We start from the raw sequence: 60,225 nt of genomic DNA on the forward strand, positions 1-60,225 counted from the left end.
CAGACCTGTCAGTGAAACAACCTTTCCTTTAAATGTGCAGACCTCTCTCTCAACCCAACCGGTCAAAGCAGATGGCCGCCCACCAAGAGCCGGGGTCTGCTTGAGGTTTCTACCCGTTAAAGGGGAGTTTTTCCTTACCGCTGTCGCCAAGTGCTTGCTCATGGGGGAATTGTTGGGTCTCTGTAAATTAAAGAGTACGGTCTTGACCTTCTCTATGTGAAAAGTGCCTTGAGATGACTTCTGTTGTGATATGGCGCTATATAAATAAAAATTGATTGATTGATTGATTGACCAGACAGGAAAGAATACAGCAAACATTGACAGATATAGACACTCATACCACTAGGTTAAACAACCAGCTTTATTTAGTGATTTGATCGAATTACAGTATAGTGAAAAGCTTGAGTTGTTTTGGGTTGTAAAGGCTTTTTTAAAGGGTCAGTTCACCCAAATGACTATAACTAGCCACGCAAATAGTTTTTGTTTTATTTGTTCAGTTTCTATTTGTCCATTTTCTCCAACAGGTACTATATCTTTGGTAGTAGGTAGTTCTAATGACAACTGCCCACAGTGGGTTATCCACGGTGATATATAAATCAATGCTGTAAGCACCACAAACTAAATATTATATTGTACTGGGGTGGATATCTGTGTCTGAAGTCTCAGATTCAGATTGTCCAAACTTGGACAAATAAAACCAAAACTATCTGCAGAATAGATACGACTAGAGGGAAGTAAGAAAACATGTATCTTTTGTAATTTGGGTGAACTGACCGTTTGACATACATGTTAACATTAGAACACATAACACTGACGTCCATGAGAACAGATACAAATGTTTTAAGGCTGTGTGTGTGATGTTCTAGTGCACTTCACATAAGGACACATTTGATAACCTTGTTAAACCAGCTAATAGAAAATGTTTTTAAAAAACTTTTTTTGTTTCCTGTGAGATAATCAGGTCATAAAAAGGATCATAGTACCGGCTGGTGATCACATCCTGCAGTAGCTGCCAACTGATCAGAGATCAGGATCAGAGAAACAGATGTAAACCTGATGTGTTGAAATGACAGAGTGAATGAAGCTGTCCCTCTCTTTAAAGGGGACTTACTGTGCTAATTTACAGCTCTATATTTTTAATTTTCAGACACCATTTAAGAGCACTTCAAGTTCCTGCAGTATTTTAAGTGATCACTTTAGTTCAGATAACACACTGGTCCTGAATTTTTCTTTCATGAAACTTTTAAGAACTCAGGACATTTTCTTCTAGATCATTAATGTGTATAAAAGATTTTTTTTGTGATGCATAAATGAAAGCTGTATATTAAAAAAACATAATCTTTGGAAAAAAGTAAGAAAATAAAGAAATAAATAAGTGAAACGAATCATATCCCTGCACACAGACATGTTCTGCGCTTCTACTGAATGTTCACAGAGTGGACCCCTGCAGCCCCACAGGGCCTGGGGCCTCCACCCTGCTGGGCTGACTGGGCTGGGTCAGACTGTCCATGGCAGACAGGATGGAGGAGAAGAAGTGTTCAGTGTGGCTCTCCAGAGCTCTAGACTGCCTCTCAATCAACAGCAGGGTATCTCTTAAAACTGGAGAGGAGGAGAGTGGACAGAAAACAGAAATCCTGAGATTCATTTCATTCAGAAGTTTTCCTCTTAATACAGTATTAGCAGTATTTGCTGTTAATACATGTAGCTGGCGATGTGAAACCAGAGAGACTCACCTGGAGAGGTGGTGTTGATGCAGCTGAGGAGAAGTTGTCCGCTGTGCAGGACACAGGAGGTCAGTGGCTGATGGTTGCTCACTTCTTTCTGAAAACTCTGACAACCGGACCATCATACAAAACTGTCAGCATAGTACCATGTGCACTGAGTGAGTATAAAGTTAGAAAATGGGGTTGAGTTTGCTGAGGAAACACTTGGAACATGTACAGTAAGATAGTTTCACACTTTATCTAGTTCAGTTACTCACTGTCTGTGTTGGCAAAGGTTTAAATTGCAATGATTGTGGATATGCATTTGCTTCAATGAAAGCAATGAGTACAAGCAGAAAAACACTAGTGTGGAGCTGACTGGTCACTTAATTGATTAGTCCATCAACAGCTCAAACATTTTGATAATTAACCAATCATTTAGCTCCTTCATCAAGCAAAAATGACACTCTCAGTTTGCAGCTTCTTCAATTTCTCTATTTTATATGACTGTTGATGCTGAGGCTGTGACTCTACATCCAGACAAGTGCCACTCAAACAATCTGCAAGTCACTTTTGTTTGAGGGTGGGCTCAGTTTTTTCCCATTTGAAAATGAAAATGAAATGAAATTACTGTATTGGAAAGAATTTGGAGAATATATATATATATATTAATTATCAATATTAAAGAAAGGTAGGGATAGGGAGTCACATCAGGAAGTGTTAACATTGATCAGTATGAATCGAATTATGAATAAAAACATTATTCTGGTAATCCTGTGAACCCTAGGGTCTTTTTTGTTTGTTTTTAATTTCCCTCATTTAAAGGATTACAGGGTCACTGTATGTGTCACACAGACATGCCATATTTATATATGCCATTTAGGCTATTCAGAAATGCCATCATTTCTCATGTGAGTAGTACAATACCTGTTCTAGGAAACTTTTAATGGAAAAAAAATGTAAATTGAAATGTTAAAATTTCTTGTGTTTATACCCAGAGGTTTTTAAATTCAGCACAAATATGACTGGTGACATCATTCTGATTCAAGTTTTGATGTCATGTTTTGGGGGGTTTGTTTTGTTTATATGATGGTCAAAAGCTGCATTTATTTCTCAACACTTCTGGTTTCCACACAGACATGTAGCTGTAAAAACCTTTTTTTTTTTTTTAAAGGACCAGTGTGTAAGATTTAGTGGCATCTAGCAGTGAGGCTGCAGATTGCAACCAAATGAATACACCTCCCCTCCCTGCTAAAATTTCACATGATTATTAATATCAATGGGCTACTTATGATTTTTACTCGCACACTAGTGCTTCAAATCCAGAATCCTCCCTCTCCTCATTCTTCAAAGCACATCTATGTGAAAGGTACTGTTATAATAGTAGCATGGCTCCTGTAGGAATAGGGCAGTGCGTAATGTGTGCGTGTAGCGAGTGGAGAGAGTGAGCCGCAGAAAAGTGACGATGGATGCGAGCAGAGCAGAGGAAAAGTTTAGCAGTAAGTTGTCAGTCTGACAGTAAATGTACAGTACAGACTACAGTGTGTCAGTTAATAAATGCTGCAACTTCTCAAGACCAAGAAAAGTCTTGTCTGTTGTTTCCCCAACTGCTGGAAAAGTGAATGGGTTAGCTCCAAAGTTAGCAACAATGGGTTAGCCTAACCTGACCAGGCTCACTTACGGTGGACCAGCTATTCTCATTTTAGGGCCAATCTCAGCTGTTCCTACACAGAGTCCCCTTTTTTTTTTTTTTTACCTGGCCTCGCTATGAGAATTTATGAGTAGCTTTAGTGACAGATACTGGTCTTCACTGTCAGGTTTCTCTCTGACGACAGCAAGCCTGCAGCCTTATTATGAACATAAGAATAAACAAGTGACTTATGAGTGAGTGACTCAGCAGACCCACAGGTGCAATCTGCCCATGCTTACAGCCAGTGTAGCATAAACAGAACCACATGTGCCCGCTGTCCGCTCTGTTTTGGAGTATAACAGGGTGCCGAGGCTCGGCCCTCACCTGATAATCGGCCAGCGATGACTTCACACTGTCTATATCCACAGTGGGCGGGGCCATCAGGTCCATCTTCTCTGACACTGTGTAGAGCCATTGGATGAGCTGCCCCAGGTGTGAACAGAAGATCTGAAACATACATGGTTCACATTCATGGCTGCTTTTAGATTATCATGGTCCAGCTACAATAAAAGCCTGCAGAATTTAGTCAGTATGAAAACATTTAGAGAGTTTCAATCAGATGTTTCACTGGCAGGTCAGATTCTGTCTCTACCTGAATGTGTCGCATGAGGGAGTCACTCTGCTCCTGGTCCTCCTGGCTGCTCCTCTGGGTGTCAGGCAGGGTGAGGCCACACAGCTGTTCTGCCAAAGCCTCCACCTCCCTGAGACTAGCCCGAGTCAGACCTCCTCCAACAGACTCCATCCAGGCTCCGGGACTCCTCCTCACTGCCTCAGAGTCTCCATCATCAGCTGCTGATAGACATTCACCAAACTGACATCGTGCACACATTTCCATGGACTGTGTCTTTGGTAGAAAGAAGTTACAGTGATAACTGCTGCCATTTTTTTCATGCTGTGAGCATCACAAAATGTATTCCTTTCACCTCCATCGTATTGGGATGGAGGCAAGATGCACAGATATGTCAAATCTGAGCTCTGAGTTATGAGCTGTGACTGAAGAATTTCTTCATTATTAATGCATACCTGTCTCAGCAGCACTGCTCTCCTCTCTGTGTCCTTCATCTGTGTCTTGTTTGCCCTCCTGCTCTTTGACCCCCTCCTCCTCCTCTTCAGCCTCCTGTTTCTCAGGCAGGGTGATGGAGGAGAGGATGGAGGTGGTGCCTGGATCCAGAGACTCCCAGCTGGCTGTGATGGGCCGCCTCAGCTGTGCCGTCACCTCCCTCACCTGCACACATGGACCAAACCCTTACAATCAAACCACGTCATTACAGCTCAAAAGCATTTTAGTAACACTGATCCACTGTGTCTGTCCCTCCATGGTTGTATTCATGGTTCAATGGAAAGTGCAGTTTTGTTTAAACAGCCTATAATGTGTGTAGGAACAGACTTTGACACAAAACTGGGACAGAGAGGAAAGGAAACATGTCTTCAGACGAGGTGAAATTACTGTGACATCCCTCGCTGTGCTTTACGGCTGAACTCATTGTTTTTCATGTCAACGTGGCCACAAGGGTCCGCGTGACATAAATTTCATCACCTGCCTATGTCCGTGAGGGTGTGTGAACCTCTCTTGTGGACGCCTGTGTGCAGCCCAAAATTTGAGACCGCGCAGACTGTACACATTGCAAGCACACCAACTGCACATGTGCTAGAAAAGCAAACAGGAATGCCTGTATCTTCTACTGTATGTATGTATTCCTATTCTCATTAAACTGTTGCTTTTTGTTTGTTCAACTTTTTCTTGTTGTTCAGCAACATACAGGAAGTCCTCAGCCCTGTGTAAAACAATACAAGAGGCTGTGTTGGTGGGGGCATGTTGTGTACTGAGATGGTCGACATCTGAACCCACCAGCAGCTGCTGACAAGCTACATGTTAGCACACGGTGACTAACGGCAGGTAAGGGTCTCACCTCAGCAGGGGTGACAACTGTAGCCATGGCAACAGTCGGTTATTGAGTTCCCAACATGTAATAATGTCCCACTAAGGTTACGATCCACATCATCATCACACATTGTAAAAAATACAGTCTGATGGCAGACAGTCAAGAAAAGACAGAAAAATGTCATCACATCACACACACATACAATTCACATTATCCTTTTCACAATTTGCAACATTTCCTTGTTGCCTTTTAGATTTTCCAACATCACAGCTCATCAGTGTATCGCTTTTTGGTAGCTGACTATTATTGGATGTTGAGGTATCCTTGAATGGAAAATTGGAAAATTGTCCCGGCTCACAATTGCAGTATCATACAACAATGACAGAACTGAGAGAAACATAAAAGCAATGAATTGTTCACTGTGAAGTGTGTGTAGGTTGATTTTCAGACCATGATGAAAGTTACACGATGTAAAAATGTTTCATGTGCAACATGATTAGCGATAATGACATGTATGGGTGAGTAGAGGTCCATGAGTGTGCACAGCACTGACCTGTCTGGACAGAAGCTGCAGCTCCTCCAGCTGCTCTGGGAGAGGCCGGAACTCCTCATCTACCTCCACACCAACACGCCTGGACCGAGGAAGCACACTGGTGGAGCGGATGAAGGCAGTGGAGGTGGAGGAGGATGGTGTGTGGTGCTCATGATGGTGACCACCACTCCTGTAACTATTCATCTCACCTCTGTCTCTACAGCAGTCCATACTCTCCAAGGACAAACTGGCTGGGTGCGTTAGAGGCAGCGGGGCACCAGAGGGCGAACCATCTGAGGATTTGGAGAACCCCTGCAGGTCAGGTGACCTCTGACCCACGCTAAGAGTGCCCCCTTCTCTGATCTGCCCTGTGCCGCTCAGGGAAAAGTCTAACCCCGACAGGTTGGTGGAGCTACAAAGGTGGTCCAGTTCAATCCCTGAGTCCTGTAGGTTCGGGTCTGGTTGGAGGAGAGAGTCTCTCCGGAGCTCAGAGCGGTCCCACTCACTGACCAGATGTCCTGGTCTCAGAGGGTAGGTGTAGTCCAGCAGGGCCTGGTACTCTCTGTTTGGATCCCAGCCTACAGAGTGCCTGTCTGGGGAAGGCGGCAAAGCTTTAGGGATGGCACAAGCCCAGTAGTTTGCCTGACAGGAAGACATAGTGCGTCCCCTTGACTGTCCTACAAAAGAGCATGTATTTAGTTTGGTCTCCCCTCCCCCTCTCCCCTCCCTCCCCCCAAGCCTGAGCTCAGTCTGGCCTCGCCTTGAGTAACCTGAGCGAGGGGTGTAAGTAGGATATAGGACAGTGGAGGTTAATGGCGGCCTCAGAGGAGGGTTTAGTCTCTGGACCTCCAGGAAGGAACTAGAGAGGCTCCGCTGAGCTGATTTGCATCCAGGGAAAGGTGATCCAACAGTGTGTTCTTCATGGGACAGCCTGCCTCTCAGGTCTGAGACACCCAAGGGTGAGCAAAGCTCTTCTCTGGAGGCTGAGGGTGATGACAGGTCACAGTGAGAGAAGCTGAAGCTCTCTGGGGTCAGTTCTTCTCTTGCACTGGTCAACAAGCTGATGTTGGCATATTGCTGATCTTCTGTCCTGCTGACACTTAAATGTTTCTCCTGTGAGGAAGGAAACAGACAGAATTTAAAGTGATTAGTCATTTTCAGACATGGAATCTGTTACATCAGTGGCTTCATCTGTCTGCTGAAATGATTGCTTTTCAGTTTCCACACATACATCTGGGTTAAATAAACGTTTTGTAATGGCTCTGTTCAAACATGACACGAACATGATGGATAGAGCTGCAATAGACTTGGGAGTGAGTTTTAAAATACAGCACCAGTACTTACTCATTCAAGGGTTTTTCCGATACAGAAGACATCAAAACTACACACATATGGAATTATGTAGTAAACAAAAAAGAATTAAACTAAAATATCTTCCATAGTTTAGATTCTTCAAAGTACCCACTGTCTGCCTTGATGACAGCTTTCCATACTCTTAGCATTCTCTCAACCAGCTTCATGAGGTCACCTGGAATGGTTTGAAATGAACAGGTGAGTCTTGTCAAAGTTAATTGGTGGAATCTCTTGCCTTCTTACTGCATTTGAGACCATCAGTTGTGTTGTGTTGAGGTAGTGTGGGTACACATCAAACAGTCCTATTCCACTACTGTAGTAATCCACATTATGACAAGAACCACTCAACTAGGTAAAGAGAAACATATTTTTTCTGAGTGCTTGTTGATTCTGATCAATTGATTTCTGGAGGACGACCTCATGAAGCTGGTTGAGATATTGCCAATAGTGTGCAAAGCTGTCATCCAAGCAGAAAATGGCTACTTTGAGGAATCTAAAATGTGAAAGATATTTTGGTTTGTTTTTTCTTTACTACATGATTCCGTATGTGTTATTTTATCATTTTGGTGTCTTCAGTATTGTTCTATGTAGAAAATAGTAAAAATAAAGAAAAAGCCTTGAATGAGTAGGTGTGTTCTTACTTTTGACTGCTACAGATAAAAAAAAGGAAGATGAGAATTCTCGGGTCTCTCAGAGTTTGCAGCATTGATGATTTTTTTAACATTTTTGCAGTTGAAGCCTTAATGAATCCCATCATGAGTGTGGGGGACACTCACACCCTCTTTTCACCCTTGGATCCTCTAAATATTACATAGCGTAGTTAAAAATAAAAGAAAATCTCAAGTAGAAAGACAGCTTGACAATAAAGTAGAAATATTTTAAGAAAAATGTGTATTGTTTGGAGAATAAAGTCAGAATTTCTCAAATAAAGTCAATAATATCACAAAAATAAAGTTGTAATTTTATGCGAAAAAGTCATACTAATCATGAGACAAAATCTTCATTTTATGTAAAAAGCATAATATGAAATAATGTTTTAGTATTTTGTCAGACTCTTGCAGGGAAAAATAGCAACTGCACAATAAGGAAATTGTTACAACATGCACATGAAATCTAATATCTATCTAATCTATCTAATCATAACATATGACATTTTGTTCTAAAAATATGACATCCATATTCTCATAAAAAGTATGACTTTACTCTCATAGTATATCATATATTATAACTTTTTCAATTTTTCATTTTATTCCTGTAATATTAGGACTATATTTTCTAGAATTATGACTTTATCAACATTTTTTACATTTTTTAAATACTCCAACTTGTTACAAATCTCTTAAGAAGATGGAACAACTCAAGGATTTTATTGCTGTGTGTATTTAATCTTGTGCTGCTGCAGCCTTTATGTTGATCTGACAGTATTCAGTTCAGTTGGCAGTGTTATGGAAATATGACCAGGGGATATATTCATACAGAGACCAACACGTAAAACTGAAGAATGAGTCTAGTAACAATATAAATGAGTGTTCTACTCCTCCTCCTCACCTTCTGCGGGTGCTTCAGTGGATGAGTCTTCTTTAAGATAGATGTATGTTGTTCTACGGAGAAGAGAGGCTTCCTCATTACATACTGTCTGTCACTCAGATACCTAGAGGTGGGCGCCATAGTAACACTTTTCTGTGGCCCTGCCCCGTTCCTTTCTTTCTCTGTCTTGCCTCTCTCAGTGTCTTTTCCTCTGCTGTCTTTAAACTCTGGCAGACGCATCTTCCATCGCTGGCTGCATCCTTTGGTTTCCATTGGACGAAAAGAGAATCTAGGAAGGTCTGTCAACTACAGGAATGTAATCATTTAGTAACTTTCAGATTTATATGATAAGTTGTTTTTGTTTATCATTTACGTTTAATTCATGATTATATTCTTGAAGTTTAAGTTTCATTCACGTACCTTGAAGGAGCTGCAAGGTTGTGCTTTTTATCCAATGTTTCCTCAACAACAAACACCATGTTGCTGAGGTGAGGCACACAGGAGCTCTGTAATGACACAGGACAGACGTACATATAAGAACATGTTAACAGACACCTAAAGAAGTAAAAGCTACTGTGTGTCACATTTGAACATTTCTGACCAAAAGCAACATATTGGCTGCACCTATTTTCATCACACCGTCTAATTTCTTTGTTATCCGAATAATTAGGAATTCTTCTATAATTCAAAAATTCTACACATAAGAAGTTTAAAGCTGCATTATTAGAGCAGAACAAGCTGAACAGTTGCCTACATATCAGTTCTCCACAGGCCTAAAACTAAGACCCAAACCAGAGCCACAGCCACACCTTTAAGACTGACCCCACTGCTACAGTCAATCATGCTCTGTTCCCGGTTCTCCAGTGTGATGATTTGCTGCTTTATTGTGTTTTATATCATTGTAAATGAAACATCTTTGGGTTTTAGTCTGTCGGTCAGACAGAATGAGACAGTTGAAGAAATCCCCTGCAGCTCTGGGAAATTTTGATGGGCATTTAAATGTTTTAAAAATGATTTTGTAAACTAAATGATGAATCAAAAAAAAACAGCTGACAGATTTATCAATGAAAATTTCATCCATTACTGACCTGTCACTCACTAGGCTAACTTGGCTACAATCTTGTCTTTCTCCTGCAACACATATATGTACAAATTATGAAAATTATTTTTTTTCTTTGTCACATTTTAAATAACCAAACCCAGTCCAAGTCAGAAAGCTTCTGCAACAAATTGGCCCAGAAATGGAAGCAGAACTCTGCAGCACACATGTAGCAACTGGAGCTGCAATGATTAGTTGATTTATTTTGTTGATCAAGTAATCATCTGCAACTATTTGGGTAATTGACTGATCTTTTAAAGCAAAAAAAAGTCAAATATTTCCCAGTTCCAGTTCCATCATTAGTGAGGATTTGCTGCTTTTCTAAGTCTTATCGTAAAGTGAATATCTTTGGATTTCGGATTGTTGGCCAAGCAAACCAGGCAATTTGTCACCGTGGACTTTAGGAAAGTATGACAGACATTTTTCCCTATTTTCAAATGTTTTATAGACTACATAATTGGTCGATTAATCGAGATAATAATCAGCAGATTAATCGAAAATGAAAGTAATTGTTAGCTGCAGCTCTAGTAGCAACATTAGCATTATTTTTGACTTGTCTTTGTATCTGAACAGAAGTCCAACATTCACTCTGCTTTTAGCTCTGGTTTGGTCTCCACCAACTCCTGAGAAAAAACATCTAACATCTGTCTCTTTAGCTACTAAATGCTCCACTATATTCACCAGCTAGTGTCTAACTTTATCTGCCAGCTGTTTGCTGCTGGGCAGGTAGTGTTTAGTGTTGAACTGGAACCCACTCGGACAGCAGAGATAGATATGACACACTGCAAAACCATTCCTCTTTAAATCCCACACTCATTGGATCACTGTTAACATAAAAATACTGATAAGCGCAACTGTAAACATACTGTATGTTTAAGGCTACAATATAATGGACAAATGTCATCATTCTAACAGCTGTCACTCATCTGATCAGTTGTAATCCATGACAAAGCCTCCTCAGATGAAGGACAGTTTAGGCCTGAACACACAGGAATACAGACAAACAGATTAAATTAATCGTTCAATCCTTGTGAACATTTGCTCTAGATAAAGACATGTTTGAGCAGCTCATACACACCTACAGTAGCTTAGTGAGTGGAATGTCTCTACCTGTTGTTGTGGGATCACTAAGCAGCAGGCCAGATAAGCATCCAGTTGGGTCCCCGAGTGTAACGAAATGCTCACTCCTCACCTGACCGATCTCATTAAGACTGCATGCTCAGACCCGCCTGTGCTCACTGGACCAACGAGGAAGAGTACTGTCCACAGGTCCACTGACACACAGGCACTGGATCACGCAGCATGCTGGTCATAGTTTACAGCTGGATGGGTGCATTAACTTCATAACTCAAGTGTTTCTCTAGGAAATGTTCCAAAATAGATCATCTGACACACTCACTCAAGACCTGTGGCGATACCCCAGAATCCCTCTTGACCTGATTAGACAGAATATAATTCAAAGCCAGCCTGACCCAGGTCTTGGGTTGCTACTAGAAACCAATCAGAGAGGCAGCGTGATACAGCCAGGCAGAACAAGTAGAAACATATGACTTTAGACTAACAATGCAACTAACTATTATTTTCATTATTGATAAATATGTTGATTATTTTTTTGATTAATCAATTAGTTGTTTGGTCTATAAAATGGTGAAAAATATTGATCAATGTTTCTCAAAGCCCAAGACGACGTCCTCAAATGTCTTGTTTTGTCCACAACCCAAAGATTTATAAAGGGTACAAACATTATGTACAGTACTGTTGTGAAAATGAGAAGAATGCCTCAGTGATGACATGATCACTACATATTTTCTTGTCTTCCTGTGTGACTGTCAGGATCTTCTCCTCTCACACTACCCTCCATTGTAAGTGGTTTGCCTGGTTGCCATGGTGATGGCATAGAGAGGGTGGTGCTAGACTCAAGAGGGAAGTGTCAGTCAAAGGCTACACCAGAACAAAGACCAACTCAACACTGAAAAACATAAGAAGGATGAAGTGGAACCCACTCTGACAGCAGGGATAGATAGCATTCACTGCAAACACCTTCCTCTTTAAATCCTGCACTCATTGGATCTTTGATCATGTTGTTGAGCAGCAAACACCTACATGCACAGCTACAGTACATGTCACACTCTGCTATTCACACCCATATTCGGTCACAGACATTAGAAACTGTGTGTGAAGCGGTGAATGAGGAAGTGACATCACTAGTGAAAACATGAAGCTGTAAAGCTAAAGTGCAACAAGCATCTTCAGGAAGTATACATCCCACAGCAAACACTATTCACTTACTGTGTGAAAACAGACAGCAGCACTGGATACAACGTGGACCATTTCAAATACATCTTTAAGGGTTTCTTTAGGATTGCAACTAATGATTATTTTCATGATCAGTTAATTTTTATATTGTCATGTGTGAAAAAAAGAGGTGACATCTTCAAATGTCTTGTTTTGTTTGACTAGTTTTTGATTTCAGCACTAGATTTGCTGTATACTGTTGACTAACAATGGCGATATGGATAAAACCTTTTGTCATGGTATACAGTATGTCATCTATTATCATGATGTCTGGACATACATATATATGTATATATATATATATATATATATATATATATATATATATATATATATATATATATATATATATATACATATATATATATAGTGACTTGTAAATTTGTGGAAATTCAATTGAGAAACAGTTCATAGATGTTTAATACCTGAAATGTCATAGGCTACCTAATAAATCTCAGTACTTCATCTAGGGCCGCAACTAATGATTATTTTCATTATCGATTAATCTGTCAATTATTTTCTCAATTAATCGATTAGTCGTTTGGTCTCTAATTTTCTGGTCTTGACCACAACCCAGAGATATTCAGTTTACTGTCATAGAGGACTAAAGAAACGAAAAAACAAAATATTCACATTTGAAAAGCCGGAATCAGAGAATTTCTTTAAAAAATGACTCAAAACAATTAATCGGTTATTAAAACAGTTGGCAGCTAATCGATTAATCACTGCAGCTCTAATTTCATCACATTAATGTAAAAATCCTGTCAATCCAATACTGCCACTAAGAAGAACTGCTCATTGATTTACAACATTTCCTTCAACACAGCCACAATTGTTAAACAGATAGATAGCATGGTATTAACAGCAGGGCCAGATCTCTGACCACAGACACATTTATACTGTCTAACAGAAAATATGGCCACACCGATCAACACTCCACTATGCCAATAAATGGTCAAAAATGGACCTGATAAGGCTTTAGTATACACTCGTTGCTAGGATACGAGTGTACATATATCTTTTATTGTTGAATAGTCTCTGGATTTATATGTGTAACAGTAAAGTTTTTTTTCCATTAACATCATGCTTGTAGAACATGAATGTGCTCCTAACATTGAATATCTGAGCTTCACTGTCTGGATGTATATATGTGTGTGGAGGGGATCTTTAATGTCTATCCAGTAACTGCCACATCAGTTCATAGTACCCCAGTGTCAATCATAGGGATCATCACTGTTACACACCTGTACACATGAGTTGCAGCGCCTTTATGTTTGAGCCTTTGTTCATTTGTTCAACATTAAATCTATGTCAAACACAGGGGACAGTGGTCAGTGTGGGACTGTGTCAGTAACCATCGCAACAAAGCAGTGACAGCAAACACTAGTGACCTACACAAAGCCAGGAGCCATTGTACCGGCATCACAGCACAAACGGACTTCATTTACTTACCTGACAAGAAAACTCGACATATGAAATTTACAAAGACTTATTAAAACTTGAAACCATATGATACAGAAAGCTACTGGATGTAGAATTAAAGCTAAAGTGAAGTTGCTGCTTGTATGACTAAGAGTAAGAAAAATATGCCACACGTATTGAAGTCATTTCAAAAATCCTGCAATTATTGGGTATCTATCGTCAAGCGTAGATACTCACTGGACCTCAAATTAGTACCAGGTCGATTCTTTGGGCTTTTCTAATGAATTCGGCATAACTATGTTGCACAAATTGTACTTTCTTCCCGTACAATCTCTTATTTTAAGTATTTGACACTTTTTCTGCCGCCCACAGCTGTTTTAGGTCGGCGGAAGAGAGACCGATAACGTAATTTATCGAAAAAGTATCGATGCAGTCTCATGAACTAACTCCTCGAACAGGCTTTACAACCCTGGCTGTGTCAAACAATACAGAAGACGTGTTCTTACCACATTAACACCGAGGTGTAGCTGTTAGCAGTAGCACTGTTACTGCAGCTAGCTCTCTCCTTCCTCTATCCGTGCTGCCTTCACGTGCTTCTCCTCAACTCCTCTCCCGCCTCCAGACTGTCTGAATTCATTTACTCCAAGTCTTTTCGTAACATTTAGCTAACAGTCCCTGTCCAAACAAATTGTTATACGAAACGACAAAACAAACAAACAAAAAACATACACATTTAGTGTGTTTAGTACTTACCAGACCTTCTATAAGAGAAGTGTCGAAGTTAATAACAAGTATGTAACGTGTAAAATGTGACAGGCATATAACTTATGACTACTATGGTAATAATTCGCATAAATGTCAAACAATAACAGATAAATGCATGCAAATTCTTATTGATTTATTTTATCGTGTGGGGTGAGAATTTCATAATTACAATGCTGCTGATGGCATTTGAAGGCAACATAACATACAGCTGAGTTCAATTTTCATCAGGAGGAAGCTGATGTGGATCTTTACTCCCCTCTAGCAGGCTAAATAACGTGCATGTGCATCTTTTAAAATAGCATTACTGATCAGACATAATGGATCTTGTAGCAAGTACTTTCACTAATACCAGTACTACCAATACTGCTACTGCTACTAGTGCTACAGTGTAGTACAATAGTACGATGTACTACAGTTACCACAAATATACTGAAAAGTGTAACCTATCAATAAAGGATTTCTTTTTCTTTGGAGCCACATAAGCAGAAAACACACATGAAACCACAGGTAATCCACCGCAGTCTGTACCAACAGATCCCATTTGGAATGAATGAAAACCGCAAAAATGGTGAAATGAGAAAGCTGTTGAAAAACTTTTCTGTGTGCGTTCCCCAAACTCTTGTTTGCCAGATTAATCACATTATACTTGAATATTAAGTGCTAAACAAATGCAATTATTAGTAAGATATAAATAAATAGTGAAATTGTGGTTATTCTGGAAAAAAGTCAGATGCTGTTTCTTTTGAGGTATCCTTATCTGTCTGACAGATTCATACAGTTGTAAGGTGAAGTGAAATACATCCTCAAAATAAAACCATCAACATACAGGACTTGTACACAGAGTCATCACCTCTTTAATTGGTCTTAACATTCATACCTGTGGACAAACTTACAGGACCAGCACTTAGAACCATGTCTTACTCTCATCTGAAACAAAACATCAGCAATGTGCAAAATATCAGTGATTTATGTTGATCTTTTGTTTTTATGAGCATGAAATCAGTATTCCTACATGGTGTCAGAGAACTGGTTGACAGTCCAGTCTGCATGGATGATGTGTCATGAGACTGTCAGGAAGAGCGAGTGGATTAGTGTACACTTGTGTAAAACTACTTTCTTTTGCAGAGTTAACTGGCTGAAATATTGATGTTTCTAATTGTCTTTGGTACCTGTGAGTACATCTACAGTCACAGTCACATACACAGTTTGTACTTCTCCCTCATTCTCACCTCCTGATCTGAAGTTCTGACTTTTGAGGTTACAGCAAAAACAATCAAGGTTTTAACATGTACAGGTAGGTCAACTAGAAGTCCACACAGCGGCCCTTCCTCTCCCAGTCTCCGTAGCGCGTGGGCTCTGGACCCCGGGGCCCCCCCTTCTCCTTTGTCACAGGGTTCACATCATCAGGGTACTCTGGAGGACAACAAACAAATGAATGAGTCTGATAGATGCTGCTGAACTTCCAACAACTGCTTTACTTTCTTCTACAACACATCATTTTTTTTCTGATCTCATCATCTTTCATCTCATAGAATAAATCTGATGGCTGATAACTTAAGGTGTTATCTGCTAAAAAACAACAACAACTAAATTTAATCTCATGGTCTTTTCAAATAATCCTGCTTTTAATTTGAAATTAATGATGATTACATTATTAATTTCTAGTTGACATTGTGGGTGTAAATGAGCTTTAAAGTTAACTCCGGTGCAGTATATCAAATGTTAACATTTATGTTTAAAACTGTACATTGTCCCATTAAATACAATACAATAACTTTTGCTGGAATTGTATTAGTGTCTCTGCTATGTTCTCCTGTGTGGGTGTATGGTCTGTGTGTGGGTGTAGGAGGACTGGTCAGGAGTGTGTGAGAATCACTTTGTCTATAAAATGTCAGAAAATAGAGAAAAAAATGTTCCCACAGTCAAACATTACATTTTTAAACGTCATGTTTTGTCAGATTAACTGTCCAAAACCAAAATTTATTGAGTTTATTATCATGTATGACAAAAAAAGCATTAAATCATCCTATTTGAGAACCAGAAAATTTTGGGCATATTTACTTAAAAAAATTACTATATTAATGATTCAATGATGAAAATAGTTTAAGATGAATTTTCTGTCAATCCACTGATGAATTCATTGATGAACTGTTGTGGTTCTACAGCTGATGGTGAGAGCAGCATTCTCCTCACTGTTCTCCAAACCTGTTTGCCTTTTATTGTCATTGTCTGCATCAGAAGTCATAGTGCTGGAACCCTGTAACAGTGTTCATGGTGTAAATAGTGTTTGCTGTAGGTTACAGTGTATCTATTCATGATTCTTTCTTTCTTTCTCTCTTCTTGCAGTTGTAGGGCTGATCCTCCTATTTGTTTCATATACTTTTTTCCCTGTTAGGTAGCTAGTTGTCCGTTTTTTTTTTTTTTAAAGATGAATTATTCCTTCTGATAGGTTATTGTAGCTCCTTCGCCTCAGTCATGTCCTCTAGACAAGGGGTGTAACATGAAGGTGTTGTGCTTGATTGGATCTTTAGCTGTTCTGGTTGGTGGTTCAAGATGTTCAAACAATTCTGCTATTAAATAACATTACTGGGCTGTGAACATCACTTCCCTCTCCTGCCCACTGAATCACACTGAAGTGCAGAGATGGAACATGAAGATCATTCTGTCTCCTGGTAAGCTTGGTTGTCAGTTTATTAGGTACAGCTATATTCAACTAATGCAGTATAATACAACATCCTTGCATTAATATGCCTCCATGAAAGATATACTGTTCAGCTTTTCTTTCATCTGTTTTACAGAGGAGTTGATTTATTTTATGTCCTTTTGGAGGCTGTAGTTTGTGGTGCTGTGGATGCTGTGGTTGCTGTTTTGGGTTATAATGAGAGGCGTTTTGTCCATCCCATTATCTAAACTAGGGTAGACTAAATCCATCATTGATATAACAATACAGATGTGGAAACATAATGGAAACCAGCTTCCAACACCCGGTGCTGGTCTTTTGACAATTCTTATCAAGCAGATTTGTTCCACACAATAGTTTAGCTGTGGACTCATCTGAGGATATGATGCAACTTGATTATATAATTAGTGTAGAACTGATCACTTCATGTCTTTCTACTGGAGAGTGTGAACCTCGAGTGTTTCCAGCATGAGGAGTGTAGATTACTAGAATAAACACTGAAAAGAATAATTGGATTTAAACTGCCAAATATAAACACATTATTTGCATAGATTGCACTTGATCTCACTGTTCAGGAGTTTTTGAAGTTAGATTCATCAGGGCAGTGGTCACCAAACACAATACAATTAAATGTTGACATTTTATACATTTAATATTTCGCCCTATTTGCAATTGTATCTGTTTGCAATTCTCATTTTGTAATCTTCTTTTGACAGGTCTGTATTCTTACTTTCCAGAACATCCTTGCTCTTCTCCTCGGAGATGTCGAATCGACCCTGCGGGGTTTGAGCTTTCTTCAGCGGCTGCCGGTCGCCCGCTGCTCCGCTGGCAGCCCGGAAACCTCCTGAACACACAGAGGACAACACCGCGACACTGCTGTGACAAACTGAAGCACAGCTGCATTCATTTACAACAGACTTACATGATGGAGCACAGCTGTGAAGTGATGCTACACCATGTCCTACGGCGTATGAATATTACTTCTGCCAACATTAAATATATTGCAACAACTGCAGGTTTTGAACGCAGAGCGGTTGACAGTACCGCTGCTGGGTTACGTTAGCTCATACTGAGGCAGACACTAACCTGTAAAAATAGACTCCACAGCCAAACTCTTTGAAACAACATGTTTGCTGGTTGAGGCGCAGAACCGCAGGACAGACATGTCTACTGTTAAGAGAACAGCGAGGCTCTCTCTCGGACACTTACACAATGATGTTGTTGTTGTTTGTCGAGCTAAAACCACGTAAAACTCGTCATCACAATGCGACGGAAGTTCGCTACAAGGCACTGCAATGTTTCCATTATGCCACTAGGGGGCGACAGACCGCTGGATATCACGTTAGTAATCGATCATTGTCTCCAATCTGACGTCAAGATTGTTCCATTATTGTTTTTTTTATTTTAAATCTTTGTTTATTAGGTATCAGAGTATAGAGTTCACATCGTAAAAGGGTTACAAGCAACATTGTTTCATATAAAAGAAGGAAATTGTAAAGCATCATGTACAACCCTAACCCCCCTAAACATCTTTGTAAACATGAAGAGGTAAAAATAGGTTCAAATAAAAAAAAATCCCATAGAAGACACGACCAAAAAAGAGAACATCTGAATCAGTGTCTCAACAAGTCACACAAGGACAAAAAAAAAAGAAAAGAAAAGGAAATGGAGGGACGTACTAAAAAAAACCCGATGAGACAAACCTAACAAATTGACAAGACAGTTAAGAAAACCAAAACCAAAACCCCGCTGCCTGCCGCCACACCACCGAAAAAGCCTCAAATCATATTGCAGAAAAGGGCCCCAAATCTTTATGAATTTATGAGGTGTACCCTGTAGTGACAGACTAATTTTTTCCAACTTAAGAAAGCAGAGGGCATCTCTTATCTAGTGTTTGTAAGACGGAGGCACTGCAGACTTCCATTTAAGAAGCATTACTCTCCTAGCCAGTAGCCCCATTATTGTTTTGTTTCTGTATTTTCAGCATTATCATCATCACGTCATTATAGCTTAATGTGTAGAAACATGTGTAGGTCATATCAAAGTCCTTTAGACCAATTAGTAATGTAGTACAATTAAAAAAGTCACAAATTATTCCTCAGGAACACTTATCACCACACACCATTATAAACAGTACTTACATTATTGTAAAAGCATCAGTGGTGGATTGTAATTCAGTTACATGTTGGTACAAAACTTATGATGCTCTCAATTATAGATTAAACTACCCCAAAGTAAATAGCATAGTTCATCTGCTGCACCTCAACTAATTAAAACAGTAAAAAGCAACTTATATCAGTATAGAAGTAGTATAACACTTACAGGAGCCATTTTTCTGCAATATGAGTAGCCTGCTTTTACTTTTGATACTTGAAGTACATTTTGCTAATAGTGCTTGCATACTATTATTGAGCTGACATTTTGAATGCAGGTCTTTTACTTGTTGGGGAGCATTTCTATTTTTAAGTAATGCTACTTTTCATTAAGTTTAAGATCTGAATACTTCCTTCACCACTGAAAATCATTAATTTATGCTTTTCCTACTTAAAATATTGACTGTACCTGCTGCAACTGTGCACAGTGACCTTTTGAGAAAAAGCCTACTGGAATAAAGCCAAGATTTTAGAAGTACTGAAGTCTTTAATGCATAATAAGTGTATTTGGCTTGGTGACTCACCAGTAGGCTGAAGGTTTTACTATGTGATCATTTCAGACACATGTTAAGTGACCAAAGGTTAGTAAAGCTTAGTTTTTACATTTTGTGAAATACACTTGTGCAGATGTTAGAGTTAGATGTTCAGTTGGATATCAGTCTCATGTCTGTGTGGTAAGTAAAGTAAGTAAGTAAAAAAATAAGTAAGTAAGTATAAAAAAAAGATTAAACTTAGTAAGAAGTTGCTAAAACCCCCACATCCCCCAAAATACAAAGGATATGACCACAGTGTCCTCTGTATGAATAAGATTATCTCAGTTTTCCTTGAATATATGTTCCTGTACATGACTGTAGCAGAAGAAGAGAAAAATCCTCCACTCAGGCATTTCAAATGCACTAATTTGGCAGTAAGTGTGTCATTCTGTTGATACTGTTCCTACAAGTCTGTACTGGAATGAATCCTCCACAGCCTCAGAGAGCAGATCAAATTATCTCTACTATCCAGACACTATTCTAAATTAACAGCAACTTTCCCAAGACACATTGATTCATTGAAGATTAAAGACCCAGAAACTTCAGTAATGTGGTTTGTTTGCTTCTGTATAATGAAGTGCTGTGTTACTGGAATTTACACCATGACAGAGAATACATTGAAAGTGAGTAAGTGTAAGTATGAGTCACTGTTGAATGCACTGAAAGAGCTAGGAGTGTGTGTGTGCCTTTGAGTTGAGATTATTTTGTGCACCATAATTGTTTTGCTAAAAAAATCTTAGCTTAATATGACCTCACATCAAAAACACTCAGTGTCCACTTTCCAGATTTTTCTTTAGGTTGCAACCCCATTTTCAAGATCCTGCTCAGTTGACATGGAGATAGATCAGTTGTCATGAATGAGATGTCATGTTGACAACTCTATCTGCAGAAGAAGACCTTAAGCTCATCTTGTTTTCTTTTGCCAAATGATAGTTTCAAAGGTTTGTGATGTAGGATGTGTATGAAGGTTTGTGATGTAGGATGTGTATGAAGGTTTGTGATGTAGGATGTGTATGAAGGTTTGTGATGTAGGATATGTATGTGGATATACATTAAATGGCAGATGTATGAGGACAGCATATGTGATTGTGTAACCTGTGATTATGACACAGTGTTCATTCATCACTGATGTTGGGTGATAAGGTCTGGTTCACAGAGCAGGTATTCCAGTTCATCCTAAAGGTGTTGAAGAGTGTTGAGGTCAGGGCTCCATGCAGGCCAGTCAAGTTCTTCCACAGCAAACTGGGAAAAGCATTTCTACATGGAGCTCTTTGTGTACAGAGGCATTGTCATGTTGGACAAACTTTGACCTCAAAGCTAGAAGCACACTGTTGTCTGAAATATCATTGTCTGCTTCAGCATTAACATTTCTCTTCACTGGAACCTAAACGCCCAAACCAGGAGAAACAGACCCAGACCAAAAATACACTGAAGTATGTGGGCTGTCCATATACTTTGGGCCATGGTGTATCTCAATCTCATCAACACTTGGAGAGTGAAATATATACATAGACCAGGGCAAGGAATGATTTTAATCTAAATGAAACCTCATGAAAAAAACAAACAAACAAACAACAACAAAACTCATGATACTTGAAATCCCTTCAGAATTTTAATAATTTTCTTTTGTAAAGTACATAGAATTTAGAAATATGGTGGAGAAGAAATCAGATGTCTTTATTTAAAGAAGCACATTCTTTATACTTTTGAGTAGCTTATGTGGGACAAATACTGAAAAGAGAAGTGCCTTTGCTGTGCAGAGTGGTGTATTTCTCTCAACTTGCTTTATCTTTATCAGCTCTTGTGACCACTTTTCCTCCCCTGAGGGTAGAAACTAGTGTGTGTGTGTGTGTGTGTGTGTGTGTGTGTGTGTGTGTGTGTGTGTGTGTGTGAAAGGAATTCCAGGAGCTTTCATTGTAGCTCCACTCCAGCAGCTCAGTGCTGATATTTCTGAGTGGATGATGAAATTCTCCTTTAACCTTTAAGAAAGCAATTCTGGAGAATGTCACCTAACACACACACACACACACACACACATACACACTTTCACAACTTCCCAACAGCTGGTTCAGCAGGCACTGCCGATACCCCTAAATTCTTCGACATAAAGTACATTTTTCATTTTTTTTTTTACATCAGTGTAATGTTTATATGGATCAAAACAATTACACCAATTGCCTAAGAATGTGTTTGCACACAGAGAAATAAATTTGAAGTTTACTCTGTGTCTGAGATGCCTGCTTGAAGAAGAGAAAAGAAATGCTGAGGATATGTTGTAGACAATATTCTTCCTTGGAAAAAGAAAAAAGGCAATTCCGATCCTGCTTCAGATAATCTTAATAGATTTTCTTGAAGCCTTGGTGCTTTGTGTACAAACACCCTACTTATATTTATCACCTTATTGTGAGAGCTGACTCTTTTCTTGCCCTCTGTCCTACATGGCAACTGCCATTGTAATTTCATTTCAGTCTGTCACTTTTTCAGCCATCTTCACTCTGGAAAACAGTTAAAGATGAAATTACTTGTAAACACAAAAATGACCACATAGACTGGCCAGTGTTAGGAAAACACAGCATTCATTAAAATACATCTCAAATACATGGGTATAGAGCATGTCAGAGTAAGATGGGATGACATAAATAGCGTGTCATTTAGGAGAGAGTTCATCTCAACTTGGATTTTTGATGTGAAACTCCTGTTATAACTAGAAAATGCATTTCCTGCAGAAAATGTGTGTGAATGCTGACAGCTGAAATAAATCACAAAGTATTGCTGAAAATGATACAGACTTGTTCAGCATCCCCATCTGTACAGCTTTGCTTAGTTTGGTTACCATGGAATATTACATTGGAGAGATATGGCAGTTAATAAGTGGTATGGTGGTGTTTTACTAATGACCACAAGGTGGGGCTATTGATGCCATACTTCAGTACGTCGTGCACATACACGACATGGAGAACTTGTGTACCAAATTTTATTGTAGAAATGTCATGTTATAATATTACAATAGCGCCCCCTGTGCTTAGAATTGTATCAAACGTTACACACTTGTGCAATAAGACTATGTGCAACATTCCCAAATTTAATTGCAATCAAATTTATTCTTAAAGACTTATGGTCTGTTAATTGCATCAGGACACGCCTTCAAAATTTTGGTAACCAAAGTGATATCCAAAAACAAGCCAATAAGTTTATCATCTAAATATGGTGTGTGCCAAATTTGGTTAAGATTAGATGAAATATGCGCCAACAGAAGCAAAAAATGTGTTTACCTAAAAATCCAAAATGATGGAAAATCTTTCCAGGCGCAAAAGGGGCGTGGCCTATATCAGTCTAAGCGGAACACACTGCAAATGTTGTTATACCAGCCTCATGGTTGGTGAGTTATTAGCCAAAACGTAAAACACGTGATAACTGACCACATGGTGGCGCTATTGATACCATGTCTTAATACGTTAATTCTTTCCACATGGGATACCTGTCCATGACGTATGAGTACTTCAGCACTTTAAGTTTTTGAGATACGAACTTTTAAACATTCCTCCCATAGACTTTCCATTATAAATTTTAATATTTAAAAAATATACATAAAATCAGTGGAATATGCTAGAAAGCAGAAAAGTCACAGCATAAATGTCCTTAAAGAGCTGAACATTTTGATATTGAATGGTTTCTGTCGCTGAAAGTATGGAGGAGTATTTAGCATCGAAACATGTACGGAAGAAAGATGAATAAAGATTTAAAGAACAAATTCATCAATTTTTAAAAAAAAATATTTTTACATTTATTTCAATGTATTTGATCAATTTTTATTTCTCCTACACTTTTTTTTAAAATCATATTTGCTTTGTGGTTTAGTCTGACTGTTTGTCATATTGCTTTGTTTTATAATAGCTGTCAACTGTGGCTGATGATGACTCCATTGTCATCAAACACACAGCTGCATTGTGTGTGTTGTCATCGTTTTGAGACATGTAGAGTATAAAATGTCATATTTGTGGAAATGTTTTGTTCCAGGTGAAGCTCTGTGACTGATGGAAACATTACAGCAACAGTGACTGAAAATAACTGTGAGAAGAAGAAAAAGATGTGTGTGGTGATAATACTATATTTTGCATTGAAGTTCACTCTGACTGACTAAATATACTGTATGTACGCTATATGTATGGTATGAAAATGAACATGGATTGAGAATGTAAGCAAAGCAAAATAAAAGTGACAAATAGATTTTGAATTAACTGCATGATGAATTCTGCAGAGAGAAAAATCAGTTTCACTGCTGGAAATATATTATTGTCATCATATACGTATCATTTTTGCACCACATCTATACTTGTTTGTCTTTGCATGTGCACTCTGACATGACGCACACAGAGATGCAAAGGTGCACAAATGCACACACACACACACACACACACACACACACACACACACCTCTGCACAGCTGCACTAATCTTCTCATTTATCACGGCAGCCTTTAGTGTCAGTCACTTATTAGAAAGCTTGTGTTATTGACCAGACAACATGTACAACACGTCTCGCTCTTATTGTTTCTGCTTCTGATAAAACAGCCTTCCAGGAGTATTTTAATACATTACAACCCCATCACTCTCTCTCTTTCACCCTCTTCTTCACACACACACACACACTCAAACAAAATGCAATGGCAGACTATGAGTACACACAAGGAAAAAAATATTATATACCATCCAGACACATGACTGGTCTTCCTTTGTGACTGGTGGTTAGAATAGGAAAATGTTTATACAAAAATAAGAGTTCAAGGAAATGTGAAATGTGTCATGGTAAATGCAGTCGCAAAATGCCATTAAATATTATTTTTATTTTGATCAGATGCTTGTTGGCCTTTTGGCCCACGTATAAAATGGTAAAATAAACAGATATCATCAGGTGTAAATCATCACATGGAGTCAGGTGATGTGTCTGATTACATGTTTGAATTCATACAAAGGTGCTGAAACAAGTGCTCTCTTATTTTGCATTGGAGTCCATTAATATGGCAGATAAATACTGACAGACTCTGATGGCAGAGACGTACACACATATTTTGTCAGACATAAAATATGAAAATATGCTGTTTATGAAACATCAAGTCCCTTATAGGTCGACTATTATACAACAACCCACTGAAGCTAGTCTGTGCGTGATCCTCTGACGGGCTTCTTGCCTCCAAAAATATTTCCAAAAAGTCAGTCATGTCTTTGCAGGGCTGAAGGAAGGATTCAGTCCAGGACCTCTGAAGGGATCCAGATCAGACTGTGGACCCTCATTAGATGAGAGTTAGTGCTGAGGGACCCCATCTAAGAGCGTGTTAGTTGTCTTGTCTGATAGAAGGTGGGAGATAATAAGAGCAGGGAGAAGACCCTGGATCAGAGATCTATCAGACAGTGTCCTGCACCGGAGCCGCCCCTCCACGGAGCCCCTCAGCGGGCTGCAGCCCGTTTCGCTGCCCTCCAGCAGTCACTCGGAGCCGGCGCACATACGCAGCTGGAGGCCGTGTGTGTTTGTGCTGGCTCTACTCGCAGGCCGACACACTGCTGATCTTGCCGGTGCTCTCGGTCCAGGGCTGCAGGTTCTGCAGGGCGAACAGAGAGCTGTTCTGCAGGCACAGCGGGTCCGGTGTCAGCGGCTGGTTGATGGTCTTTTGGAAGGCCTCCTGCTGCAGCTGCATGAGAATCCGGTTGGCCTGCTGCCTCTCCGCCTCCCGCTCCTCCGCCGTCTGCCGCCTGCAAACACCGGAGAGTCGCTCACACATCCGAAACATGACTACCAGACCTCAGCGTGCAGGTCACCTTACTGGCCATTTCATAACAATCATAGTTTAGTCTACTAAACATATTATGATTTTATTTTTTAATAAACTTCCTCCAGATTTCATCGCATAGTTTCAGCAGACAGGACATTTATCCAGTGATGACAGAGAAAGAGCACTAATATACTCTGTAAGGTTATTATCGCGTTTCTGTGTTTCTATTCTTTTTCACTAACCCGGAGGTTTTATTATTGTCAATAAAAAATAGGTCTACACAAATTTCCATATAGGCTAAGTTTCAAAATTATTATTGTGAAAATTCTAATACTAGGCCACGGATATTAATAATTGGATATAAGTTCAAGCGTGTATGACGTCACTAAGACAAATATCGAAATCTGAATTCGCAAAATCAGCAGCTGTTGCAGGTTTTTCCTGCTGATTGTGGAAAACGCCAAATAAATAAACAAACAAATAAATAAATAAATAAATAAATAAATAAATAAATAAAAATAAAAATAAAAATAAAAATAAAAATAAAAATAAAAATAAAAATAAAAAAGTCTGTGTTTGTTAATATAATTTCCTTCTCTTATTTCCTGTTTCAGGCTATGTGCGATTATTATTTCTGCCAAATGCAGACAGAATGGTTTATGTTTTAATATAGGCTAATATTCCTTTCTTCCCAGGCCACAAAGCAGGCCGATAGATTCTCTGTACACGTTTAATTAATGTCCACATACACTTTAAAAATAAAAAGGTATACATGTGGTAATGGTCTTATCATTATATAATAAATAAGGCTATTACCTCATTATTACTGTAAGGATTGAACATATAATCACTAGTATAATATATAGTCTACAGCACATTGTATATACCCTCATTGTAATGTAAACAACATTAAAACACAATCATTTTATAATAATTTTAAAAATAATTTTAATCAAAAATCATAAAAATATAAAATAAAGAATCTTTTATCCACGCAGACTGCGTATAATGACATTATAGCTACTGTAGACAGATCTACATCAAACCTTTATTTATGGAATATCATTTTATTTATTAATAGTTTGTAATGATTTTGTTTGCATATCCAAATAGTTCAGCGCATTGAGTGTATTTTATTTCCGTAATTAAAATGTTGGGGGATTTTACCTTTTAATCTTAGCTGTAGCTATTTTTATTAGTGGAATGATTTTGCCAAAAAATCTAAACAAATGATTTATTTACAGTATATTTACAGAAACTAATTGAATCTTCTTTACTGTTTACCTTACAAAGTATTTATTCCATTTTAAATTGTACAATGGTCTAGTTGAATGCAAACTAAGTTTTCTATTTCTCCTGGTGCATGTGGAGGCATGTGGGGTTGACAGCCTCTCAACTGTCTGCAAATACATTCACACACAGTCCACTGTAAGAGCTTTGGCTCTTTATTTATCTTCTTTATACATGCTTACACATACTTATTTTTCGTCAGTTATGATTAAGTGTAAAGATGCGCTGAACTGTCAGTACAGATAAGAAGACAAGCACAGCGGTGGGGAGGAAGCTTATGATGAGAACAGACATTACTTTAAAAAAAAATGTTATACTGTGTTGTGCTTCTATCAATGACGTAACAGTCAGTTTAAACAATTTTTCATTTTCGGTGCAAAAGGACCTCCTGGAGCCCTGGGGGGAAAAACAACCACCCCCCCCCCCCCCCCCCCCCCCCAAAAAAAAAAAAAAAAAAACTAAACAAAAACTGAAATAAAAAATAAAATTATTTATATATACATATATATATATATATGTGTGTGTGTGTGTGTGTGTGTGTGTGTGTGTATGTATATATGAATGTGACAAAGAGACTGTTTACATGGTTCTCTATGGTTCTTTAGAAACTTGTTGCTACATAGCCTGTAGTTTATTAAGTGTGTGTTCACAACAGGATTATTGTAAAAACACTACAGCCTTTGCACTACTTTTGGTTCTTTTGACAGTACAGGATGTGGAACACTCTGTTACACTCAGTGTAAACTGGTAAGAGACAGCAAACATGTCCTCACCATCTGCTCTGCACTGGAAAAACTGGTAAAAAAAGCCTCATGAAATGAAACATGCTTCACCTCCATTTGGTGCGTCTGTTTTGGAACCAGGTTTTGACCTGAGCGTCAGTCATCTTCAGGGCTTTGGCGAGGGCGGCTCGCTCAGCAGACGCCAGGTACTTCTGTCGGTGGAAGCGCTTCTCCAGCTCGCAGATCTGCAGCCGAGTGAAGGATGTCCGAGGCTTCTTCTTCTTAGGTGGCGTCCGGTTCTGGTAGGGATGACCTACACGACGTGTTACAGTGAGGGGTGAGAGAGACACTGGATAGGACAGGAAAGGAAAAGACAGTACAAGTGAGGACAACGCAGCACAGGACAGCACAGGACAGGTCAAAGCAGGTATGCAAGGCAAAGAGACTGACAGAGCAGAAGCAGCAACTCAGCATCATGCAAGGCATAGACCTGACTCAATCACTCGATTGATCAATAAGTCTATCGACAGAAAATTAATCAACAACTAATCTGATAATCGATTAATTGTCTCTGTCATTTTCAAGCTAAAATGCCAAAAAGCTTATTCTCATCTGTAAGGATTTGATGCTTTCTTTGACTAATGTGATAGTAAAGTAAATATATTTTGGTGTTATTTTATCAGTCATTTTATTAACAAAATGATCAATTAGTTAATTGAGAAAAGAATCCGTATATTAATCGACGATGAAAATAAGTTAGTTAGTTTCAGCTCTACAATATAAAAAAATGTGTATAAAATATAGATGTATATATAAGATATGCTGCACTAAGCAACAAAGAATAACAAGTCACACTGCATCATGTATTCTGTTTCTATAATTCTCTTGGAGAACTGCTTTCTGCATGGAGGACATTCTGGTGAAATCATGCATCACAATAATTTATCACCCAACAGTATTGTGACAACAGCACAGCACAATACAGGACACAAAGAAGAAATGCCCATGTGAAAATTCAAGAATATTCACAGTTTGTATATTGAAGCAATCATAACAACAGCACGAGGAAATACTTCAGCCTCCTTTGTCTCACAGTAGGGCCGTAATTTATCTACACATAACTTCACACACAGGACCTACAATAACATGAAGACGAGCACGACAAGCAGTTTCTCTTCTGTTTAGCTTCTTACTGAAAAGTTTTTTTTTTTCATTGGCAATAAAAATGTTGATTCTAATTATTGTTTCCTAAATGTTATTTTCCAATTTTTAAATATGGGAGCTTTCAACCGTGAAGATGCAACATTTGTTGAAATAACTATCCATTTGATTTAGTAATATTTATTATCATTAGCCTGAGAGACACAAGTTCGAGATGCCAAATAATAGATATTTGAAGACATTCACTCCAGGCGAGCATCTTTATCGCTGAGCTGCCTCTAACTATCACTGAATAAATAACAGCTATATCTTGTGAGTCATTAATCACTGAAATTCTGCCCATGTGTACAAGCGGGATACACACAAGGACCTTTTAGAATTTGGTCAGTAATTCTGTTCTTTTTGGGCTGTGTTTAATTTATTTGGACTGCTTTACAACAAATGCTTCAGCCTCAATAGTAGAACTATTTTTTTTAAAATATTTTTATTTGTTGTCCTTGTGTGAATACTTTTTATAGACGTCACATAGCCTATCCTGTTTTTTTTTCTCTTTGGGCCTACGCCTGATGTAATATGCTATGCTATGATATTATCATAGGCTATATGATATGATATCCTACCTGTGAACCTGTCTTTGGTGTAGCGTCTGTTGCTCTCCATCCAGGGGAAGGTGAGCGCGGTCAGGTTGTTGATGGTGCCGCTTCCCGGCGGCACTGAGGTGTTCCCGCCGCTCAGAGGCCGGTGCGCGGGGACACGGATGACCCCGGCGGCGTTCACATTAGTCCCGTTCATATTCACACCCATGTTCATGTGATAAGCCCCGCCGAGGGAAGCGACCCCGCAAGAGCTGTTGGTGCCGTTATATCCGGTGTTACCGCAGGTGAAGCCGCCGCCGTTCAGGCCGCTGTTAGCGCCGTTGTTGTACACCGGGTGTCCGTAGTCCGGCTCGTGCATCCTCGCACCCAGCATGCAGCTCTGCTCCACGTTACTGAGGATCTGATCGATGCCGAAGCTGATGGGCTCCACGTGCGTATGCTGCTGCAGATGCGCTCCTAGTATCCCAATGTGATCCATGGCCTCTGCGAGCCCCCCGCTCGGCGCGAGGAACAGAGGTTGCTCCACGCGCCGCTCCCTGGACTCTTCAGTCTGGAATTCTTCGGCTCGAGCTCCGGTCGTTATCTAGTGAGTGCGGGCGCGCGTTTGTGTGCGCATGCAGGAGAGCGAGGCTGGACTGTTTGTCCCCCCCTCTGCTGCGCGAGGACATCAATCAAACTGCCAAATAGACAGCGCGAGATTAAGACCCAATTCTGGGCCTGGAAACTCAATTGGCTAAAGACTCTACGCGCTCTGTGGAGGCTTTATGGTACACTTCATAAAACACTGATTAACAGCTGGACAAGATCAATAACACAACTCTGCAAGATTTATCTGCTTCACACTGTCCCTGCGAGGGAGCACACACACACACACACACACACACACACACACACACACACACACACACACACACACACACACACACACAAAGGTTCACATTACTTTGTCTTAGCATCTTAAAGAAAGTGGTTTATTTGCTGGTTTTCCATCGGTCCGTCCACTCAGCTGATTCGGCTCTCATGTTTCATGGACAGATGTTTACATCTAATTCATGTTTTTTTCACATATCTTTTTTGAAATTTGGGCAACCATATTTTGACATTTTATTCCAATGAAGGTGAAGGTTTTAAAACACTGTGAGTACATTTTCATTACGACAGATAAAGTCAAGAATAAGTCCGCAGGCGGATACACGGTGCCGCTGCAAGACGGCTGTAATGAGCTTAATCATTCTGCTAATGATTGCAACAAGACACTTTTCCTACAGCCAATTAATTTTGTTAGGCTGATACGGTATTAATATCAAATAATATGGACTAGAAGTCATTAAAAACATGGAGGAATGTCCCTTCAAGTTTTTTCCTTTCTTTTTTTCTTTCTTTTGGCTCCCGATCCTTTAAAATCGAGTATCTGGTTAACTAACATATGTTTTATATTATATTTTTGATAAGTTTTCCTACAGTTCCCTGGCACATACATAGGCTACCGTAAAATTATTATAGCGATAGCAGAATAGGTCTTCAACATGCATTAGGAATACAGATCCATTTACGGCTTTCTACAATATATTGTCACAGTATTCGATAGTATTTTTATTTTGTGTCAGATTTGTGGAGAGTAGTGGAGATCTGATAGGACATGAGGAGACTCTTCATGAAGTTCAGCTGCACTTTTCTACCAACAACGGAACTGTAGAGGTGTGGTTAACCCGCAAAATAACTGAAAAAGATGCTACATGATCAGGAAGCAGGAAACAATTGTCTCATCATCCATCCATGATTTTAGCTTATTCTAAAGCTTCTAAATCACAACGAAGTTGAAAACGTCACAGATACAATATTGACACTATGACATAATTCAACTGAAACGAATAAATCCATCAGTTCAATACAACGACTAGGGGCCTACATCAATCTCCTTTTACACTGATAAGGACAACTTTCTACAACAAGTCGGTTTTGATTAATGTGGAACACATATAAAATTGAACCTCAATAAACTGGCCTAATGTTTTCAAATTATACAATATAAATCACTGCAAAATTATTGATGTTTAATGTATTGTGGAGCTCGAGCCATTATTAATTCATGTTCGGAGTGATGACACTGCTGCAAACACTGATGCGTTTTCATTTGTTACTGAGGGAACAGAAGAGAGCTGCATATGGAGCTGGAATATTTTGCTATACTGTTTCATGGCATATTTGCAGAACTAAAACCAGCCGAAACCCCAGAGTTCAAGTGAAATTTTAATAATACACATAGCCTACATTATAACTCATTATTTGGCATTAGGCTACATTCATTAAAAATATTAATGAATTCGAGAGAGTGATCAATGACTATGCGACGGGTTTAAATTGGACGCATATTCATTGTACCATTACAAATGGATGTAGCTTTGTTTAACCGTATATCATAAATAATGAGCGGCATTTTGCACCGCGCATTTCCTATTAACGACATGCTGGCGGTGCCAAGATACAAACATAATAACTGCACAACAATTAAATGAAAAATTAAACCGTGTGGCTCATTGATTTTCTCTCCCTCTAAAAGCCACTGGGACTTAATTACTTAACGTGGGGCATTAAAGTATTAATATTTGATATGCTTTGAACAGTTCTCATTGGCCAACTGACCGACATCAAATTTTAATGCACCGCTGCAGCCTATCCGCACACTGCGGTGCAACTATTCGTTTAAACGTACACCAGTAATGATGGTCAGGGGCTGGGAAAAGCGGATAAATTACTGAGTTGAAATGCAATAGTGTACTAATGCAAACACTCAGCTGTGTTTAAAGACAGGCTGCTGCCGCGCTGCTGCCTATACATATCAAGTAAGCCGTCAAAAAGGGTTGAATATGGGACACAACAAATAAACACATGTGCTGTTTTATTTATGGTCGAAACATATTTTTTCCTAAACCAAGTGAAAAACCCCCCAAAAAGTAAAGACTTCATTAAACAAACTCATTTGCAGTGCAAACCGGAGGACGCAGCTGCTTGGATTATTATATACATTTATATACAATTATAAATTATTTGTTAGAATCACAGGAAACTATCTGAGCCTAGTTGTATCAATATGTGTTGTAGTCATAGGTTGTGGCAGCCCTAATACAGTATGTCTGACAGCAACACTGGCAGTCAGTGGCATCTTTTCAAACTCACTTATCGAGCGACCATTTTCATTTCAGCGGCTCAAATGTCCTTATGGGGTTTGGAAAAACTTATCTCCTCACTTCAAATGGAGACACCTATTGATTTCTCATCCTTTAAAGCATCATAAACTCCACAGGCTGAATAATCCCAGTGTGGCTGAGGCTGCCACGGTCCATCAGAAACTCAGCCTAAACTCCGGTAACTCCACAAACTGACTGTATTATAGTCTTTAGTGTGTTTTAGATGCTGTAAAGAACCTTTTTCAAACATGAGCCTTATAGTACATCACTGTGCTCATATTTATACAGAGGATCTTTATAATGCTTTCAACAACATTTAACCGACAATTTCATCCTGAGAATAAAACAGCCACATGAGAATGTCCAAAAAAAATCCAAGGTTGCGTATATATCGTAAAATCCAAAGGTTGAAAGTGAAACTGATTTTGCTTTTCAAGTCCGTTGATCTTTGGTCCGTTGGTCTTTTGTCTTAAAGCTTCATCAACTGTTTTTTGTTGGCCACTTGGGGGCAGCAGAAACACTGAACCCACAACACTGACATATTATCACCTTTTAAGTTGATATGTTATTTCCATATCCAGCAGTTACAGAGCAACATTATCATTCATTTGGAGTCGTGTTTCTGTCCACCTGTTGAATGTTATATGTTATATATTCACTCTCTTTTAGCTGTGTTTTTACTCTCTATCAACTCCTGAGGGAAATATCTGGCTCTTTAGCTGCTAAATGCTCCACTATGTTCACCAGCTAGTCTACAGCTAACTGTGTCTGTTTGCCATTTGGCGCTGAGCAGGTGGGTACAGTGGCTTTTTAGAGCTTTTTCTCTGAAAACAGCTGCCTGCTGCAGCCCAAAACTATTTATGAGAGCACTGAGAGTGAACCAAAACAGTAAAGTTACAGCCGGACAGATAAACAATGAGCTGAAACTCACTATAAAGCTCCGTAAAGCTGAGAGGAGCTGCAGAGTCACTGATAATTCTCTGTAGGTTCATCACTGAGAACAACACCTCTGACATTACACAGTCATTTGATACATTGTAATTTATCAATCAATCATAGTCCTTTAAAGATTTTTTGGGGCATTTTTTTTGTTTCATCTTACTAACTGGGAAGATAGTTTGCACTTCTGGTCTGGCTGGTGTACTTTTGTTGTATTGCTGTGCAAGGCTGGCTGGGCAAAGTGGGCATCTGTCCTCTGAAAACACCATGCTCACAGTGTTTCAGGTTTGTTTGTGCTAACTGCACATTTTTTGGGAATATGCACAAGCATGACATAGTCAAACATTTTGGGGAATGCATGTTGGGTGTCTTTCTGAGAGTGAGATTATCTGTGTGTCCAATACAGAGCTGGAGTCATGACGAAGTTAGCCTAGCCTAGCATAAAGACTGGAAGCAGGGTGAAACTGCCAGCCATGCTCAGTCTAAACTTAAAAAAATACACCTAGCTCACTTACTAACATATCTTGCTTGTTTAATTAGTATACAAATAGAAATAAAAACAACAATTTGTGGTTTTAGTGGGATTTACATGCTACAATTGTTTCTTGGGTGGATGCAGTGACCAACAAGTTCTCCAAATTAAATGACAAAATACATCAATGCCTCCAGAACAACACTTATAAACATCATATCTAGTTAGGTTTAGGCACAAAAATGACTTAGTTAGGTTTAGGAAAAGATCATGATTTGGGTTAAAATGTTTAGTGGCCATTCGTCATCATGGTTAAGATGATAATCATGTAGTAAATGTTGAGGGACAATCGTGTTCACAGTTAAAAGAAACCAACATTGACTGTTGGTAGGAAACAGGAAACGAACAGTAGTCTCCCGTGTCCGACATTTTTCACCCCAACCTCCTCCTTCTGTGAACTTGTGGCACTATAATAACATCACACTACTTCCTCTTTTGCTCCTGATGGACTAGATCATAATTCCTATGGCTGCTAGAAGGCTTTGTCACTTCATTTTGCTGGTGCAGCGTTGGCACCCCCACTATGTCAAGGCATTACCTGAATTCAAATGACTGAGAAGGATGCATTTTTACATGCAGGGCCAATGTCAGTCTGAATGCAGCCTAATGCTCTTGTTTCTCTTGAGAAGGGTCTTGCAGTGACTGCAGCTTCTTGCAGTTTTGTGGTTGGTGAGGTTGCCAGGTTTGGTACCATTTTTCTTGTATGGAGACCATGTGCTCACTGAGGGACAACCCATGATGTAGACGGAGATGCTGCTAAGATGGATAAACTGTTCGTCATGCATCTGTAACTTCCAAATGATGATACATCCAAATGTGATTTATTTAGCATTACCAAAGATCTCCTTAAGCACATTCAGTGGTTAAATGGTGACATGCATATTTGATAGGTTTGCTGACACATACATGAGATCATATGGATTATGGTGTGTGAAGTCTTAAGCATCAAGCTCTGCTTTATCCTTCATGCTCCAGACTCACTGCTGTATGTGTTGCAGCCTGTGGGTCCTGTTTTGTCTTTCTTCCCCTTTTTTAAGGAGTGTGTGTGTGTGTGTGTGTGTGTGTGTGTAAGGGGGTTGGGGGGTGTGGGGGTGGGTGGTGGTTTTACCTGCAGTCCTTGACCCTTGACCTCAACTTCTCTGGCGCCAGCTCCATCGGCTTTTCTTCTTAATGCAGGAAGAGCCTTCCCTAACCACTGGCTGCCACATGAGGGTCTGTATGCCTGGAGGAATAGTTAAATGTTGCTCATTAGACATGAATATAATGACAGAATATGTTAGGAGGGCAGAGATCATGGATTTTACACTTGCCCATTGTAGTTAGTTTCTTAACTGGAGCAAGGTAGGATTTTTATTTATAGACAACTTTGACTGTCCAGCACAGTCTTGTACTGAAACCACATAGTTGGAAAAGTGGCAAATTTGAATCTAAGGCTTTTGTTCACTTCTACATAAATTTGCTTTAGATAATTATGGATTTTCATTTTCATCATTTTTATTTCTAGAAAAAACTGTAATAATAAAACCAATAAAATAGATTAAATAATAAATAAATTAGACAATGACAAAATCAATACGTGGGAACATAACATATGTCTGTGAAGATTCCAAGTCATCCACATCATGCTATAATCCAAAAGCTATGAGTCAAGAGCAACTGGACTTACTGTAGATTGTTGAGGATGTCTGGCCTTGCCTTTAACCTCTGTCAGCTCTTTAAGGTCACACATGACTAGCTAATCCTCCTGGCTGTCATGTGACAGTTGTTACAGTCACATGAGTCCAGGTGTGAATGGGTATTAAACTGTCTAGGAGGAATAGAACATTTTAAAACATGAATACAGTAAAATAAATGTTAACATCAAACATTCTAAACTAATATGTGATGATGGGACATGCAGTAATACTGTAGATGGAGGGCTGCTCTATTTACTGTGTTATATTTTGTTCTTTAGTAAATGCTTTGACACAACTGGCCATGTGTTGGTCATTTGCAAACTGTTACAGTAACAAAGACCTACTGTAAGCTATGATCTGAGAGTGTCACATTTGTGTTGACAATTGCTGTTTTAAACATTGTGAACGGGTCAAAATATCTTCAAATGTTAATGAAAGATTCAGCATTTGTGAAATGTTGTATGGATGTAAGATGAAGCAAAATAATAACCCTCACATGTTCCTGGGCCCTTGTCAAGCTCTGGGCCTCTGCTGCTGAACTGCTGGTGCACATTTAACACAGTGAGAGGCTGATACAGTTAAGTTCACGCTGTGTTTTAGCGAACCAAAAATACACCAGTTGCTGGCTCACTCAAGATGAGTGATATTGTGAAAAACCTTCAGATTGGTTTGTTTTATTTTAAGGAGACTTTATTCTTCCTGCTCTGTTTTCTTGCAGTGTTTACAGTGTGAAGGCAGAGGTGAACAGTACAGAAAATTGAGGTAAACTGTATGCGAGCTGATAGTTCCATCTTCCCCCCCGACATGAAAGCAGCATGATCCTGACTGATGTGTACCTTTGCATGGTGTTGGATCTCTGAGCTGGTGTACTTTGAGACTGACAGAAGGTAATAAAGATCTTCTCTCTGTCAGGTCTGAAATAACAGTTTGGGGTACTGAGGTACAGAGATAAGTGAGCGATCATCCTGTTTGTTTAGTAACACAGGGAAATGGCAGCCACCGTAGGGAACCTGCATTATAGAGACTCCACTAGCCCCACAGCATCTCTGCTTCCCTTCAGGAGGAAACACATACACACACACACACGACCATGTTGTAAACTTACATACAGTTTTGGGAAAACTGTTTCGGTTGTCTGCTGCAGACCATCAGTGTGCATTTGTCAGACTTCACCCTGCTTTGGCGTCACATTAGTGAGTAATGTGAGGAGGCAAAGACTCCTTATTTTGTCTCAAGGACTTTCAAATGCTTTGTACACGTGGGAATAGATGCTTCTGAGAGATTAGCAGTTGGTTTCCCTGATCTTAGTTCAGCAGCAGACGGTCAAAGTGTGAAACCATCTATGACAGAGTAAATAATAAATATAATTGTTTAGTACGTCTAAAGTGTGAAGCATCCATTTTTGCTACATCCAGTTTATAAATGTTTTATCATTTGTTTGTATCCCTTGGTGTCTGGTCAAACCTGTGGACAGGAAGTGATGCACTTTAAATGTCTGGTTTCTAGTTAAACAGAACAAAACCAAGGCCCTGTTTCCCGATAACAAGCTTCTTAACATCAGCTGTTCGTGGTGGTGAAGATGATGCTGAGTGCGCTTTAAAGTAAATTTGCATATTTAACTGTCTGTAAGCTGTAAGAAATGTTTTCTACTTGATATTCAGTATGAAAACAAAGCTTAATGTACAGTAAACAGTTTACAGTCTTTATAATCCATGTAACTGGGTGGAAATTGGGAATTTAGCTGCTGCTAAAGGCAGACATTCCTCTAAAGATCAGATAAACTAAAAGGAAGCAAGTTTCATAAATGTGACCCCTATCTATTGTCATCTATTTAATTCTGTCATCATTTCTGTATTAACCTGCTGTATACAACAGTCTGGCAAACAACATAGACACCATACTTAAAAAGAAAATATATGGACCCTGAAAATATCCCATCAGAAAGGTTTCAGCCCAAAGAGATGAATATATTAGTAGATAAGAATGAAAAGACTGAAATCATCAGTTGTTGAATGAATGTGTGTGTGTGTCAGTTTAATTTTATTTTCTTGTTTTATAATTTAAACATTATCATTTTACATCAAATGTCACTTAACAAAGAACACCAGTGCTCATGTTAAAAGTATAGACTTAGAAATAAACATTAACAATAAAAACATGCATGAATCTCGTGAGTGAGTAGAAGACATATGTTAATCTACCCTCATTTCTAAGGGTGTGTTCAGTTAGGATGCATTTTGGGAAACAACTCTTAAGCTTGAGAAGGTTCCTAAAATTGATTCTATCTTAGCCTCAAGATGCTTTTAGGAAACGGGGCCCTGGGTAATTACCATGAGTGGCATCCATGGCTCAAAGGACAAACAGAGGGCCATCTATTCAACAATACTATATGAACAGACAATCCAAGGAAAACCTCTGCACCAATCATACACTTTTGCCACAGACTTACGGGTAATGTCTGGGTAGTGGAGTGCAGAAACTCTACAACAATAAGCACATTTTTACATACACATGGCAAAATGGGTGGTCATTCCTATGGAAGCACAGTACTAATGTTAAATAATGTTTTTAGGTATCATTAGGCCTGCTAGTGGGTATCAGCCCTCTGACAGGTAACACTGTTCATTAACCCTTACCTAACATACTTTTAACTTTAACTTTAATTGTCTTTAAAGGGGACATATTTTGCACATTTCCAGGTCTAAATTTTCAATCTGGGGCTCTACTGGAATATCTTTGCATATTTTACAGTTCAAAAAGCTCCTTATTTAACTCATACTGGCCCTTTACACAGCCCCTCAGTTCAGCCTCTGTCTGAAACAGGCTGTCCACTCTGTTCTGATTCAGAGAAGTGTCTCAGCCGATTTCCAGTTGCACCAGAGGCAACGTAAACAAACTGTAGTAATAGGATTTCACTACTTTTTCTTGTTCTTGTTCTTTACTTGAAATGTCAACTTTTCATCTTTTTTTGAGCTAGAATCCGATCCGAAATATCAAAGCGGATAACACAAACACCACATTAGCAACAACCTTAGCAACCAAGGCTATGGAATGGGTGGATGTTAATGGGCATGACTTGCAGGGAGCATTTCTACATATGTTCACCTCAAGTTTTGGAACTTTGATCATGTTTAATGTCTGACATCATAACAGAATAGAAATAACAGAAAATCACAAATAGCAAAATATGTCCCCTTTAAAGGTATGTTCACCCTTTCAATAACCAGAGTTGAGTTGGGCTCATGACACAGAGAAGGCTCAACAGCCTCCCAGAACCACCTCCTGCATCCAATCTCAATACTCCCATTCAAAGCAAGCTAACAATGTTTGGCTAATATCCATCACATGCTACTTGTGCTAGCTCAAAGAACCCTTACTATCAAATGATGAAGGCATAGCCAATATCACCAAGCACATGCTAGCCAGCCTTTACATGGCCACTACGAAACATATCAAATAACGTGAGGCCCCTAACAGGTTAATATGGCCATGGACATGGTCCAGGTCATATGTGTAGCTAAAAAAGTTGAGCTATTTCAGCCTGATGAAAGTTAGAATGACCTCATGTTGTATGTCAACACTCTCTCTCTCCTATAAATCTCAGAGGAAACTGTTTTGCTAAGTTTTTTCACTTCACATTTTCTCTAAAATGTCCATCGTCTCATGTGTGGAAAGCACTGGCATTGTGATAGTCTTCATACTTTCCAACAGGGCTGCTGTTTTTCTTCCTGCTGTGTGATTGACAGCTCCCTATCAGTGCACTTATCATCTGAATGTCAAGAACTTCCAGAAAATCACATTTTCAGGTGATTGATGGAAGCCAGTCAGCAAACAAAGAGACAGAGGGAGTGAAGCAGAAAGAATGAGTCAAAGAGCAGACAAACGTCACCAAATGTGGAAACATCAGGAAAACAAAACCCAGTAAGCAGTGATTTAGTGAAAGCTGTTTAAAACTGGGCTACATTTGGTTAAAAAGTGAAAGTTTTCCAGATGTCTAGGTTACATATACTTGTGATTTCAACATCACTGAAATATATATACTTCATTGTGAAGCAGGTCCTAACCACAACCTCAAATAAAGTGATTTTAATGGTGAAACAACAATTAGCCTGTTGTTAATCACTAAATTAGTGCTTGCTGTGAAACATGAGGAAAGTAAACAAACACAGTCTAATTTCATTTTATATGAAAGAAGAGCTGATTGTATATTTTGGCTGATTGACAGTCTGGAAATAGTTTGAAAATATTCCTAACATTAAAAACATGAAGCAGGAGTGACTTGCTTAGATATTAAGTGAGTAAAATGTAACTCATTTGAAATGTACTCATAGTAAATGGCACTAAAACATTAGAACATCATTATATGAGTTTACCATTTAATGGAAATAAGACACAACAAATATATGTAGATTATTTTGATTAAACTTGCAAAATGAATTATATGAATAAAGAAAGTCATGAATAAACATGAGTCACTAAACAAATGTACAACTGGTCAGTTGTGGCAATGCTAAAATGACCTTCCTAACCATCTGAGGACAACTCAGACCCCAGACTCTTTTAAAAAACCTTTCTATTCAGGAAGGCTTTTCATCTTTTTCATCTGAGCTCTTATTATTATTTTGTTTATGTTGTGTGTTTATGTTATTAATTCTGTGGCACTTTGACTTTCACTATGAATAAAAGGTGTGTTAAAAATTAAATTTATTATTATCATTATTATTAACTTGATTATCTTCAACTATTCTTTTAAGTACTCCTTCTTGCAGGTACCCTGTGAAGTTTTGTTGTAAACAAACACAAGATATGTTCACATTCAGTGTTTCTCAAACTCACATTCACTGTTTCTCATGCAAGAAGCACTCGTATGAACAGACTCATTCTTAAGATGCATGTACAAGTGGCATTCATCGATTTTCTCGTAATTAGAATTTTCTAGGCATGAATCAAATTTAAATGTGGGCCAGACCTGTTGTGCAAGTCTGATAGTCTCTGTCTTTCTTCACATGGGAGAAACATTTGTTTGACTTACAATTATAATGAATGAATTTGGAGTTTAAATATGATATATAAATTAACAAAAAATAAATATATAAGTAAAACAAACTTAGTGAAAAATTTATATTCTGTTAACCATATCATCATCATCATGACTGCTGATTTACTGAAAGGTTGTTTAGATTTTATTGTATGGATGTTATATCATTCAAAAAGGCTTTGTATCTGTAACCTTAGTTTTGTAAACTTGTACATTTATGTTTGTAACTGTAAATTGTGTGCTGCAAGCTTGCATATATTGCAAGCTGAATATTTTGGTGTCTGTCTGCAAACTCTGTTTTGCAAGTTAGCGCATTCAGTTACAGGCCTGCAAGCCTGTATTCACGACCTATAAGGAAAAAACACTCGTGTGGGAGTGTGTGTGCACGCACACAAACTTTTGACATGTTTACTGTATGTTACAGGTTGCAGTTTTGTACACTTTGAAAGAAGGAGGGGTGGGACCTTCTATAATGACAACTACCCATGAACGACAACTACTTGTATGATGGAGTGAGCAAGGATGTCCCATTTGGTGAATTTTTCTTGAACTAGTACAAAAATGTACTTCTAGGTCACATACAAAATGTGTTATGATGCAAGCAAAAAGTCTTTAAGAGAGTGTTTTTGGGGAATTTTTTTTAGATTGAATTCTTTGGCATCTTCACCTTTACTGGACAGTGTAGTGGCAGATAGAAACAAGGGGAGAAAGAAGGGTGTGACATGCCTGGCTGGAATCGAAGCAGACATGTTGCAGTTATGTATTAGGTGAATTAACCATTTGGCTATCAGGACGTCCCTTTTTGCCTTTATTAAGTAGTTTAGAGCTGACAGGAAATGCAGTAAGGGAGACATAGAATGACATGAACATCCAAGGCTGGACTTGAGCCAGCAAATAAATGGTCAGTATCCTAAACCCCTAGACCACCAGGACACCCAGAGACAGCATGACATTTTGTATTCTTATTTATTTATCTATTGATTTATTTTCACCAGATATTCATATTCTCACATTGCTTAGTTTGTTATGTTGGGAATAGCCTAATACAGTAACACTTTCCATACTTTTTCCATTTAAGGCCTGCTGTCAGTCAGGTTCAGTGCTGTTGACCTCTTGAGGAGAATAGATTGTGTGGCTGATGGGAGGAATCATTTGCTCTATGCAGGGAATGGGGAGGAAACTGGGAATGCTTGATGCTTGGCCCGGGCTCTCAAACCGGAAGATGAATCTTGAAGAAACTTCTTCTCTCTGTGATCTTTGACGTGGGATTACAGATGATTGCTGTGCATCACTGTGTGAATTTCCACGGAGGAAGGTCCATGTTGGTATCGATCAATCAAACTGACTGAATGCTAAATGGGAAATCTCCATCATATGCTTTGAGTTCTTAGACATAAATGAGGAGACATGATTCTCTTCTGGTGCGTCCTCACATAACATCAACACTAATTTTTTTCCATTAGCAAATCCCATAAAAACAGACTTCAGGCATTATTTAATTGTGATACTGAGATCTGCTGCTTCAAGTTTGGACCAATGAGTGTTTATTTATACAATTCTGTATAACTTGAATCTTATACAGATACTATGGGTAATCTGTGCAATGTGCAACACGGGGTTGAGTAGTACTAATGCAGCCCCCTAACCCCTTAACCCTAACCCCTAACCCCTAACCCTAACCCTAGTTACATTTGAGTGACAGACACCATCTAGCGGCCATAGTAATTATGACAAGGAGAAGTGACACAGTTCAGATTATGTCAATATAAGGTGAAAAATTTCCATAATTGGAGGTGGCGAGTTGGGTGGATGGCTAGATAGTTAGCTGTAGGAGCCTGCTGTTCGTTTCCCATTTCCAACCGCGAGTTTCCACCCCATTGTAATGGTGAATGTCTACCTGGCATAATAAACCAAGCTGAAGTGTGAAGAAGAATGATTGCCATATAGTCTGACCAAAAAATTCTTTCCTGGAGCTTTCAACCATATCTCATGGTCTTTATCAGTGAATTAAGTTGTTGGCTCAGTTGTCATGAGATCATCAATGACCTAAGTCTGGAACATCAGTAACATGATGAGAGATGGTTGCATATGGTGATGAGATGGTAACCCCTGTTTCTGTGTAAAGATGTTCTCTGGTGTCAGATGTGCTCTACCTCTGACTGTATGTTGTTTTTGTACTAGAAAGGGTGGGACCAACATGTATAATGGAGAACTGGATACTGCATTTAAAGATGGTGACCCATTAATTCCTTTGAAAGTTGCTCATTACGCGTATACACCTGAAAAAATCTGTGTGGGCTTCCTCATTCTTTTGGGTTTTTAGGCACGTAGAGCATGCTCACTAGAGTCCTTCTCCGGGCGAGAACGTTGCAGTTCTGTTAGAAACTATTCTGGCCGAGCATTTATGCCACACATAAATGGGATAAAATACTTCTAATACTATCAAATTATGATAATAATTATTTATTATGAACCTTTCAAAAACTTTTGGTTGAATAAATATTTGGAATAATTGAGTAATAACAGTACAGATAAATAAATCTGAACTATAAATAAAAAAAATGTAAAGAAGAAATTTCACTAGCTGTTTAGTTTGCGTATATATCTGGCCTGATATGGCCTGATACAATGACAGAGACTTTAGCATAAAAAATAGTTGTTGTAACTCACTTCAGTTAATTTCCTGCAGAAAACACAACTGTTCTTTTAACACAAAGTATGAAAAGCACATCAGCTTTTCTCATATTCATTGACTTAAAATCCTTTTAGTTTGATGGGTTACAGTGGAGTTTGTGAGAGTGTGTAAATGCATTAGATATGGTGAAATGTTCAAAAATTGGCAGTTGCAATTCTAAAATATCATTATCAGCACTCAATCTGTCAACCCCGTTCACAGTTGGCTATGGTAACAAATTAGAGCAACATGTGTCATTAGAGCCTGAGGCCATAGACACAACAACAGAGCTGTGATACCACAGACCATCACTGGGGCCAATGTGAAACATCCCCTTTTAGACCAAACACAATCTATCACACAGCCATACCATGAAACTATCAGTCTCACATGACTTTGTGCAAATGTCACAGTAATAATGGCAATAATTACAGCAACCTCCACACAGGATAACCAATACGCTAGTTTGGCTACTGTAAGTGTTGTTATGTATAATCATCTGGATTATAAAATGTTCTGCAAAGTATGTTAATGTATGTTTTTGATTGTGTTGTCACCATGTTCTCAGAGTGGAACACTGACACCAGACAAATGGTGATAAATGTCGGCTGTAGTGATCTCTTTCAGCTGACTCTATGGAAAATACACTAAGTAACCAACATTTGATTATTTCCCCTCCTCGAAAACTCCCAATTGTCTGGTTAAAATGTCTGTGGTGTGTTCTATTCACATAGAACTTCACAGAAATCATCACAACTGTTCTTTTTAATGTATTTTCTCTTGATTCAGTATGAATATCTGTAGGTGAAACTCTTGTCCTGCCACTATCATAGCTAACTACTTGATTACCTACAAACTGCTGACTACCTAATTCTGTTTTATATTTATTAAAAAGAATATGGAAACTATTAGGTTTAAAAGCTACCAGAGACTCAAGAAATAGCACATTTAAAAGCTTTTATGAGCTGGATAAATAGTGTAAAATGAATGTTTATGAAAATGTTGCTTATCACATGCTATGTTGAGGGATTTTTTAAATTTAATTATTATGCAATTACTTCAGAGCACTAACCTGCTGTTACTCATAAATTAATTTCACTTAACACCTGGTACGTCTTCATTACTGCCAATGGATAAGCAGAGGTAGAGCCTTATACTATTGTATAAAAGAAGTTAGCTGCTTGCTGACCTAGCACTGACTAAGGAGGTGAAGGTTTGCTATGAATGCAACACCAATCTCAGACCAACATTAACAATGTGGGAAAGTTTTCACACTCATTTAAGGCTGTGGGCTTGCGGAAGAAATACATTTCAGGAAATACAATATAGAATATAATATCTCAATTATTACAACATTTTATTACTTTGGCCATCATTTATAGCCTCCACCACAGTATCCACATGTAAGCTCTGAATCTACGTTTCCCCTCTGGTGGAAGTTATGATATTCACTCCCTACTCCCTGCTGTACTGAGGTAGGCCTTCCTTGTGGGGAATGACAAGGTCAGAAACTAAACACCAAATATAGATGCTCTAGAAATTCTGAATTCACATAATAAACCATTTCATGTGAGTTGGCTGACTAAATCATTGGCTATAACAACATTATACTTAACAAAGTCATTGCTGAGATCTGGGAACATGGCAACATCACTACAACAAATCCACAGGGTCAAGAAACACTTACAGTTTGTCAACAAACCAGCTGATCTAACCCTTTGGATGATCTAACCCTTTGGAAGTCAAACTGAAAGTTTGTTTCCATTTGCTTATATTTCTTAACCCATCTGATTTCTTTCCAGATCTATTGACCTGGTGAATACAATATTATTATTACTCAATTAGAAATTATGGCCAAATCTATAAATGAAAGTATAAATAATCAAATGAAAGGGGGCCTAGGACAGAGCCTTGAGGTACTCCAGAGTTCAGAGCGGCAGGAGATGATGTGAAATTACTAAGAGCAACACTTTGGTGTCTGTTGAGATGTAAAAGATAAACCACTTTAGAACAGTTTCTGTGACTCCAACAATGTCTCATAGACATCATCTTATGATGAAATGATCTACTGTATATTATGCAGAGATAAATAAAAAGGAGAGTCTACTATGAACATCATTAGAAGCCAAACAATAGCTTCATTACTCTTAATGTTGAGATGAGACCATAGGTTTCCTTTTTGAGCAGGGTTTTACTTTGTTTATTTTTGCAAGCAATTTTGACAAATTCTACTTCAGAGAGGTGCAACTGCAACTACATCAGATTGATATTAACTATCTAACTATGAGAAATTGTACATGCATACTCCACCCATCTGCAGGTTATCTAATTTCATCCTCAACTTCTCTTTCTGTTTCACACAGTCAGACATAGTCAGCTCTCATGGAACAACATTACTTGCTGGAGGTCATAAATAAATGGAGGAAACAGAGCAGAAATAGAACTGGCTCAATTAACAGAGAACAGAGCTATTCCACTGTGTGCCTCTTTGATTAATGTCCCTAGCACTGCTTCACCAAAAGTCCTTTGGTTCCACACAGCTGAGTGGATTATTACCTGAGCTGGTCAACATCTAATTGAATCTGAATGTGTCTCTATGTGGGGTCATTAATACAACTTTGTTTTAAAAATAGTAAAATGTTTAAATCCAGTTTTAGAGGCTGTAATATTTTCACTGTGATAACATCATTGTCAGCAGGATTAGTACAATACAGTAAGTGCCCTACCTGCTTTATTTAACATAAATTAACTTCATAACCCCTTAAAGCTGTACTCTAGGGATTTAGTATGGCACTACTTCAAAGTTATGAGAGACAGATTTAGTTTGGACAGAATGATTGGTTACAAGTGATGCAGCAGGATATGGATGTTATCTGATCTTGGCTTTTGCACTAACATCTGACATTAAAAATAGTTTCTATCTATCACAATTCTGCTGACATGGTGATTGGATCTCAATATACACATTAGGTAGGTGGAGCTGGCTGACTCATCAACAAACATCATCTCAGGACACAGCCATGTGACAGACAGAGACAGCTGAAGGCATCCGTAGGCTACTTTCTGGTAGCCTTGTGAAATGTTACTTATACTTTAAGAGGGTAATCAGAGGCAGTGGAAAAGCTTGCTTCAGAACAGTCAAGTTTCAAGTCTTAACCTGAGCTGATGACATCACTATGACATCATCAAGGTTATTTTCTCAGCCAACAAAGCTTCTATATGTAAACTATTTTCACAGGCGGGGTGATACTAAATATGACTAGTAAACTGACCCTGCAGGTGGCATGCCCCTTCAACAAATAAAAGTCCTTTTGGATATTTTTGTCCGATTTACAATTATAGACCTATCATTAATCACAAGTAGGCTGCTTTGGCCAGCTCTGTTTTTCTTTTGTTCTAGCTTTTGAAGTTTGCTTCTAAAAGCCTGGTTTCAAACATGTCCGATTTTTTTCAGGGATTCAATTAGAAAATAACTTGAATAACATAATTATTCACGCAGCATGATGAAGTGAAAAGACAATGGCAACTCAGTCTGATTATCAGAATTATTTGAAATTCGAACTTATGTTGTAATGACATGAATTCAAAATTTACAGTTTATAAGTGCAACAGGCCATTTGAAATGGTTTACCTTGTGATGTGAGGACGTTTTCAAAATTCCCTATCAGCTAGACCTGTTGCATGCTCTTTGATCTATCAGTAAACTAAGCTAATAAATAAAAATGGAGAGGGGCACTAAAGCTATGCTGATTGGATAATCACAAAACCGAAGCATCTGAGAAGCAGTGTGTGAAAGTATTGTGGGGGCTCCACTGTACATGGCAAAATAACCAACAAATATAAGGCTTGCCAAATTGGTAAAAAGCAGCTGCCTTACTCAACAACCACAACAAATCTGAGGACTCAGCAGCTAGTTTACATAAGTGGTAATGTGTTCCCCATGAATAATAACTAACATAATGACCTTTCTAGCCACTAACCTTCAACCATGATAGTCTTGATGTTGTTTCAGAGGCTCTTCCAGCTTGAGAACACTAAACTCTGAGCCAAACACTGTGAGTAAGTGTTAAATATTGACACAAAACACCTCCACAAATCAAGTGGAAAAGTAGAACCATCAAAAAGTACTAAATGTTCTTTACATGTAAAGCTCAGCATGTCAGCACTTGCAAATGTATCAGTGTGCACTGAGGGAGTCACAGGGAGAGAACTGACATAAGTCCAGCAGGATGATGCCATCTGTCCTGCGGCAACATCTCCCAGCTGGCCATACTGGACGGATGGATGAGAACTGGAAACCAGAATAATCACCACTCATCCCACCCAATCTGACACAGACGGCAGGAAGCGTGCACTCGACCCGCCCAGCCTCGGAACAGGATGGAGGCATCCATGATGCACTGGGAGGATGGTGGGGGTTGTTGGGGCCTCAGGGTGCTGACAGGGGCTACCGTTCGATCCGACACAGTCCACCTGCTGGGATATGTGTGTGTGTGTGTGTGTGTGTGTGTGTGTGTGTGTCTGGAAGGTATTGAGATATAAATCCAAAAGCTTGTTTTCTTGAGTGATTTCTGTTGCCTCAGTTCATAAACACTGAGTGAAACCACCTGAATGAATGTTTGATTTAAGCAAGAATAATATAAATAAGTATACTGATTCAGTGTCTCAGATTTTGCCATTTGCCAAACTGTCCTAAAGATTTTAAAGTGTTTTAAAAAGTGTAATCTTCCAGTTCATAACAACCTCGGTCTTCTACATGCTTCCACTTGATCAAATTTGCCCAAATAGAGGACAATCATTTTTGTGGAAACTGTATTTATATTCAAGGACTAGATATTTACATATTCACCACAGCAGATGTTATCTTTGAACGGTGTGAATATCTGTCCCATGTGTTAGAGAGAGAGCCTCATCATTGCTGGCTTAGAGTTTCTTAGTTAGTTTATAGTTTGTCTTTAGGGTCAGCCAGCCCTACAAGTGTTCAGGAAGTCCAGTTTAACCTACAAGAGTAGGCTAAGAGAGTTGAGAGATGACTGAGAAAATCATTCCGATGGCTTCCAAGAGCCTGACAGGAGAGTGTGTGACTGAGTGAAGAATTAGCTGCATTTGAAAACATATTTGGACAACCTACACAAATATGGGATTTATGTTTTGCTTTCATGTTTCTCTTATACAAAGAAAAAAAAGGCTTTAAAGATGAAGACTCCTCTCCTTGGACTAATAGTATCTTGGGGAAACTTTCTCAACAGATACTCTGATAAAGTGTTTTGTATCTTCAAAAAGTATTCTCACATGTTTTGTATATTAAGTAGTATGGTATCTTAATATGTATACATTTTTAATAATCTATGTTACGGTGAAGCAATATCAGAATTACATGCTAGTTGCATATCACTCTGTGAGGTAGACCACAAGACAGTGAGATATAGGGTGAAGCGTATGAACGAAAAAGGCTGAAATATGCACACATAGCACCTGAAGCAGTGCAGCAGGGCTGGAGAGCATGAGTGCTCCAAGTGGAAGTAGATTGCAGAGGTTATGTGACTAAATCAGCCACCAGGCTCCTGAAGAGATGAGAGTTAGAGGACGGGCCCTACAGCAAGCCACCAGGTCATTGTTGGAGGCTGCCAAATGTAGCAGCAACTGGCCTTGACTGAAGAGAAAGGACCCAATCTGGGCTGCAAGGTGACCATCGACCTATAGGAAGGGGTAAAAGTGGAGGGGGGTGCACCTGAGATGCCATTTAGCCCTCTGGAGGTGTTGTGGGCTCATCAATGAAACACCAGAGAAGGGGGTTCCCGCCTGATGACCCCAGTGAAGTGATTACCCCTACTGCCACTCAAGAAATCAAGGGAGTGTTGATTATTGTAAGGGATAGTAACAACAAGTCCTATGAGCTCAACCACTGAATATGCGCAGTAGAGTTTCTCCCACTGGCCCGAGAGTTCCTGCTCGGCCCATAGACACAGATCGCTTTTCTACACTTGTGGAAAATTTTATAAATATAAAACCTTCATGGATTCATAATACAAGGAGTAATAATTTACCTTATTCGCAGTTTGAGGTGTCCTGTCAGCTAATTTACAGATGTCTCTTTTATAATGGTGGTCTATGGAGAAAATGCTTTTTGGGTCGGAGGTTTTTTTTTTGCTGCGATAACACAAGTGGCCAGTGGGCGCTCTTAATACATCTGTAGTAATACTGGGCTGCGTTCTTCTAAAAATCAATGATCATGTGATCGAGTGGTCTTACTGTGTCCTACCTCTTTAAGCTTTTTGGATTAATTTGGGTCATCTTTAACGATCAAACTATATGAATCATGTTATTATATTGGTCAGGCATATGCTTTTTTGTTTTGAAAAGTACTATATCACTAAATGTTATTATTGTTATTATTATTACAGTAATATATAAAAAGGCATCAGATGCCTCCTTCAGACCACAGATCCATACTCATAGCAGTCTGTAAATGTATTCAAGAGAAACTGCTTTCCTTTGATGGATGGTTCATAAATGTTATGCTGTGCATATAAAACACAGATTAGTATTTGGAAAAGAGAGATTGTTTGATTTATTCCAGAGGTGTTGCCTGGATTCACTAACACAGAAAAATACATCAAATGATGCAGAATGAAGATGTATTAGAAATATTCACTGCACCTGCATGCATCACAAAACAGACACGCACACACACACACACACACACACACACACACACACACACACACACACACACACAGTGTCCTCACTTTCCAAAAATGTTCTCACTCCCCTGGTCTAAAACTCAAAATGATCCTCAGAAGGATAGACATACAGGTCAGTCATCACAGTGAAATGGGTGAGGTTAGAAGCTCTCACACATGATGTATTTGCCTTGATACAACATACTGTACTCTTTAAACAAACCTGTAGCCCAAACATACACACACACACAAGCATGCAGGCACACACGCACACACACACACACACATACACACACACACACACACACACACACACACACACACACACACACACACACACACACACATATTTGAATATCTTTGGAGTGTGCAGGGGAAAACAAAATGATTTTATAATATTTTTTTCTAAAATAAGAATACATGACTAGTGAAATATGGGGCTATATTAATTTTTTTTATGATTGTTTAGTCAACTTTATCAACACACTATTGGACACAGCAGCTCATTTTACAAACAAAAGCAAATCTTTCCAGCAGACAGTAACACAACAACTGATGTGTCAATCAGAACAAACTGAGATAAAAACACTAATAGGCAACAAAGGATGCAGTCAGTTAAATCACTTTTTTATCGTGTATATGTTGTTTTTAATTGTTAATAGAGTAAAAAATGTATATATGTACACATCGTATGTTGTATATTGTCATTAGAGATTTGTAGTCAGATTTGTAGCTCTCTATAGAATGTACTACAGTGTATTCAGCAGGAACGAGTCATTGAAGTGCAGCAGGAAATCTTTCAGTTGGATTTATTTTTGACAATTTTCTTGTTTTTTTGGTTGAATATAGATGTATTTCAGTGTGGTTATGATTTGGCAGATTACTATCTGTATGACATCATATGACATTATGTACAGTGTACATAGTGAACATAAACTGAGTTTTGAAGTGAGGATGTAAACATGAATGTGGCCTTTAATCTCTGGGGGGTATGAGTGAAAATATTAACTGGAACACTACTAATTTGTAACATCAAAAATTATTTGAAATACATGTAATGCCTCTCACATTACATGTTTTATAAATGTAATACCATAATAAAATGTGTCTTTAAAGTCACAAAATAATCAATGTATCTCCAAAACGTCAACTGATAACATCCTGCGACTTCTGTCACAGTCCTCCACCTTGAAAACCAACCTATAACTTATGTGTTGTGAGAATGGTGAACTTCCTGGACTGGGGAAAATCATAGCAAGGGCTGTAAAATGTATTCCTCCAAAACTGATTTGGTGAAGGTTGTCTTTGCCCTGAGCTGAGGCTCACTGGCTCATACTGTGTAATGTCAGGCTTCAATGAAAGTACAATCCAAACTGTCTCCTGGTGAATTCAATCCACACATAAATGTGCCACGTTCACATCAAATGGAAGTTAAAGAAAGACAATCAAGTGCAGCATTAACAGGCAGAGTAATGTCAGTTTACAGAGCACTTACAAAAGACTATCACATTGCAAAATGAATCAAGTGTTATGAATAAATAAATGATACAGAAAAGGAATTTAAATACAAAATCACCAAAAGCACAAACTATTTTAAACAGTTACTAACAGAAAATCAGTAAAACTGAAGTTAAAACTTTCTCAGACGACACCACACACAAACACAGACACACGCACTCACAAGCACTCACACGCACACACTCACGCACACACACACACACACACATACTTCAAAAACAGACTGGCTGGTGCCTGTGTAGCCCCAGGGGTGTGTGTTGCTGCCTTGATGACGTGCTCAGATCCAGATCAGGCTGCGCGACTCCTCAGCCTCACTCAGGGAGGAGGGATGATCTGCAGCAACTGATCCATGGCCACCTCCTCCTCCTCCTCCATCTCCTCTCTGCTCCCTCTCTTTCTATCCTCCTCCCTTTTTCTTTGTGGACTTAATTCTGTTTTTTAATTCCCCTCCTCCCCTCTTCTCTTCTCCTCTCCTCTCCTCTCCGCTAAACCATTTTAACAGATCCCTCTGAGTCCAGCCAAGACTCACTCTGTCACTTCATTAAGTTGCAATCACACTGACAAACTCAAGTGCAGCAGTAAATGTTATTTTTCCATTGTCTTGTGTGGGGAAATGTGTGGTTTCTATGGTTTTCAGTTACACATGTGATGCATTGGTGAGCTGCATTACTGATTGAGCAGTATGTGATACTGAAGCAGTTAAACCTTCTGATTAGGGCTTTAAAAACATTTAGATATCCAAGACAAACAGAATTGCTCACAAATTCTTTGCATGTATGTATCTGCATGTGTGTGTGATTTAGCAAAATTAAGCCTCACAAATGAGGTTTTGAGTGTCTGAAAGGCAGAGGCAGACAGAGGAAACACACAAATAGATTAGAGGTTGAGAGTTGTCTGTGTGTGTGTGTGTGTGTGTGTGTGTGTGTGTGTGTGTGTGTGTGTGTGTGTGTTTACTGGTTTGTGGTGGGTTCTGGTGGATATATTTTTCGCTTTGTCTTTGTCTCTCTTGTTTTAGGTCAAAGTTCAGCTCTAATTGGCTTAATGGACTGTTCTGACCTAAAACAAGCAGATCTCAGGTCAGGCTGGATCAGAGGCTCAGGAGGACCTGAAAGGAGCAACAAAGCAGTAAACAGACAAGTGTTAGACACAACACTGCCATCCAGCAGCCAGATAGAGTTACTGAGTAACTCCCTCTGTGGACCCCGTTCTTTATCAACAAAAGAAGTACTGGGCAAATGGATACACTGTAGTTTGTCAGGAAATAGTCCCAGAACCTAACTTCTTTTTTTTTTTACATGTCTGTTTGTGTACAGGTTAAACAAACAAGATACAACATCTTAATCTGTGTACTTGAGAGGTGTTGGTAGGTGTATTTTTGAACTTGGACAAGAGGGCTAGCTAGTTTCCACCTGCTTCCAGTCTTTATGCTAAGCTAGGCTAACCTCATCCTGGCTCTGTACTTAAAGGACTTGGCTTGTGATTTTCTATATCTTTCTTATTGTCAACAAATCTCATGTGCAGAGACAGACCAACAATGACAACACTCATCCTAATTTCAAGTATAGTGTGTGTGTCCAAAGTCTGATATGTCTTACTCTTCTGTGCCGTAGACCTTTGTTATTGTCCAAAAACTATTGAAAACACATCAATGAGATGTCAATCACAACCTCTTGACTTTGTACTGAAGTTCTTTGAGAAGTTTATAATGTTGTACAAAGTCAAGAGGTTGTAATATGTAGCACAACAATCCAGTAAAGCTCTACAAACTGAACAAGGTTTCGCGCATACACAGTCTGCCATACTAGGAACCTCTCTCCTGAGAGTTACAATCACTGTTTCTAAACAAGTCACAGTAACCACCATCTTCATGATGAAGGAACACGTCACCCAGTGCACCAGTGTCACTCACTGACATGTTTTTAACAGTTTTTGGACAACAATGGAGGTCTACGGCACAGAGAAATAACATATATCAGACTTTGAATACACACACAATACTTGTAAGTAGATCATTTGATTGTTGGTTAAGCTGTTCACATGAGGTCTGATGACAACAAGACAAATATAGAAAATCCTCAGCCAAATCCTTTAATACTTTCTCTCAAGAAATGAATAAGTATGTTGCCCAAAATGTCGACCAATTTCTTACAAGTGATAATATGCATTTTAAAGTTCCAGTGTGTTTTCAAGGCTCTTTGACAACAAATCTATCAAAAAGTTTTTATGTTGACGATATAATCACAAAATAAAAAAAAACAGACTAAAATCTTGAGACACAGAGAACATTTTAGCAAAGAACTTTTCTCTCACTGTACACTAGATCTCTGCAAGTAAAACTGAGAGCTGAACTCTTATCAAGTAGTCCAGGCTGAGTAACAGAGGTGTAGGTGAAGGCTTATCAGATACCAAGACGCTTGGTGAATATATGCTTGTGTTTATGTGACTGACACCGCAGCACCTTGCCAGATGATGAGCCAGTTTCAATTCAGGTGGCAACCTGTTTTTTTTTTTTTTTGCCGGAGCTTCTGTGTTGTCGCCTCTACTGTGTCACCAGACTAGCCTCATTCAAATGAATGATGGGCTGCAGTTTTCCACACAAAGCTACAGTCTGTCTGGTCAGACAGTCCAACACAACCTTAACCCCCCTAAAAATTCTGACCTGCTACCAAAAACATCTGTATATTTTTTTCACATTTTATATATATTTTAAACAGTTAAATCATATTAATTTATATGTACCTGTTAAATTATATTACACCAATGCCCCTCTGTCCTCTGTGTTGTGAATGGTGGCTATAGCCCTGGTGTTGATGTACACAAATTTGATGCAACAGAGGAGCTTTCTACTCAAGTGTGAGTTTTTTTTTTCTTCTACTGTGATGATTCTACTTTTTATGCGTTTCCATTATGCACTTATGGATTTTTATTTTTCATTTTTTTTCCACTTTTGTAGGCCGTTGAAGAAATATGAAATACGCTGTGACACTCTGGGGGTCCCTGTGCTGTCGGCAGTTCTACTAAAACAGAATACCGAATGACTTTTATTTTGCGTATGAATTATAAGATGCTTTTATTGTATCATTTTAAAAATGAGAGTAAAGATTTCAATAGTTCAATAAAATAAACCTTGCTGTGTAGATAAATAGAAAATGATTCTGCACATTTTTTGAGACCCCCCCTAAAATTTGGTTTTGAGTTTTTAAGGGGGTTCCAGCTGTCAATTAGTAGCCTATATGTATTTGACACAGTGCTGCTGAAGGCACTGTGAGAAGGTAAAATCTATAGTTCTGGTTTACATAGGCAGCCAGGGAAAGTCTGACATAAAATAAGACAGATTTTAACAATTATTTCCTCTGAACCGAAAATAAATTTTAACACAGGGAAATTCATTCTTGACCTCGGAAATAGTACTTTGACAGAACCACGGTAACTCAAGGTCCACTTACTTAACCACGTCTCCCTGAGCAACATCCATCCTGATGAAAACCATGACATCTAGATTAAAGCTAGTAAGTAGATTTTAGGTGGAACTTTTCATTTTGGGAGCAGTCGGCCTCTTTAGTGCTTGAATCTTGTGTCCTGAGGCATCATTCAGGCTGCATGTGTCCACTAAGGTAAAAACAAACACTTTGAATGACAGGGACCAGTAGCATATATGGAAAATGTAATCTTTCACTGGCTCTAACAATACTGCACCAACTCTGACATAGAGGCTACCAATCATCTCCAGATCATTGGTTGTTTTCATTCAGCTTGTCTTCTCACATGGATCAGAGCAGAGTAAGGAGCCGGATTACATTTTGACCTTCCATGCATTTATGGACCAGCAGCAGTTTGGCTAACAGAGTGTGTGAACTCTGTGCTTTCCAGCTCATAAATATCTGTGAGTGTGACAGGCCTGAGAGGCATGCAGTCAAGAGCTTCCGACCAGCTCCAGGAAGCTGCAGAAACACACTCACACAGGAGTTATGATGGCTTCTAACCCTTGACCTCGACCTGGAAAGTACATGCAAAAAAAACATGGCGGCTGTGTGCAGGACTGTCTCTGAGACAGACATTCCCATGGAGACAACAAGGAACTGCCAGGACTTCTTGAGAGGGGATCCGGGGGTTTCTCAGTATATAAAAAATGTTTAAAACCTTTCTGTTGTTCAATAGACAAGTGCAATGTTTATACATGAAACAGTTGGGAAAATTTCTCAAGCATTTCGCATATATATTTTACAGGAAAATTCCACAGGGCACCTTCAAGTTGTGCAAGTTCTCATTTTTCATGATCCTTTGGGTTTTTTTTTTGATCAGATAGATTCAACATTCAACATCGAGATAGTCCAACAGATGGTAATCTCACACAGCAACACCTTTTAAAACTCACAGACTTCTGGAGAACTTCAAGCAGAAAAGTAGAGACAACTAACTTAATTGTATCCATCAGAACACAAAACCGAGACTGAGCTTGATGAAAGAATGTTTTGGGGATGGTATATGGGTCGCACTTTATTTTACAGTACACTAATAAGACATAATAAACCATACTTTGTGTCAAATTAAACAAAACCTAGAAATAATATGTTCTTTATTAGACAGTAAACAAACACAGCTATACCCTAATTAAACACCATACACCTAAATTATGCTGTAATTACAAACCGCATATTAGACCCAAAATATAGGCCTACTTAGACACTATTATACCAAATTATACTCTAATTAGAAAGCTAACAGGAGATCATACACTATTAGACACCATTTTACAAGATCATCTCTAATTAGATCAGTTAATTAGATTAAAATCAAATACAATGCCATTACAGATCCAAAATATGCTACAGTTAGACTCCATTCTACCCTTACTACCAAATGATGCTGGAATTAGACACCACATTTAATGCTACCAACATGGGTCTATGATGGCTTAATTAGACAACACAGGCAGTAATTAGACAAATTTAATGTCATATTATGTTGGGAATAGCCTTTATAATAGTCAGACAAAACACTGAGAGCTCAGAGGACAATACATGTATTTACAGGTTAAAGTTTCACTCTCTTATAGTGCCATTTGTTGCTCATTAGAAGAAAACTGTATCGTAAACTAAAGCCAAACCACATCAGGCCACATCTGGTCGCTACTTCACACGTCCCTCGTAGCCTGGATGTTCTCCAGAGTCCTGTGAAATTTGTATAGAATATATGCTTCCTCAGTGCTCTACTCCAATACCAGTTAAGACATCAGACCATTTAATGCTGTGTCACTATCTAACCCAAGTATGGAAGTTGCCAGGACATTGCATCTCTATTTCCCCACTGTTAGATCCTTATTAGACTTTCTTAGAGGGTAATTACCAACACATTACAACAGAACTGTACCATAAACTAAAGTGAAATCACATATCTGCTATACATGCTAAAATGATCCAAACAACGTCCTGTCTGACTTGAGTGTTCCTATATATCTTAACAACGTGTCACTTCCAAGATAATCCTGATAATAAATGATCTACATTACAACCAAACACATAGCAAACACATTAAGTAGTTAGTTAATACAAGACATGTAATCATTTTTATGGAAACACACTGAGTCAATACTGATGTGCAACAGTATTTTATTTGGATAAACAACATCTTCCATCTGATGCACTTTTCTCCAGTTTCCACCGAGGCGCTGAAGGAGCTGTTGACAGTCCTCGTCGGAATTCTGAGGAGAACAGAGGCTCTCTTCATCAACATCAGTGTTATAGAACAAACACACCAACATAAAAGCAAACTTACCCAACAGTGTTATTTCTGCACCGTTTCTGTCCTCTCAGCTCTCAACTCTCGCAGTGAACTACATGATTCTTACAAGACAGGAGTGTGTCTCCTTAACATGAATTGTGAATTGTTAACATGAACAGCATATGTGGTTTCTAATTACAGCATAAGTTAGGTGTATGGTGTCTAATTAGAGTATAAGGTATTTTTTATTTTGTCTGATTTGATGCAAAGTACAAGTTATTATGTCCTATTAGTTTATGGTAAAATAAAGTGCGGTGTCTTCTGGGTTTGGCTCCCGGGGGTCTGGAGAATAAGCACCTGAACGTGGTGGAGGGTTTTTTGTACCCCTATGGCTCTAAGAGCTTGTGATAGAATTATGATATGTTAAAGTCAGTAATAAGTAGTGGCAGCACGGCATCACTCAACAACATAAACAGTGTCAGAGTTTAAAATAGACCAGACCGCCTTCTGCCTTACTGTCCCATTACTCTCTCTCTTTCTTCTTCTCTCTCTTTCTCACAGACACACACACCCACACACACACACACAAACACACACCCTCGTTCCGTGACACCACCTCTAGCAGCCTGCTCTTGTCCTGTCATTGTCATCCTCCCACCCAGGGACAGCATAGCCAAACACCACCCTAGTGTGTGTTCCTTGTGAGTACAGCACATACATACAGGTATGAGTTCCTTGTGTGTGTGTGTGTGTGTGTGTGTGTGTGTGTGTGTAGGAGGGACTGTAATTTTCACAACCTTTAATTGACCAAACTTTTGTTCGACATTCTAGGGCAACATGGCCACATCAATCTAGCGCCAATTACAAGCGGCTCCATGCCGACCGGGCCCCCAGTCGCCGTGACAACCCGGATGATTGATCACCAACAGCAACAATTCTCTAACCTGATCAGGCAAATTACCGTGGCGACCGCCGGGGCCATCTGAGTCCCGCACCTCAAAATTAAATCCACTGAGCTCATCGCCTCAATGCAGTGACACTCTTACACACACACACATACACACACACACACACACACACACACACACACACACACACACACACACACACACACACAAACCAGCATCTGCATTCTCCTCTTCCCCTTTCATACACAGAGACACAGAGAAAGATCTCTACTAAGGGCCTCTAGGGGCCAAAAGCACCAGGTGATAGGAACGGTGGGGGGACATGAAGACGTATTAATGTACTAAAGACTTAATGAACCTCCACCCAGAGCAGAGGCGGAGGAGGAGCAGGAGGGAAGGGTGTTTACTTTATTAGTTTACAGCAGATTAATGGGGATAATCATTTAAGTGATGGAGATGGATTACCCTCTCAAAGCTGGCTGCGGCTACGTACAGCCACCCACCTACAACCAACCCACAAACACACACATACTCACACACATGAGCCAGTGAACCAGGTGGAGGATAGGGACTGGAGATGAGCTCTGTGTGTGTGTGTGTGTGTGTGTGTGGTCTGGTCCTCACATATCAGTCAGGTTATACTGGTGTAAACAGCTGATATTTTCTTTTTAATATCTGGTCTTGTCAGTGACATTCACCTCTGATATGATGCAGTTTGATTGATTACAAATGTATTGTAGAGTTGACCTGCACTGTACTGGTTATCTATGAGATAACCTTATGTGTTCTTATGTGACATTTATATGAGATATATATCAATATGTTACCATTATTTTGATTATTTTTATAGTTGTGTTTGTCCTAACCCAAACCCTCGTACAAATAATGCATTCACAGCCAGGAGGAAGAAAGACGTTTGCATAATATCATGATAGCTTATCAACCCACATTTTCCACATTTAGATAATATATAACACAACTTTCTGGGCAAAAATAAAATGACTTCCTTTAGAAGTAAATCTGTACACAGCCCAGTATCCAAGGCATTATTTTCATATTGCATGATTCTGCACCTCACTATTTATGGTTCAATGTCAGTACAAAGAGTAGGGAGCAATACCAGGGGGAAGAAATAAATAAGTGTGTAGAGGTCAGGGTGGTAAATGTACATGTAACACATCCAATTTATATGCAGGAGAGCAGTTTGTGTTCTGTCACAGAGCTGAAATGAACGTCGGCCTTTTGTAACTGTAACATACGGTGGCCGACAAGGGCAAACGCACTGCAACTTAAGAAAACACATGCAAATAGACAAAACACAAGTAAATTAAGAAAACATCTTCATCAGTTTGACAACACATGCACAGCATTTAGAAAATACCACAACACAACACATTACAGAAACAACAATGGAAGTGTTTTTCCAGAGGACACTTAAGAGTGATGAACACGTCAATAAGTCAGAACCGAAATGTTGTTAAAACACAAACGAGGCCTCTTTCCTACCGTAGTAAGGCAGACAACGAGCTACAAACTTATTTTCACCAAAACGAGCCGTCCTCCAAGCTGGACAAATAACACTGTTCTCTATATACAGCCTGCTGTGAGACCAGTGGAGATAAGAGAGAAAACAGATACTTCAAACAATATTTTTAGTGAAATATCTCAACAACTACTAGATAGATTGCCATGACATTTGGTTTAGACATTCAGGATAAACTGTAATAACTTTGGTGATCCCCTGAATCTTCCTCTAGTGCCATCAGCCAGTTATTTTTTTTAATTGTCCAATACTTTATGGTTTATGTTCAAATACTTGCAAAGTTAATTATGGTCCCATCAGCCTCAGTATTGTGTTTAGTGCTAATTAGCACATGTTAGCATGCTAGACACTAAACTAAGATGGTCATTATCATACTATATTTCTGCATGTTAGCGCTGTCATTATGAGCACGTTAGCATGCTGACATTAGCAAGTTAGCTCAAAACACAACTGTGCCTAAGTGCAGCTTCACAGAGCTGTTAGCATTGCTGTAGACTTATTTGTATTTTCCACTCAGCTGTATAAGTAACATCAATGTTTTCCAGGGTTCAGGAAACCATCAATGACCTTTGGGGCTTTAAAAAAAACTCCCCCTTTTTAAATGCTGATCTACAGGTAAAGTCTCTATACTGCA

At 38.9% G+C, this 60,225-nt stretch overlaps 3 protein-coding genes across 7 annotated transcripts; all 3 read right to left on the bottom strand.

Moving 5' to 3' along the window:
* Positions 1–343: 343 nt before the first annotated feature.
* cep68 (centrosomal protein 68) lies at positions 344–14,165 on the bottom strand. Of its 4 annotated transcripts, XM_042433599.1 has the most exons (10): positions 14,011–14,165; positions 9,777–9,819; positions 9,109–9,194; positions 8,710–8,994; positions 5,830–6,921; positions 4,417–4,618; positions 3,986–4,185; positions 3,718–3,840; positions 1,734–1,830; positions 344–1,599 (listed from the first exon to the last, which is right to left on the bottom strand). In XM_042433599.1, exons 4-10 carry the CDS (start codon positions 8,959–8,961, stop codon positions 1,430–1,432), a joined length of 2,136 nt encoding a protein of 711 aa, XP_042289533.1. In that variant the 5' UTR covers positions 8,962–8,994; positions 9,109–9,194; positions 9,777–9,819; positions 14,011–14,165; the 3' UTR covers positions 344–1,429. The 4 variants fall into 4 exon arrangements, with proteins under 4 accessions (XP_042289533.1, XP_042289532.1, XP_042289535.1 ...); XM_042433598.1 differs by lacking the exon at positions 9,777–9,819; XM_042433601.1 differs by lacking the exon at positions 9,777–9,819 and having other exon boundaries at positions 3,986–4,182; positions 14,011–14,161.
* Positions 14,166–15,104: 939 nt separating this feature from the next.
* Positions 15,105–18,214, bottom strand: sdhaf4 (succinate dehydrogenase complex assembly factor 4). The gene is made up of 3 exons (XM_042433602.1): positions 18,036–18,214; positions 17,680–17,793; positions 15,105–15,682 (listed from the first exon to the last, which is right to left on the bottom strand). Exons 1-3 carry the CDS (start codon positions 18,112–18,114, stop codon positions 15,573–15,575), a joined length of 303 nt encoding a protein of 100 aa, XP_042289536.1. The 5' UTR covers positions 18,115–18,214; the 3' UTR covers positions 15,105–15,572.
* Positions 18,215–24,782: 6,568 nt separating this feature from the next.
* Positions 24,783–29,655, bottom strand: tlx1 (T cell leukemia homeobox 1). 2 transcript variants are annotated; one of them, XM_042434077.1, is made up of 3 exons: positions 29,196–29,655; positions 27,526–27,727; positions 24,783–25,382 (listed from the first exon to the last, which is right to left on the bottom strand). In XM_042434077.1, the coding sequence occupies exons 1-3, from the start codon at positions 29,647–29,649 to the stop codon at positions 25,172–25,174; spliced, it is 867 nt and encodes a 288-aa protein (XP_042290011.1). In that variant the 5' UTR covers positions 29,650–29,655; the 3' UTR covers positions 24,783–25,171. The 2 variants fall into 2 exon arrangements, with proteins under 2 accessions (XP_042290011.1, XP_042290010.1); XM_042434076.1 differs by having other exon boundaries at positions 27,526–27,763.
* Positions 29,656–60,225: the final 30,570 nt, after the last annotated feature.

Source organism: Thunnus maccoyii, chromosome 14 (assembly GCF_910596095.1).
Source record: "Thunnus maccoyii chromosome 14, fThuMac1.1, whole genome shotgun sequence".
Taxonomy (NCBI): Eukaryota; Metazoa; Chordata; class Actinopteri; order Scombriformes; family Scombridae; genus Thunnus; species Thunnus maccoyii.

What these genes read in the sequence shown, in the direction of transcription:
- cep68 (XM_042433598.1), bottom strand. Translation starts at nt 8,961, where the DNA reads ATGGAAACCAAAGGATGCAGCCAGCGATGGAAGATGCGTCTGCCAGAG. An exon ending in CACTGAAGCACCCGCAGAAG is followed by an intron (nt 6,922 to 8,709) that starts GTGAGGAGGAGG and finishes CCTTCCTCACAG; the next exon opens with GAGAAACATTTAAGTGTCAG. An exon ending in CATCAACACCACCTCTCCAG is followed by an intron (nt 1,600 to 1,733) that starts GTGAGTCTCTCT and finishes CCTCCTCTCCAG; the next exon opens with TTTTAAGAGATACCCTGCTG.
- sdhaf4 (XM_042433602.1), bottom strand. Translation starts at nt 18,114, where the DNA reads ATGTCTGTCCTGCGGTTCTGCGCCTCAACCAGCAAACATGTTGTTTCA. An exon ending in TGTGGAGTCTATTTTTACAG is followed by an intron (nt 17,794 to 18,035) that starts GTTAGTGTCTGC and finishes CTGTGTGTTCAG; the next exon opens with GAGGTTTCCGGGCTGCCAGC. An exon ending in GAGCAAGGATGTTCTGGAAA is followed by an intron (nt 15,683 to 17,679) that starts GTAAGAATACAG and finishes GTTGTCCTCCAG; the next exon opens with AGTACCCTGATGATGTGAAC.
- tlx1 (XM_042434076.1), bottom strand. Translation starts at nt 29,649, where the DNA reads ATGGATCACATTGGGATACTAGGAGCGCATCTGCAGCAGCATACGCAC. An exon ending in CACCAAAGACAGGTTCACAG is followed by an intron (nt 27,764 to 29,195) that starts GTAGGATATCAT and finishes TGTCCTATCCAG; the next exon opens with TGTCTCTCTCACCCCTCACT. An exon ending in AACAGACGCACCAAATGGAG is followed by an intron (nt 25,383 to 27,525) that starts GTGAAGCATGTT and finishes CGGTGTTTGCAG; the next exon opens with GCGGCAGACGGCGGAGGAGC.